The 72,089-nt window shown below is 43.6% G+C and overlaps 1 protein-coding gene across 2 annotated transcripts; it reads right to left on the bottom strand.

Annotated features, from left to right (window-relative positions):
• Positions 1-35,953: 35,953 nt before the first annotated feature.
• Positions 35,954-61,971, bottom strand: LOC129017580 (14-3-3 protein epsilon-like). Of its 2 annotated transcripts, none has more exons than XM_063655467.1 (5): positions 61,861-61,971; positions 41,354-41,450; positions 40,034-40,233; positions 37,307-37,385; positions 35,954-36,475 (listed from the first exon to the last, which is right to left on the bottom strand). In XM_063655467.1, exons 1-5 carry the CDS (start codon positions 61,954-61,956, stop codon positions 36,384-36,386), a joined length of 564 nt encoding a protein of 187 aa, XP_063511537.1. In that variant the 5' UTR covers positions 61,957-61,971; the 3' UTR covers positions 35,954-36,383. The 2 variants fall into 2 exon arrangements, with proteins under 2 accessions (XP_063511537.1, XP_063511538.1); XM_063655468.1 differs by having other exon boundaries at positions 36,451-36,475; positions 37,279-37,385.
• Between the last annotated feature and the right edge of the window lie 10,118 nt (positions 61,972-72,089).

The raw sequence follows: 72,089 nt of genomic DNA, 5'->3' as shown, positions 1-72,089 counted from the left end.
AAGACCATCCTGGCCAACATGGTGAAACTCTGTCTCTATTAAAAACTGCAAAAAATTAGCTTGGCATGGTGGCACATGCCTGTAATCCCAGCTACTCAGGAGGCTGAGGCAGGAGAATCACTTGAACTCGGGAGGTAGAGGTTGCAGTGAGCCAAAATCGTGCCACTGCACTCCAGCCTGGCGACAGAGTGAGACTCTGTCTCAAAGAAAGAAAAAGAAAATATAAACCAACTTAGCCACTATGAATATTTGATAGTATTTATTTCCAGTACTTTTCTCTCTGTAGTTTCTGCTTCCCCAAATTGGCATATTTTATACTTAATTTTGTAAACTGATTCTCCCCTCTAGTTTATCATTATATCAAGATCATTTTCCAATGTCATTAAGTATCTTTTGAAACACAGTTTTCGGCGGCTGCATAATATTGTGTTATGTCAGTGGTTCTCAAGCTTGAGTGTGCATCAGAGCCACCTGGGGAGCTCCTTCAAACACAGATTTCTGGGCCTACCTCCAACATTGTTGACTCAGCAGGTCTGGGGTGGGGCTCTGAGATTCGGCATCTCTGACATGTTCCCGGGTGCTGTTGCTGGTGTTGGTCCAGGGATCACACTTTGAGAACCTCTTGTTTATAATCTGCTTCCTTGTCTGTCATCTACTCCAAATGCAGGGGGTGGGGGCAGGGACCATGACTTAAACACCCCTGAATTGAATGCCCTGGGGCTAAAGCAGGGCCTGTCACACAGTGCCCTTCTGAGTCAAGGGTCCTGAAGCCAGCCTGCTGAGGAAGAGGAATGACATCTACCCTCTGTGGCCCTGAGGCTGACCGGGGCCCCATGAATGGAAGTAGCAGGGAAACTGAGTTTGGTTCTGCTGTTTCTAGCAGTCAGCAACAGAACCTATGAATGCCACCTTCAGTGATGCATTCTCTGTTACCAGAGATATTTCAGCACAGGTGGTGATGACTCGGGAATTTTGCAGTATTTGAGGGTGGGTAAGAAACTCCATGTCCACTTTAACCTTAAGTTTCTGTCAGTCTGAGTTCATCAAAGCAAAAGAATGGTGAATCATTTCCGGAGACTTCATGGGAATGGGGATTGGACGCTAAAGGGTGGGCAGGATTTAGAAGGCAGACAAGAAGACAACCTCCAAATAGTGTCTGGTCACTGGTGGTGGTGGGGTGGGGGGGGGGCAGGGTTGTGGGGAACCATGTGCTAATTGATGAGTTAGGTAAATCAAACTTGGTAAACCTGGTTCCTGGAACTCCTATGTGTAATGCATCACCCTTGATTTTCCAGAGAAATTCAAAAGTTAGTAGCTAGCCAAGATCAGAGCTATTTGGTGCACAGCAGTTGCTATTGCTACCACTTATTCTCCCTCCCCCTCCTTCCCCCTCTTCCTTCTTCTTCTGTTTAAACCATGTGAGTTTCTACTTCTATCAGGTGTTAAAGTAGTGCATTCCTGCAAAGCTGACATTTTAATAAGAAATAAAGATTGAAATCAGATTTCACGTGAAGCTTGAGATGTTTTAGGGTCAAAATCTCCTTCTCAGCCTATCCACTGAGGCTGATTGGTGCTTTGTTGTATTTTGCTTTGTTTTACAGACAAGGCTGAAAGGCAGGAGAGTGGGTGTCTAAAATCCGGTGTCTGTTGTTCTGTGATTTTATCACAACATACTCATTACAAAACAGCATAGAAACTCTATTTGCAATTAAGTCCATGGTAAAAATCCAGGGCTCAATTTGTTCTTTGAATAGGTTTTAGAATACACTGGAGGATTACAGACAGTTTTTTGATGAAAAATTTGTTTTCAAATACTTTCCAAATTTACAAGGTATAATTACAATAGTAATAGCAACAATGAAAAATAAGACCTGCAGTTTATTGAGTGTCTCTTATTTGCCAGACCTTAATCAGGATGCTTTGACACACATAATCTTTGTAATCTAAAAATGACACAGTGAGGTGGGCACTATATCCTCATGTTACACATGAAGCTCAGAGTTTACCTTCCTAAGCTGACATAGCAGGGCTGTTATTACATCCAGCCTTGTGTGCCTACAAGTCCTTTGTGTTTCCACTTCTGATCTGCCAAGACTGCAGTGCTTAGTTGGGTAGATTTCTTTCCCCCCAAGCTCATTTTTGTGATCAAGAGCTCTCTGCTGAGTCCTTTCTATATCTGTGACAGTTTCCAGCCAGAGCTGCCCAGTATTTTGAGGTACTTGAAACTAGATTAAAAAAATATTCACTTCCTTCTGGGTGGCTCAAGAAGTCAAAAAGCAGTTTTCATTTTTTTTTTTTTAATAGCACTTAGCTTTGAGTAGTCAGGTCACCTGGGGGTCTTACTGGGGCGTTGATGACATTAAAGGCTAGATCTAAGGATCTATGAAGGACTCCTGCTTGAAAGGAGGAAGAAGAAAACACACAACCATTTGTAGGAGGAATAGTGGAGATAGACCAACCCAGAAACTGTATTTCAGAATAAATTCATTCCTTTGTGCTTCAAGGCCCCTCATACCGATATGATGTCACCAAAGCTGCTCCAGGGCTGTGACCTGCTAGTCATGGCCCTGGGGCACATCCCTTTGCTCTCCTTCTCAGCATACTGCAGCAGCAGAGGTAGGGTGTTAGGGGGTGTGCAGACTCATCCCTTTCTCTAAACTATGAGTTCTTGGGATACGGTAGACCACATTTCCCCAAGGAGTTTGTGGGTATTCAAGAGAAAGTGGTTGCCGAGCACAGGGAATGGGCAGTGGGCTGGAAGAAGCCACCTTTTCAGGGCTTTGCTTGGGGACTTGGAACTGCCTGGATTAGTCACTAGGGAGAGTTTTCAAAATCTTTATGGTGTCATGATTTGTTAAATCTTGTCCACATCAGAGCCTGTGGTTTTTCTGAATGCCTTAGAAAGTTAGCCTCTCTGGCCAGGTGCAGTGGCTCACACCTGTAATCCAAGCACTTTGGGAGGCCAAGGTGGGAGGATTGCTTGAGGCTGAGAGTTCGAGACCAGCCTGGGCAGCATAGAGAGATCTCGTCTCTACAAAAATGAAAAAGGCTGGGCGCGGTGGTGCATGTCCGTAGTCCCCACTGCTGCGGATGCTTGAGTTTGAGGCTGCAGTAAGCTATGAAGGCACCACTGCACTCCAGGTTGGGCATCAGGGCAAGATTCTGTCTCAAAAATAAATAAATAAATAAGTAAATAAATAAATAAATAAATAAAGTTAGCCTCTCCTCTGTGGCCCCAGAGCTCCTGTACATATACTTGTCTCAAGACTTCACATACTGACTCCTTCATTCAGTGAGTGCTTACTGAGATCCTACCAGGTGCTGGGCACAAGAATGAACAAAACACTCATGGCTCCTACCCCCATAGAGTTTATAGACAAGGAGAGAGGCTTATAGTCGCCTGGACTGAAATGGTGCCCCCAGTACACTGTGAGCTCCTTGAAGGTACAGATTGGGTTTATTGAATTTTGCAAATTTTCATTTATTTTATTTTAAACTTTATTATGTAATTTACATGCCATAAAATTCACCATTTTAAAGCATACAATTCAGTGCTTTTAATATATTCACAAGGTTGTGCAACCATCACTTCTATCTAATTCTGGGACATTTTCATTGCCCCAAAAAGAAACCCTATGACCATGAGCAGCCACTCCTGTTTCTCCTCCCCAGTCCCCAACAGATAAGATGGTAATCACTCATCTATTTGCTATTCTATGGATTTGCCTTTGGACATTTCATATCTGCATATGGACATTTCATATAAATGGAATCATGCAATATGTGGTCTCTTTGGCAGACTTACTTTAACTTAGCATAATGTCTCCAAGCTCTTCCATGTTACAGCATGTATTACTACTTAATTTCTTTTTATGGTCCAATATCCCTTTGAATCCACTGCATAGAGATACTACAGTTATCCATTTATCAGTTGATGAATGGTTCTACTTACTTTTTTCTTTTTGAGATAGGGTCTCATTCTGTCACCAAGGTTGGAGTGCAGTGGTCCAATCACAGCTCACTGAGGCCTCTACTTCCTGGGCTCAGGTGATCCTCCCACCTCAGCCTCCCAAGTAGTGGGGACTACAAGCACACAGCACCATGCCCAGCTAATTTTTTGTATTTTTAGTAGAGATGGGGTCTCGTCATGTTGCTTAGGCTGGTCTCCAACTCCTGGGCTCAAGCGATTCACCTGCCTAGACCTCTTGGTGTTGGGATTACAGGCGTGAGCCACCACACCTGACTGGTTCTATTTACTTTCGTATTTTGTCCCTTAATATCTTTCTCCCTCCCTCTTGCCCTTCCTTCTTTCCTTCCTCTCTTCTCTAGTCCTCCTTCCTTCCCTCTCTCATTCTTTCTTTCCTTTTTCAAATACTTGTTATCCCACACCTACCATGTTATGGACACTGTAATGAGTCGTCTGATAAAGGTTCCAGACTAAAGAAAACAAAAAACACCATTTTTAAAAAGTTGTAAATAAATGCTTTGTTTTAAAATAGTTTTAGATTTACAGAAAAGGGCCGGGCGCAGTGGCTGACACCTGTAATCCCCGCACTTTGGGAGGCCGAGGCGGGCGGATCAACTGAGGTCAGAAGTTCGAGACCAGCCTGGTCAACATAGTGAAACCCCGTCCCTACTAAAAATAAAAAAATTTGCCAGCCGTGGTGGCAGGCACCTGTAATCCCAGCTACTTGGGAGATTGAGGCAAGAGAATTGCTTGAACCCGGGAAGCAGAGGTTGCAATGAGCTGAGATTGTGCCATTGCACTTCAGCTTGGGTAACAAGAACGAAACTCTGTCTTTTTTAAGTAACTCTCTTTTTTAAGAAACTCTTGGCCGGGCGCAGTGGCTCACGCCTGTAATCCCAGCACTTTGGGAGGTCGAGGCGGGTAGATCATGAGGTCAGGAGATCGAGACCATCCTGGCTAACATGGTGAAACCCTGTCTCTACTAAAAATACAAAAAATTAGCCAGGCGTGGTGGCGGGCACCTGTAGTCCCAGCTACCTGGGAGGCTGAGGCAGGAGAATTGCTTGAACCCAGGAGGCGGAGCTTGCAGTGAGCCGAGATCGCGCCACTGCACTCCAGCCTTGGTGACAGAGCAAGACTCCGTCTCAAAAAAAAAAAAAAAAAAAAAAAAAAAGAAACTCTCTTACTTTTTTTAAGTTAAAAAAAAAAAAAAAAAAAAGATTTACAGAAAAGATGCAACAGGAGTACAGAGTTTGTGTATCTCATGCCCAGTTTCCCCTATTGTTAACATTTTACAATACTCTAGACAAGTTCAGGGTGGTGTGGCCATAGACTTACATTACTGTAGTCCATTTGTTGCAACTAAGGAGCCAGCATTGTTACACTACTGTTAACTCAACTCTATACTTTATTCATATTCCGCTAATTTTTCCTAATGACGTTTTCCTATTCCCAGATCCCATCCAGGGTGCCACATTGCACTCAATCATCATGTCTCCTTAGCCCCCCAGTCTGTGACAGTTTCTCAGGCTTTCCTTGGCTTTGGTGACCGTGACAGTTTTGAGTAGCAGGGGTGAAGTTCTTTGTAGAACATCCCTCACTTTGGGTTGTTCTGATGTTTTTCTCCTGGTTAGGCTGGGGTTACGGTTTTCTGGGGGAGGACCACCCTAGAGGTGAATAAAGGCACCATTTTTAAATTGCCGTGAGGTGCCCTGAACTAAGAAGTGAGACCAAATCTACCAGGGCTATTCAGAAAAAAATCAGAGAAATCTTACTTCTGAGGTCTTTAAATGGTAGTGGTGGGGTATAGAAGGATTCTTTGGAAATTTTTTCCTAAGGACGTTGTTTGTTGCCTGTCATCATGGTGGTGACTAAATGAGCCTTTATCTGACATACAGACAAGATTTGACATTTGTTCTTTTCCTCCCCATTGGCTCTAGAGTGTGGCCTTGGGTGAGTCAAGCCTTCTTCCTTGGCCTCTATAGAATTAGGAAGTTGGAACTAATGACCTTGGAGGCCTCTTCCCACTGTGACGGCTTATGCTCTAATAAGTGGCCCATAACTGCCCTCAACGTCTGTGAATTCCAAAGTTGGGCTCCCCTCTGCTCCTCTATCAGTCCAGGCTGTTTGTATTCAGGTGACATGTGCCCCTAGGGACATGGCCCACCCCAACCCCCTTTTCAAAGCCTTCCTTGCAGACAAACACACACACACACACAAACAAGCCCTAGATATTTGCAGCATGGATCTCCACTTCGAGGGACTCAGTGAACATTCCAGGGCAGCAGTGCCCAGAGCCGGACCCCTGCCCTGGCCATTCCTGCAGCCCTGCTGACACAGCGCAAGAGCCAGCATGGCCAGGGTCACAGGCAGACCTACACGCCACACCATGCTGGAGGCTCTTCCACCCCAAGGGGCTGTTTTGGTTCAGCAGCTCCTGTGGCTTGAATAAGTTAATCACTGATGACAAGAGATTAATTTATAACTGGACAGCAGACAAGATAGTTCGGGCTTTGGCGGGGTGGCACTGAACTGTGGCACGGGGCATTGCTCAAAAGACACCTGGGTCTGTAGCTTGGTGCAGAGGCTGGGAACTTCAGCTCCTCACTGGTTCCCCAGAGGCCACTTGGTCCAAAGAGAGGAACCACGTGCTGAGGACTTCTGTTTTCTCTCTCCAGCATATTTACTTGTAGAAAACATGTCCAGGCAACAGGGAGGCCCGTTAGAAAAGTCCAGTTAAGAGAGAGCACCGGCATGCCAACCCAGCCCAGGCCCATTGGAGGAAGAGGGAGAGGGATGGGGAGAGAGGAAGTCGTGGAAAGATGTGGAAGGATGGATGGGAGCCTGGGGTGAGAGCTCGTTCCTACAGCCTGAGTCACCCAGCATGTGGATTCTCCCCTCCAGCTCAGGCAGGGCTCAGGCAGGTCTTTGAGGATCTGCCCTCCCATCCCACAGGCATCCTCTCTGTTGTTTCTAACTTTAGCCTCCTCATTCTGGGCTCAAAAAAAAAAAAAAAAAAAAAAAAAAAAAGATGGAAGTACAGCATGATGTGCAGGCCTTTCTGGGGCCTGACCTTCATGCTCCAGATACTGCTTTCATATTAAGTAAAATGACCCTTCTCTGCCACACTGGAGATGCGTGGCTGTAGATATTGGCTTTAGGGACTACTATTTTTGCCAGCTTCAGCAGTCTCCTATATCCAGCCAGGATAGTTTAGAGTTCTTAAATCAGGCCTATTTATCAAAGAAGTCCATGGCAATACTTCCCTGATGGCCATGGGACCCCAGGAGCCCACAATCTAACTAGAGAAAGAACATGAGAAAGAGGGAGATGGGAAATGGGACTGAAAATAGGACGGAAGCCTGCATGAAAAATGGGGGTGCAGAGGAATTCCTCTGGCGGCTGCCAAAATGTGGGCTTCTTACCTAAAAGGGCTCTGGGAGCCCAGCTGAGTGGTGGGTGACTTACGCTTGACTGTCCCCCAGGAATGGATTCTTGTCATTTGGATTCAACCCTGCTGCCCTGTCCCCATTTGTTCACCCCATGTGCACCAATGTCTCTGTCTCTGTCTTTGTTTATGTCATTCCCTCGACCCAGAATGCCCTTCCCAGCCATCAAGACCCGGCTGGGACGTCATTTGCTCTGGAAAGCCTTCCACAGATCTTTATGTGGGACCTCAGGATCCTTCTCTTTGGTCCTCGTGCTTTTTTGTATCTATTGAAACAGTATCTGTTGGTTCTGATAGGCAGATTCGTGTCACCTGGGGGACCTTGTTAAATACACAAATCCTAGCCCTGAATCACAATCTCTTGGGGTGGGTTTTGGGAAGCTGTTTTCATTGGTCTTCATATGTGTTTTGAATGCCTAGCAAGGGTTGGATATGTCTTTTCTGGACTGTGTCTCCTGGGGGTGGGCACAAAACTTACATCATGGTGACCACATGTCACTGTGCCCAGACAGCCTCCTAGGCCTGGCAAAAAGGGATGCAAGAGTGCAAGGCCCACACCCTTTAATTCACACCATTTTAATTCATTCATAGTTCCTGCTTCATGCCCCAGACACTATGCTGGGTCCTGGGGATACAAGAGCAAAACCCAACATAGTTTGCCTTCACACGGCTTCCAGTCTAATGGGGGGAGAATAGGTGACTCAAATTCCCTACACCCACATAATTACAAAATTCAGCTTGAGTGTTGTAAAGGAAAAACAAAGGTGCTCAGAGAACCTGCAACGGGGACTCTGATGTAGGCTGGGAGGTCAGGGAAAGCTGAGCAGAGCCCCAAACGAGGGGCAGTAAAGGAGGGGAGGGGCTGGAAACAGTCTCTTACTGGGGTCTTCTCAGAACTGTGTTCATTTAGGCCAGCTGGGAGGCATTAGGGTGTAAGCTCCTCTACAGACACCCAAGATGGTTTCCCCATCTTCTCCCCACGCCTGCTCCGCCACCCAGCCTTCACTTCTGCTTTCCTGCCATCTGCTCTTGCTGTGAGCCTTTGGGAGCTGTCGTGTTTGTTAACAAAGGAAAGACCCATTTTTCCATGCTGAGTGGCTGCCTGCTAGCATATACAGTGCCTCTACTGAATTACCAAAAGGTGCACCTCCATTTGAACTGACCTAACCTTGCACTGAACACATGACTTGGCCGGTGGAGCTCAGGCTGGATTTAAGCAGCTACTGCTGCCTCCCCTACCCGCTCTTGGCCCAGTGCCCTTGTGCAGTGAACAACTTGGACAACCTTCTGTAGTGGCCCTGCTGCAGTCTCCTCTTAGGCAGAAAGTTCTGGCTTCTTGGCTCACCCTCACAGCTAGAAGATTCCTTTATCCCAGAAGGAGATAATTGCATCTTCTATGGCATAAATCTGTTTGGACATTTAGAGAAGAATTTATATGTATTTTCTGAAGGACTGGGTGTTTTTCTGATCTAAATTGAAATGATGATTCTTTTAAATATGATCCAAGAGAGTCCTTTCATATGGTAATTCACACACACTGTGGCTGATAAGCCCTAGACTTGGCAAAAGGTTCAAAGCAGAAATTGGGTTCAGATGAGGCACAGGGATGCTTTTTGATCTGACTTTCTTCTAGCCACTGACATTGGGAGAATTTTGGCCTCTGAGTGGCAGTGGGCCCCAAAAAGCCTGGTAAAATAAGATCCTTTTTTTCTTTTTTTTCTTTCTTTCTTTCTTTTTTTTTTTTGAGACAGTCTTGCCCTGTCGTCCAGGCTGGAGTACAATGGTGCAATCTCGGCTCACTGCAACCTCTGCCTCCCAGGTTCAAGTGATTCTCCTGCCTCAGCCTCCTGAGTAGCTGGGATTACAGGCGCACACCACCATGCTTGGCTAATTTTTTCTTTTTTTTTTTTTTTTGTATCTTTGGTAGAGACGGGATTTCACCATGTTGGTTAGGCTGGTCTCGAACTCCTGACCTCGTGATCCACCCGCCTCGGCCTCCCAAAGTGCTGGGATTACAGGCTTGAGCCATCGCGCTGAGCCAAAATAAGATCTTTTTAAAGAAAGTCTGAAATGCCTAGAAAGGGTAGAGGAGTCCTTGCTACACTTGGCTTTAGAAAAAGAAGACTTTTCTGGGAGAAGATAACTCTCATCACACACTAAGCAAGTCAGAGGATCTGAGCTGGAGTGGCCCTTGAGAGGTATCTCATCTAGATCCTTCTTTTTACCCTTGGGAAAACTGAGGCTGAGAGAGAGGAAGTGGATTGGCTTAGGTCCCACAGTGAGTGGCAGAGCCAGGATCACACCTGACAGGTGCTTGCTTCTGCACCTGAACCTTGAGGGTTGCTGTTCCCCCACATAGTGGTGCCAACAGGGTCCCCTGTGAGGATGGTGCAAGCTCAAAGGGTGACTGTGTGTGGGAATGGTGAGAAGGGGACATCAACTAGGACCATAAATCATGGCGTCTCCTCAAGCCCAGTGCGGCCCCTCCTCTTCCAGATACAGAAAGCTGCTTCTGCTACTTAAGGGACAGGTATCAACTTCAAGAGGTAACACTAGGAATAGAGTGAGAACTGGGAATGGTGGAAGCGGAAGACAGAAACTGACCTTACGGGCACAGAAGACTACGTAAGTGAATCACAGGCCATATCACAGTTTCATCAGTGATTATAATAATTGGTTTTGGGCTGGGGGAGGATTGATTGTCGAAGTGACATCCTCTTTTAGATGCCATATTTTTCCATGTCTGACATCGGAAAAAGCACTTTCAGTTGTGAGGATAAGATGAGCTCACGGGTGCTCAGGAAATGGCAGCATCTCTTGAGAGATTCTATTAAGGAAAGTGGGGGAGGAAGGGAACTAGATGTAAGTCTTCTCCTTTAATACTTTCAGGAGGTATGGTTCTCCTTATCTCACAAATAAGGAAACAGGGCATATTTCCTGCCCAAGGTCACACAGCCCAAATGCAGCTCAGCTCAGCTCTTCTGGTTCTGGGCCATTCCCCCGACTTCACCTTGCAGTGCCATGCTAGCTTCTCTTAGACTTACCGTTAATTTCCATCAGTTTTAGCTGACTCATCCTTTCCTCCCAGGCCCTGCCCTCCCTCCTCAGAGGACCTGGGGCAGACATGATCCCTGAATTCACATGCATGGAATAGAAGTGTGGCGCCTTGCCTGTAAGCTCGGACTTTGGGAGACAAGTGTGTTGGTGGCTTAAGCATTTGAGAATGCTGGAAATGGGAGTCCTTTTTCCAAAGCTGTGAGATCAGGGGATATTCTGAGACCACACCCAGGGTTGTTTGTTTTTAACTCTAAGATCATCCTGTTTTCCATAGGCCTGAGCTCCATCAGCAAGCCAGGACCCTCTTCTGATCCATACTCCAAAGTCAGCATAAACATCTCCAGCCAAAGCTGTTCCTTGTTCTGTCAGTAACACAGTTCCCGAGGAGACCAGGGCCTCTTTCCTTCCGTTGTCTCCTGGTTGCTCCGCTTCTGGTGACGAAACAGGGTCAGCGTCAAATGAAGATCATAATCTGTCCTACAGACTAGGCAACTGTGAATTTTTCATCAATCCTGATTTCTCTAATGAATTGCAACATGATCTAACTCCAACATGCAAAGTTCAACATTTCCATTCCCTATTTGTTAAGGGTGCAGGTGAATATGAAAAGGCAAATTCAAAAGGTGAACTTTCCTATCTCTGAAGGGCACATGCAGGAGCCTGAACCCGGCTGGGAGCCAGGAGACCTGCATTTTGGTCCTGACTCACTCCCTGCTGCCTGTGTGCTCTTGGGCAAGTTGCTTAATCATTCTGGGTTTACATGCTTGTTAAGGACTCTTTCAGTGCAAATATTTTATAATTATAAACACTGAGAAGATCCTCTCAATAATGTAGTTCCTTTGTAATGCTAAGTGTCACACATGCATCATGGCCTATGATACCTGATGAGTTTAGAATTTTTTCTTGATTGGAACAGGGATGGGTGTTTAAAACAAAAGACTTGAGTCTTTTCCAGCTGGGGCCCTGAGTCTGTGGGTTTGGTAAGTCAGTTAGGCTGGAGAGTCACAAGCAGTTTACCCTGTCAAAATACTAGCCATTTGTTTAAAATCAAATCCTCAAGATGAAGTGGTATTTCCAAACTCCACTGAGTTGCAGCCTCAGAACTAGAGAACTAGATAATGGAGTTAGTCCAGCACATACTTCTGCTTTGCTAATACCTTCCATTTTTGTCTAGTACCCCTTGGTAGTGAAGTATCTGTTCTGGGTCTTTCCAAGGACAACCACATCCGAGTGGGGAGAAGGCCGACATTCAGGGTGCTGGAAGGGTGGGGTGGCATGACTCAGATCAACAGGGCTGACTTTCCACTGTTTCAGCTCACTGCACTGTAGCCACCATTTCTGGGACTCCTCAGTTGACAGATGTGGAGACCAGAGTCAAGGAATGATGTCCCCTAGGACCCCTGGGGAATCTGACACAACCAGAGTCAGCACCTGGCTGCCATCAGCCTAAGGCTGTCACTCGAGAGGGCTTCCCCTCCAGATGAATGCAAGTTGACTTGAAGGGTAAAAGAGTCTAAAAAACATACCATTATCTTAAGAACAACTTTAACACATGTAAATAGAGACCCAAAGATTTTTATTTCTATTTTCAGTCAAACACATATCAAAACCCGGCATGTTTTCAAACACCGCGGCGGACACTTGATTTGTATTTCCTGAAGCCACCCCAGTGAGCCACTCTGAAATAAATTAAAACGAATGGTCAAGGCTGAATGCACACTGAGGTTTCCATGTGCTCAGCTCAGCAGATTCAGGTATGACCCCTACAGAGCTTGGACTCTGAACTGGCACTGACATTCTCTACGCTCAGCGACCATTTCACACAATGAATTCATCTGTGTAATTGTGCCTAGCTGTCCCCAGATTAACTCCATGTTTGCATGAAGATCAAAATGCTTACTTTTCAAAGTTTGGTTTTCTTCCATTTCTGTCTTATCTGGGGAGGCATTCATGCTTGGAATTTCCTGGGCTTTTCTTTTTTAAATCTCATGGAGAGATTGAGAGTGTTAAGGGGGAAAGAGTACGGGGCAGGGGCAGGGGGCTTGCCTTTTATTGTTCTTTTTTTGAAACAACAATTGGCAATTTTTCTTCACTGTTTCAGTGTTCTCTTGTTAAAGACAACCCAGACCTCAGAGTAATAGCATTCTTGCTTGCCCCCACCCCTAAATCCTACCCTAGTCAGAACATGAGCTAGAATTCTGCATCATTAAAAAAAAATTCAGCTGAGGCAGGTAGATCATGAGGTCAGGAGTTCGAGACCAGCCTGGCCAACATAGTGAAACCCCGTCTCTACTAAAAATACAAAAACTAGCCAGGTGTGGTGGCACGTGCCTGTAGTCCCAGCTGCTTGGGAGGCTGAGGCTGGAGAATCGCTTGAACCTGGGAGGCAGATGTTGCAGTGAGCCGAGATTGTGCCATTGCACTCCAGCCTGGGTGACAAGCGAGACTTCGTCTCAAAAAAAAAAAAAAAAATTGATTGGGTTGTAAGTTACATAAAGAGTGCACAACTGAAGTACCTACCTTGATAAGTACTTATGCCTGCTTTGCTTATAGCTTCCATTTTTGTCTAGTACCACTTGGTGATGAATATCTGTTCCGGGTCTTTCCAAGGACAACCACATCTGAGTGGGGGGAAGGCCGACATTTGGGGCGCTGGTAAGGTGGGGTGGCACGATTGAAATCAACAGGGCTGACTTTCCAGTTTCACCTCACTTGCGCTGCTCTAGGAGAAATGTTGGAAGGCACACTGCACCTTTTTTCATAATGGGATCGGCGGGTGAAAGCAAGACGTTTGAATGGAGTGGAGTGTTTCACTTAATCATTAGCACTGCTGACATCAATGAAAAACAAATAATGCGTGTCGTCGGCATGAGCACCTACAGTGAGTGGAAAGGAGGCCAGGTTCTTAGTAAGCTTTATGACGAGGTAGGGGACAGATGAGATTCGAAGCGGAGCCGAGGAAGCAGTGTGGCTTGTATTTCAGCTGCAGTGTACAATTGTTTTTGTGGTCGAAGAATCCAAACTGCGCCAGCTATTTCAAAACAACATCAGGAGGGCAGAGGTGTGTTTTCCAGCATCCCTAATGGATGCCAGGAGACAGCCTTGAGAACAAACACATCTTTTCTTGAAATAGGAAGCCAACTATTTACTTAGGCAAGTAATACTATAAAAAGGCATTATAAGTTGAGTTGCAGCTCCTGAGCTTTGGACCAACCCCTAGACTTGTTTCAAAAGGCTCTTTCTGGAGGAAGAAAAGTCCTGAGGCTCTCAGGTCAAGCCCTGGCTCCAACAACAATTTAAATCAAGTAAAAGCCTCCTTCACCTATAGGTTGAACCAACCCAGGCAAACACCATTAAGACAGCTGCCAAACAAAGATGACAATATTACCATTTCAGCCTGAACCTGGTTTCAAAATTCATTTTGTGAAATGTTTAAAGTTGGACAAGCAGAACTATAGCATTAATGGGACCCTAACGAAAATTCACGCATTCAACTCATTCATTCAACAAATATTGAGTGGGATGTGCCAATATCTATTGACTGGGAATGTGTAGTATGACTCCCTGGTATCATTAAATGTGAATGTAAATGCAAGAGCAGCTGGCATGGTTGTGCTTTCTTCACAAATTTTGTTCAGCTACACAGGGTCAGGTGCTAAGTAAGCAGAGAGTTGGATTTAACCAGGGCTGTGGTTTTGGCAAAGCAGCGTGAAGTGAAGGAAGAGAGAGTTGAGGATATGCAAGGAAGTGATGGAGATGAATAATTATGGGATTGAAAAGTAAATTTTATTTTATGTTTTTGAGACAGGATCTCTCTCTGTCATCCAGGCTAGAGTGGAGTAGCGGGAATATGGTTCACTGCAGTCTTGACCTCCTGGGCTTCAGTGATCCTCCCACCTCAGCCTCCTGAGTAGCTGGGACCACAGGTGTGTGCCACCACTCCTGGCTAATTTTTGTATATTTTGTAGAGATGGGTTTTCATCACATTGCCCAGGCTGGTCTTCAACTCCTGGGCTCAAGTGATCTGCCTGCCTTGGCCTCTCAATGTGCTGGGATTACAGGCGTCAGCCACTGTGTCTGGACTGAAAAGTGAATTTTATTGAAAAATAATTTTGTTTTTTAATGACTAATAGCCTTGGGTCCAGAAGATTTGCATTCCAAGCCTAACACTGCCATCTACTAACTGAGTGATCTGAAGCAAGTCACACTTCCTCTCTGGGACCAAGTCACTTCTATAAAATGAGGTGGCTGGACCAGGAGCACTAGGAGATAGACAGGCTCTGTATATGATTGAATGAGTCATATGAGGTCCCTCCTGCTGAAGGCCCCAGGTCCAGTTTTCTTTCTGCTTTAGTAGACTGGGAGCAATAAGTACAGGATCAGTTTTTTGTTTGTTTTTTGTTTTTGGTTGTCTTTTGTTGTTGTTGTTGAAATGGAGTCTCGCTCTGTCACCCAGGCTGGAGTGCAGTGGTGCGATCTCGGCTCACTGCAACCTCCGCCTCCCAGGTTCAAGTGATTCTCCCGCCTCAGCCTCAGCTGGGACTACAGGTGCCTGCCACCACACCCAGATCGTTTTTTGTCTTTTTAGTAGAGACGGGGTTTCACTGTGTTAGCCAGGATGGTCTCGATCTCCTGACCTCGTGATCTGCCCACCTTGGCCTCCCAATGTGCTGGGATTGCAGGTGTGAGCCACCACGCCCGGCCTGTTCTTTCTTTTTTACTGGGGTGCAGAAAGAAACAAAGACTCAAGGGCTTGTCAAAACTTCTATGCATGTGAAATGATAGAAGTTGACTTAACAAGAAGCGGCAGTGACCAAATGACTCAGCACCCGATTTGCACCGCACCATCTCTTGAACAGCCGCGAGGAGACTAAAGTCTTCTAAGCACTTCTGGTGGAAGGATGGGCCACAGGCCAGCAACATGGGCAGGACCTGGGAGCGTGTTAGATATGCAGAATCTCAGGCCCCATCCCAGACCTACTGGATCAGCATCCGCATGCTAACCAGGGGATCGTGCACATGTTAAAGTGTAAGAAGCCCTGCTCTGACTGCCCCATCCCGTGGTGCAATGAGGCTCGGTGTCCCCACAGAGCAGTCAGCAAGCCTAGGTATAGTTATGGGAAGACTCATGCCAGGTAGGACTGCGGAGATGGGGTGAGTGACATGGGCACAGGCCTCTGCAGAAGCTTAGCTCTGGTTCTCCCAGCAGCGGCAGCTCAATTTGGAGGGACTGAAGGGGAGGGGGTATTGGATGGTGGTGTTTCTGTTTCACTTTACTGTCCCACTGAGACTAGAACTGGTGGCAGAGATTTTCTCTATGATCTGCTGAAACCTGAGAAGGAATCTGCAAGAATAAACAGAGCCTTTAGAGCTTACCAATTCTGATATTTGGAGGCCTTTGCAAGGTTTAATTCAATTTATTATTTATTTATGACCTACCGTGTGCCAGATACCGGGAATACAAAGGGAATAAAATGTTCTAGTGTTGTATTGGGAAGGGAGGGTCACATTCTTGCATGTGTCTGTGTTTGGGGATCAGATGAGTCAGGGTAAAACCTGCAGCGATAGAGCAATTGCATGTCCAGTGTCACCTGGGTCCCAAGGGGCAGGATGAAGGACAGGTTAAGGAAGGCTTCCTGGAAGAGGTGGCTCCTAAGCTGTTAAGTAGGCTAAGAAATGCTCTGTGCATGGGCTAACCCATTCCATACACTCACCACACATGCTCACTCATATGCACTCACACACACTCACATATCCACATCCACACACACAGGCATGCATACCTACTCCATCCACACATACACTCACATGCATGTATATCTACTCCATCCACACACACACTCATATGCACTCATAATCTCCCACCCACACACAATCCTCATCCACACACACACTCACAGCATGTATACCTACTCCATCCACACACACATATAGGCACATTCACACCCACCCACATATGTGCACATGCACCTACACACACACACACCACACATTGTAGTATTTTTCTGGGGAAACAGAGAAACAGTCACTCTTTTGAAGAACCTCAGAAACTGCACAATAAGAGCTCTTCTTGATTTGTCATCAAAACTCAGATAAAGTTGAAGGTCTAACTTCCAAGAAGATCTTCTAGACTGTTTTCCAGATTGTTATAAATGCATCTTCAGACATGAAGGAGCACCTCACGGTTGCACTCAGATACCTCCTGGGATGTGATTTAGTCTTGATGATTATCGTTACATGTCACTGAATATAGTTTGATGAAAACTTTTAGGGAAACAAGTTTTCAGAAACGGTCCCCAGATTTATTGTAGTAGTAGTAAACTCTGAGGATGCATTTTTTGACTGGGCAACTATTGTTGGGGGTCTTATACCTGACTTGGAGGGGTGTGTTTGTGCCTTTTAGGTAAGATGGGGAATAGAGGGCCCCCAGACTTAAGAGCTATGTGTGATATTTGAGATAAAGTGATCCTTAACATTTTTCCCAAGTCAGAGTTCTCATTATTTGCCTCCTTGATGCCAATAGAGTAAAATGCAAAATGGCTCACCACATGGTCAAAGCCCCTCCCTTTCAACTGGCCACATCCTGGCTTTCCCGTGCTCTTTCTACTGAACCAAGCTCTGTGTTCCAAGAAATCATCCTGTCCTCAAATCTCTGTACCTTGTTCTCTGCCGAAGCCATGCCCAAGCAGTTCCCTTTGCCTGGTATGTTTCACTCTCCCATTTCCCCTCAACACTGCCTGTCAACGTCTTCAATGAGAAGTTCCAGCCCCACCTTCTAGAAGCTTCCAGAAGCCAGTATTGGGCTTTGGCATTAAACAGCCTGTAACAAGGAATGATCCTGCCCCAAATGTCGCTAGTGCCAGGTTGAGTCACTCTGTCATTGACAGGGTGACTCTGAGTATGTGGGTCCTTTTGAGCCCATTTTCTAATCTTTAAAAAAAAGGGAGGGGAAAATATTTACTTCACACTTTTATTTATTAAATGAGATAATGCTAGTGAGTTTCACTAGCATGTAGGAGATAGTCAAGAAATATTTCAGTGGATAATGGCATTTCTCTCCTGATCAAGTTGGATTAACCCTCTCTTTTCTACAGTCCAGAATGTTCTGTACCTTACATAGCTGCCTTGGATCTGAGGTTTCTGTGTTTGCGAGGTGGGCTCATCTTGGTCTCTTGCCTGGTGACTTTAGCATAATCCTTGCTCAAAACGTTAAATTAAATGAAATAGATTCTTTGGGTATCACTTTCTTTTTTTCTGCGACATTTCTTCTAACAGCTGCCGAGCCTAAAGACAGCAAAGCTGCCCAGACTTTTCTCCTGGGCTCCAGCCCCTCCCGTCTGACTGCTCAAAGGAATCTCAGCACGCAGGTCTCACAGGCACCTCAAATCCAGCCTGTGTAAACCTGAGCTGCCTGTGTACACACTCCTATATCCTAGAACCATGGTTCTCAAATGTGGGTGTTTTTGCCCCCCAGGTTACATTTGGCAGGGTCTGGGGATATTTTTGTTTGTCACAACTAGGACAGAGGGTCCTTCATGGAGTCTTGTAGACAGAGGTCGGGGGTGCTGCTGAACATCCCGCAATGCATAGGACAGTCTCCGTTACAAGGAATGATCCTGCCCCAAGTATCACTAGTGCCGGGTTGAGAAATCCTGATCTAGAGGGAGTCTTTACCTGGTAGGTCAGGCCATGGTACCGCTCTGCTCACAATCCCCCGTGGCTCCCACATCCCTCAGAGTAAGATGCGCACCCTCCGGGTGGAGGACACGGCCTGCAGGGTTCCGCTTCCCCACCTGCTGAGCCCCGACTTCTTATCGCTCTCTCTCCCTTTCCTCCACCCCTTCTCCTCTTTCCTGCCTTGCTTGTCTGCCCTGCCTCCCGCTGTGCCTCCAATACGCCTGCCTCAGAGCCTTGCACCAACGTTCCCTCTGCTTGGAATGCTCTTCCCTCAGTCACCCAAGTTCATCCCTTGCTGCCTTCAAGTCTCTGCTCACATGTCACCTTCCCCGCAAGGCCATGCCTGCCCACCCCTTTTAAAGCCGCAGCCCTTCCCGGCATGCCATCCTTCTTGCTTGCTATAGGTTTTTCCATCTCATTGATCACCTTACAAATGGGTTTATTTATTGTATAATTTTCTCTTCCCACTAGAGTGTAAGAGCTACAGGAAAGGGATATTTTTGTTTTGTTCACTGATATTTCCCACTGCCTAGTGCTCGAAAAATATTTGCTGAATAAGTGAATAAATCAGTATCATACTGTCCCCAACTTGCTCATCTTACCTCTATTTTGTAACTGATCTATGTAACCACCATTTAGCTGACATCCAAGTGTCAGAACCCAAACTTGAGTCTTCTCTTTCTCTGTCTTTTTTATTTTTTGAGATGGGGTCTCGCTTCTCACTATGTTGCCTAGGCTGGACTTGAACTCCTGGGCTCAGGCGATCCTCCCACCTCAGCCTCCCAAGTAGCTGGGACTATAGGTGTGCACCATTGCACCCAGCTTATCTCTCTCTTTTACAGCTTTATTGAGATATAATTCACATAAAATAGAATTCATCCATTTAAAGAGTAAATTTAATGGGTTTTGGTATATCAACCATCACTGCAACAATCTTCGAATATTTTCTTTCTTTCTTTTTTTTTTTTTGAGACAGGTTTTCGCTCTGTCACCCAGGCTGGAGTGCACTGGCGCAATCTCGGCTCACTGCAACCTCCGCCTCTCAGGCTCAAGCAATTCTCCTGCCTCAGCCTCCTGAGTAGCTGGGATTACAGACACATGCAACTACACCCAGCTAATTTTTTGTATTTTCAGTAGAGACAGGATTTCACTATGTTAGCCAGGCTGGTCTCGAACTCCTGCGCTCAGGTGATCTGCCTGCGTTGGCCTCCCAAAGTGCTAGGATTACAGGCATGAGCCATTGCGCCCAGCCCAAATATTTTCATTATCCTCGAAGAAACCCCATATTCCTTAAATATTGCCCTCCAGCTCCCCCACCCCCACCGCCATTTCTCCTCATCTATGGCAACTACTGATCTACGTGCTGACTCCATGGGTTCTCCTGTTCTGGACATTTCATGTCAATGGACTCATACAACATTCCTCACTGGCTTCTTTGACTTAGCATACTGTGTTCCAGGTTCATCCATGTTGTTGCCTGTATTAGTATTGCATTATTTTTATAGCCAAATACTATTCCATTGCATACAGGCACAGCATTCTGTTTATCCATGTATCACTTGATGGGCATTTGGGTTACTTCCAGTTTGGGGCTACTATAAAAATGCTGCTTTGGGCTGGGCGCAGTGGCTCACACCTGGAATCCCAGAACTTTGGGAGTCTGAGGTGGGCGGATCACTTGAGGCCAGGAGTTTAAGACCAGCCTGGTCAACATGATGAAACCCTGTCTCTACTAGAAATACAAAAGTTAGCTGGGCGTGGTGGTGCATGCCTGTAATTCCAGCTACTCAGGAGGCTGAGGCACAAGAATCACTTGAGGTTGCAGTAAGCTGAGATCAGACCACTGCACTCCAGCCTGGGTGACAGAACCAGACTCTGTCCCCCTGCCTCAAAAAAAAAAAAAAAAAAAGAAAAGAAAAGAAAAGAAAAAAACTGCTGCTCTGAACATGCGTGTCCATGTTCTTGGGTGGACATATGCTTTCATTTCTCCTGGGCATGAACCTGGGAGTGGGGCTGCTGGATCATGTGGTTACTCTGTGTGTAACCTTTTGAGGACCTGTCACTTTTTTTTTCCTTTTCTCTATGAACCCACATCCAACTCATAGGTATGGGCTGTGTTTCTCCCTCCTGAATCTGTGCTCAATTGCATCTACACAGAAACCACCTCTTCAGTTCATACCTGGAAGGCTACAGTGCCTGCTAATGGGGATCCCTCTCCACTGGGTCATCCTCGCCTGCACACGGGAAGGATTTTCCCCTCTCGATGCCGAGGCCACACCCCGGTCCATTCAGGGGTGCCTCTGGAGGTGGGACCCAGGCATCAGTGCTTCCCAGAGCTCCCCAGGTGATTACGATGCACAGCCAAGCACTCGCTTCCTTCTGATCCACATTTTATCACCTGCCACCCAAGTGCCTCCATGACAGCAAATCTGATTGTGTGATCTGGATTCTTCTTAAAACCCCTCTGTGGCTCTCCATGGCCTCCACAATAAAATCCAAGCTCCCCAGGATGCACATGCATCTCGGTGACCTGTGTCCACCACCACTCGTCTTGCCTCCTTCCTCTCCCTGACCCACGCTGCACATGCCAGGCTGAGCTACGTGTGCCTGCCCATCTACACCTCCATGCCTTAGGACAGGATATTCCCTCTTCCTGAAGTGCCTGTTCCCATCTTCCATCCTCCGCTAGGAAGTCTTCCCTGACTGCTTGCCCTCAGCGGGCTGTAACTGTGTTCACTGGCCTCTAGTCCAGGAGCACCTCAAGGCCAGGGCTGGGATATCACTCATCTCTGGATCCTCTGCCTGTAGCTGCCTGACTCATGGTAGGTGATGGGTTCTTTCTTTTTTTTGGCATATGTGTGTTGGGTGGTGTGATGAATGAAGAGGTGAGTGAATGAACCTGGCCTATGTAGAAGCCATGACCAGGTGCAATCCTACCAGCTGCCCAACTGTGCTCTCCTGAGTCCCAGCAATAACTGGGGGCAGGGCCTGCTCAACCCCCGACCTGGACCAGCGAGACCCACGCACGTCTCCCTCCCATGGGGACATCTACCTGCATTTCCCAGTCTCAGGCTCAGTGTGTTTCATTTCTCCAGCCATGGGGCCCAGCAGGTGTCAGCAGCAAAGGAGAACTGGGTGGGACAGTCCTTCCTGAAGATAAGGCAAAGTGTCCCAGCCCAAAGATCAACACTGTAAATCCACTTTCAAAGCGCTGAATAAGGTGGGACATCCCTGGTTCCTTCTTCAGCCATAAATCTCTAGGCTCAGATGGTAACTGCCCTCCTCTTGACAAAGCTGTAAAGAGCACGGCATAGCAGCAGTCGGGAAAGAGCATGGACAAGAAAGGTCCTTCTTGTGGGGCAAGGCCCACCTGTCCTGCCCCCTAAGCTTTGCCTCCCTCCCCGCATGGGCTTTGCTGCTTCTGTGGGGACCTGTTGGAGGTTGCAGGGCTTGACTGCCAGTACCGCAGGCTTCCATGAGCATTTGTCCTATAAATACCCAGGCTCCGTTCTGCTGCTCAGCCAGCGCCGATGCCACCTGACTTCCTGTGAACGAATGGAGCACTGTAAAAGGAGTCCAGCTCAGCTGCCCCCCATGTGACTGTGCAAGAGTCACCTCCCCTCTCGAGGAGGCAGTGGGGTGGGTGGACTAGATGATCCCAGAGACTGCTTTCAGCTCTAATGCCCCAGTTGCTCCTTTTTTTTTTCTTTTTCTTTTTTTTTTGAGACGGAGTCTCGCTCTGTCACCCAGGCTGGAGTGCAGTGGTGCGATCTCGGCTCACTGCAAGCTTCGCCTCTCAGGTTCCCACCATTCTCCTGCCTCAGCCTCCTGAGTAGCTGGGACTACAGGTGCCTGCCACCACGCTCAGCTAATTTTTTGTATTTTTAGTACAGACGGGGTTTCACCGTGTTAGCCAGGATGGTCTCGATCTTCTGACCTTGTGATCCACCCACCTCGGCCTCCAAAAGTGCTGGGATTACAGGTGTGAGCCACCACACCCGGCCTCCTTGTTTTTTTTAGACGGAGTCTCTCTCTGTCACCAGGCTGGAGTGCAATGGCCCGATCTTGGCTCACTGCAACCTTTGCCTCCTGGGTCCAAGTGATTCTCCTGCCTCAGCCTCCTGAGTAACTGGTATTACAGGCACCCACCACCATGCCCAGATAATTTTTTGTATTTTTAGTAGAGATGGGGTTTCACCAAGTTGGCCAGGCTGGTCTTGAACTCCTGCCCTCAAGTGATCCACCTGCCCTGGCCTCCCAAAGTGCCAGTTGTTCTTTCTGACCCGTTTGAGAGCAAAGCTGTGTGAAGGTTTTCCTCTCAGGTCCTGAATTATCAGGAAAACCATGTTTGGAAAGACCAGAGTCAAGCATAGTAAAAAATAACAAACTTGAAAATAATGACTCTGTGTTTTGATTTCTCCTAAATCCGGCTTCTGTAACTGTACAGTAACAGAGCAGTGCAGGGAACAGCACCGGACAACAGAGTCTCCAAATCCTTAATTCCATTCTGCCCCACCCCTGACTAGCAGTGTCATTGGGGTGAGTCATTTTTCCCTCTGTAGGCCTCAGTTTGCTGATCTGTAAAATGGGGATATTTAATGCCTTACAGAGAGCTTGCTATGTGCCTGGTCCAGTACTAAGTAGGGAGGCAGGTGAATAAGACAGGATCCTGACTCTTTTTTTTTTGAGACGGAGTCTCGCTCTGTCCCCCAGTGCAGTGGCATGATCTCGGCTAACTGCAAGCTCCGCCTCCTGGGTTCACGCCATTCTCCTGCCTCAGCCTCCCGAGTAGCTGGGACTACAGGCGCCCACCACCATGCCCAGCTAATTTTTTGTATTTTTAGTAGAGACGGGGTTTCACCGTGTTAGCCAGGATGGTCTCCATCTCCTGACAGCGTGATCCACCTGTCTTGGCTTCCCAAAGTGCTGGGATTACAGGCATAAGCCACCACACCAGCCTAATTTTTTTTTAAATTTTGGTTTTGCTTTAGGAGAATTGCTTGAATCTGGGAGGTGGAGGTTGCAGTGAGCCAAGGTTGCGCCAATGCACTCCAGCCCAGGCAACAGTGCAAGACTATGTCAAAAAGAAAGAAGGAAGGAAGGAAGGAGGAAGGAAAGAAGGAAGGAAGGAAGGAAGGAAGGAAGGAAGGCAGGCAGGCAGGCAGGCAGGCAAGCAGGCAAGCAGCTTATTTGGGAGGTGATCCCCGGAAACACTGGCGGAGAGAGAAGTCAGGTAGGGAAGTGAAAGCAGTCAATACAGAGTGCAATTTCAAGCCAGCTACCATTATGGGCAACTGAGCTTCATCCCAATAAGGAGCTCAACAGCTCTATCCAATGACTTCTCTCTCCTTTCCCACAAAACATCTGTGACCAGACACTTGGCTCAACCTCCACATTTCTCTGCATCTTTATATAGCTTCTCCTCCTTTTATGATAACTCAGAGGAGCGGATATCCCCTTCCTCTGAACAAATGCCTCCACTTCAACTCTTCATCTACTCCCTTTCTACCCCTCCAAAACCTTGCTCCACCAGAGGCCCCTGCCTTTCTCTACTCCCGCTCCCTCTTCGTCACCATTGTTGATAACGCTTTGCAACCTGACTTTCATTTCCCCTTCTCCCTCCCATGCACTGAGACTTGGGGGCTTTACTGAGACACTTTTCCCAGAGGATCCTTCCTCGAGTTTCCGATACATGTCTATCCACCTTGTTTCAGAAACAGTCTGTTATCATTCACTGCTAAAAATTTCTCATCTCAAAATTTAAGGATCATCATAGCTACATAACAGAGTTGTGGTAAGGATTCGAGGTTAAATACACTGTCTAGCAGAGCCTGGCACAAAGAGGCAGTCAGTACTCAGCAGCAACCAAAACCGTCACCAAGCTTCATTATTGGAGTTTGCAACCCATGGGTGATCAGGACAGAATATGACATGAAGGAGAGCTGTTAGAGGCAAGAAGTGACTGCGGGCGACTTGACACCAAGGGAGGAGACAATAATTTCAAAAAGCAGTTAGGAGAACAAAAGAGTAGTAGTTTGCGATCATTTTGCAGAACTGCAGGAAGTCGGTGCCATCAGAGTTCTTGAGATTTCCCAGTCTCTTGGACATTTGTGGTGATGGGCATTCCTTTTTTTTTTTTTTTTGAGACGGAGTCTCGCTCTGTCGCCCAGGCTGCAGTGCAGTGGCTCAATCTCGGCTCACTGCAAGCTCCGCCTTCTGGGTTCACGCCATTCTCCTGCCTCAGCCTCCTGAGCAGCTGGGACTACAGGCGCCCGCCACCGCACCCGGCTAATTTTTTGTATTTTTAGTAGAGACGGGGTTTCACCGTGGTCTCGATCTCCTGACCTCGTGATCCGCCTGCCTCGGCCTCCCAAAGTGCTGGGATTACAGGCTTGAGCCACCGCGCCCGGCCAGTGATGGGCGTTCTTAAGGATGATGACCGTAGTTAGTAAGAAGAGCTAGTTCCACAATCATCGCAACAGTTTTTCCCTCTTAAATAGAAAGTGCTGGTTTTCCATGTCAATACTAAATGTTCAGTAACAACTGGCTGCAGTTGACATTCCCAAGCAAAAGCGGGTGTCAAGCCCTATCCAGTAGAGGAACCAAAGCAGAACTGGCCTTGCGTGGTTGGTCATCCGGCCACTCAACTTTCTGCTACAAAGTCACAGAGGTTTGGGACTAGCACGAGAATAGAACAGCAGTGGGATAAGTAGACAAGGGAGACTACACACAGACCTGCAGGAATGTATGAATGAAGTACATGGGCACTGAGGCATTTCAAAGCCGTGGGGAGAGGATGTCTTGATTATTAAATCAATGGTGCAGGGATGATTGACTAAGGGCTTGGAAAGGCATAAACTTCCATCTGTGCTTTACATCATATGTCCAAATAAGAGTCAACGTCTAAAGACTTACACATCAATCAACCAGAAATTGGAAAACAAGTGCCTGGCTTATTTCACTTAGCATAATGTCCTCCAGGTCCATCCACGTGGTTGCAAATGGCAAGATTCCCTTCTTTTTTAGGGCTGAATGGTATTTTCTTGTATGTATACACCACCATTTCAATAAAGAATTGGTTAAGTGATTGTATATTGATACAATGGACTTTTATATAGTCATGAAAGTCACGTTTTAGAATAATCAATGCTCATGATCTATTCTTTAGTAAAATAGTAGGCTAAAAACATATAGCTCCAGGAGCTGAGCAAGAGAATCACCCTGCCTGCTGGGCCTGTCTGCTTCCCTGAATTAGGCACTCCAGGAAGGGGTTGAGAGCATCTGAGTCTTGGGGCCCAGCCCTGAGGCCCTCAAACTTTCCCTGCCTACTTAGGGGCCCTCAGGAACAAAAGCAGAGCCAAGCAGTTGTACAGCTATAGAGTCCAGTGTGCTCAGCCCCTCAGTGTGTGATGGAAATAGTCCGAGAGAGGGCGGGTGACCTGCCCAGGGCCTTCCAGCGCTCACACAGCTGGAACCAGGATCCACGGCCCCCAGCCTGGAGCACTGGACATCACATTTCAGGGAAAGTGGGGTGCTGGGCTCACACGGGAGAGGTCTTGCTAGCTGCCAGCCTAGGGCTCACCCGCCTGCTGTCCACCCCTTCAACTTCGGTAGCGGCACTCACAGGCATGAGGCTGGGGCCTTCTGCTGCAGACACAAAGCACACCGCCACCTGAGACCCAGGGTCATGATTCAAAACCCACTAAGTGCCCATCAGTCCTTTCCCAGGTTGCAGGGAAAACAGGACCCCAGCCCCCACATAGTGCCTGGCCACCTGCTGCTCATGAGGCCTTGTCTAGCCATCTTTAGGAAGGCTTTGTGTGTGTGAAAGTTTTTGCATGCACTTGTCTTAAGCATCTTCACAGCCCTGCAAGGTGGGTTTGATTGTCATCCCCATCTTACAGGTGAAACAGGTTTCCAGAGTCTGAGTAGTTTGCCAAGGCGGGGAAGGGGTGATCCAGGACTCAAACCCAGGTCCTCCAACTGACACACTCTCTGACTTTCTGGGGGTCAGTACCCCCAGTCCCTTCTCTCCTGGCCTGTCAGAGACTCAGCAGAGACCCCAGGTGGAGGCTCAGTGAGCTCTGGTGTGTGATAGGGAACTGGGGTCTTGTCACTGTCCTGACACCTTATTCTCTAGGTGGCTTTGAAACTATCCGTGTCACTTTGGGCTTCCCCAGAGTTGCCAATCCCGGCCTCAAAATTCAGCTACCCCACCCCAACCTCTGGGGGCTGAGGCAAAGGCTCCTCTTTTCTCCACAAAGCTAGAATGAGGACTTTCTGGGGGCCTAAGGTAAGAAATGGTCTATTTCTAAAGGGCCTGGTGTCTGGGTAAGCTCTGTGTATTTTCTTACGTTTGCTTTTTGGGGAACTTCATTCAGAGGAGACTTGGCAACCTCTCTGAAGACACGGAAGTGATCAATAGCAAAGCTGCAAGAGGCTGTAAGCCCCACCTAGCATGACTTCCTTATTAGGCACATGGGGAAACTGAGCCTCAGTGGGTGGAATGGGCCTGCAGGGGCACAGTTGGGACAAGAACCCCGAACTCCAAGGCCCCCTACAGCTCAGGCTGTGCAAATGGGGCTGGCCCCAAAAGATGGTCCAGGCTGATGTGGGGACTGTCAGGCTGGGAGGTGGGGCTCACTGGCCAGCCAGCCCAGGGGCAGCGTAGGCACTCTGGCAGGAGACCCTCACAGGAAGTTTCGAAACCTTCACCAGGATTTCAGAACCGTTCTAGACCCCATGCAGATTGTCTCTCTGTTAAAGGCGCTTTGAGAAGCTGCAGAAGAGGCTCTGCCTTTGACCCTCAACGGGCATCTTTCCTCTAGTCCATCAGCCCACAAAGACAGGAAATCTGATGGGGGAAAAAAAATGTCACTCCAAAGTGACATTAACCTGGTGTCAGTAACCAGTGGGGCTGCCTGAGGCGGCACATCCAACACCGCCCGGGTTTCCGCCCCGGGCCAGCACTAGCCAATCCCCGAGGGCCCATCTTCCAGCCCTGAAGCGGTAAACGCCTCACCTCTAGTGGCGAGCGTGAGGAACCGCACCCTGGCCAGCCTGCCTGTTGAGCCCCGGGCGGTGCCCGTCCTGCCTGTTGTTCCTTCTCAAACTGAATAAACCTCCTGACGTATGGACTCTGGCTGTCATCGATGCAGGCTCTCCTGCACTGCTTAACACCGTTTTGCTACCATGTGACGGCTGCAGACACTGTCCTCAAACTGTAGCCCCACAACGCAATTTTTGTACTTTCATCTGACCTACCCGAAGGCGTCCTTTTAAAGTCTTGTTAATATTCATAATGACGTATAATCCAAAGTAAATGGAAATGTCATATTGCGATTGCATTGCCTTGGCGAGACTCTCGTCCTAACAGATTTCGAGGGGGCGGGGACGGTGGCTCACGCCTGTAATCTCAGCACTTTGGGAAGCCAAGTTGGGAGGTTCGCTTGAAACCAGGAGTTCGAGCCCAGCCTGGCCAACATGGAGAAACCCGTCTGTACAAAAAAACAGAAAACAAAAAAAAACACAAAACCAATTAGCCGGGCGTAGTGGCACACACCTGTAGTCCCAGCTACAGAAGAACTGAAGATGGCTCCCCATCTCACACACAGTGAAAGCCAGTCTTTATCAAGTTCTACATGTAGCTGGTGCAGTATTTCACTCCTGTAATCCCAGCACTCAGCACTTTGGGAGGCTGTGGTGGGTTTCACTTGAGCCTGGGAGATAGAGGCTGCAGTGAACCGAGATCATGGCATTCCAGCCTGGGTGACAGAGTGAGATCCTGTCTTAACAAAAAAGATTTGGAGGGGCTGGAGGGGAAGGTGGAAAGGCAGAGGAAAAGGCAACTGGAACTTAGGACATGGTCTTGTTACTCTTCACCAGGAACCATTTGAGGTAGGCCCCCAAGTTACAGACCGGGAAACTGAGGCCCAGAGAGGTTAAAATACTTGTGCAGAATCACACAGCTGGTTGATGACAGAAGCACGATTCAAACTGAGGCCTCCCAAGACTTTTTGCACCAGGACCAGTCAGCCATGCTGTTACCTACTCATTCAACAAACAGCTATGGAGTACTGACTCTAACGTCAGTCCCTGCCTGCGCCCCTGACAGACAGTCATCAGTGAGATCATCCATGAAGACACAATAATGGTATGTTAGAAGGTGACAAGTAGCAAAAACTATGAGCATAAAGGAACCGGGTGGGCAGGCAAGGTTGTGCTTAATAGGGAGGTCAGGTGGGCCTCGAGGTAAGTGTTGAGCTAAGACTTGGAGGAGGGGCGGAAGGGAGCAATGGGGACAGCTGGGGAAAAGGTTCTGAAGGCAGAGCCATGCTTGGCATGACTGAGGAAAAGCAAAGTGGCCAGTGTGGCCAGAGCAGGATGGGCAAAGGAAGAACAGTGGATGAGGGCAGAGGATCGGACCCAAGTCATGTAGAAACTTTTTTTTTTTTTTTGAGACAGGTTCTCATTGTATCTCACAGGCTGGAGTGCAGTGGCATGATCATGGCTCACTGCGGCCTTGACCTCCTGCTTTAGCCTCCTGAGTAGCTGAGACTAGGCATGTGTCATCATGCCTGGCTGTTCTTTTAATTTTTATTTTGCAGAGATGGGGTTTTGCTATGTTACCCAGGCTGGTCTTGAACTCCTGGGCTCATGCAATCCCACCACAGCCTCCTGAAGTGCTGAGTCCTGGGATTACAGGCATGAACCATGGCACCAGCTACATGTAGAACTTTATAAAGACTGTGGCTTTCACTGTGTGTGAGGTGGGAAGCCGTCTTCAGTTCTGAAAGATGCCCAGTAGAAGACAAACCTGCAATCTGGGGCAGGTCAGCAGGCCCAGGTTGAAGGTCCCTCTGTTGGGGGCTTGCCAGAGGGTCCGGCCTTCAAGGCCCAAATGGTGTCCAGTATCCAGGGTGGCGGCAGCTCGGACCCCACCAGATCCCTCTGCAGCATGACTGTGCTGAAGGTTCTGGCTGCTGACTCCCTTAGGAAGCCCCTGTGTGCTGGCCCAACTCTCCAGGCCTCCAGCTCATTCTCTGAACCACCTGACACCCCTTCCCATGCATTCCTTTTCTGCTTATGTTAACCAGAGTAGGATCCTGTTGTTTGTGACAAACAGCCCCGCTTGGTGCTCTGATGCGATCTATCGTCCAGGTTTCAACTCAAGTGCCATTGCCCTATGAGGCATGCTCCGCCAAACCCAGGCACTCCCACATCTCCCTGCTTTCTGTTCTTCAGGGCGTTCATCACCAAAAGCATCTTGTATAGTTATTTCTTCCTTTCTCTCACCACTAACCTTCATGAGAGTAGGGGCCACACCCACCATTACCCCCAGTAACCCCAGGGCCTACACCAAGGCTGAGGGAACAGGAGCCCGCTAATGAGTATCTGTTGAACAAATGGGTAAAAGCTGCTGATGTGGACGTTTTATGAAAGGAGTCAAAGCCATGTGTCTAGAGCGTCAGTTCTGATGATGTTGGGTCCAAGCCCAGATGTGTGTGTGCAAGAGCCTCGGTTCAGCTCCAGAAGACTCCTGGGGTACAGATGAGAAAGGACCCCAGGGACCACTGGCTTATCTTGAACAGAAAAAGGGAGAGAGGAGGCCAGGCGCGGTGGCTCACGCCTATAATCCCAGCACTTTAAGAGGCTGAGACAGGAGAATAATTTGAGCCCAGGAGTTAAAGAAGAGCTTGGGCAACATATCGAGGTTGCATCTCTACAAAAAATTTAAAAAAATAAAAATTAGCAGGGCATGGTGGCTACTCTGAAGGCTGAGGCGGGAGGATCACTCGAGCCTGGGAATTCAAGGCTGCAGCGTGTTATGATCGCACCACTGCACTCCAGCCTGGGAGATAGAATGAGACGCTGTCTCGAAAAAAGAAACAGCCATATTGAGGAATAACTGATATGCACAGAACTGCACATGGTTAATGTGTACAATTTGGTAAGTCTGGACATTTGCAAACACCCATGATACTGTCACTACACTGAGGGAATAGACATAGCCAACACCTCCCCAAGTTTCCTTGTGTCTCTTTGGTTTTGGTTTTGTTTTGGGTTTTTCTGTGTGTGTCTCACAACATGAGACCTATCCACTTAACAGATTTTGAAATGTACAGTATTGTTATTCATAGGCCCTGTGTTGTACAGCACATCTCTAGAATGTATTCCTCTAGCATAACTGAAACTTTGCACCCATGGAACAACTCCCCGTTTTGCCTACCCTTCAGCCCCTGCTAACCACTATTGTATGCACTGCTTCTATTTCACTGTTGTAGATACCTCATAAAAATGGAACCATGTGGCCAGGCACAGTGGCTCATGCCTATAATCCTAGCACTTTGGGATTGGGAGGCCGAGGTGGGCGGATCACGAGGTCAGGAGATCAAGACCATCCTGGCTAACACGATGAAACCCCGTCTCTACTAAAAATACAAAAAATTAGCCAGGCGTGGTGGCGGGCGCCTGTAGTCCCAGCTACTCAGGAGGCTGAGGCAAGAGAATGGCATGAACCCAGGAGGTGGAGCTTGCAGTGAGCCGAGATCGCACCACTGCACTCCAGCCTGGGCAACAGAGTGAGACTCCGTGTTTAAAAAAAAAAAAAAAAGGAACCATGCAGTATTTGTCCTGTGCCTGGCTTATTTCACTTGGCATAATGTCCTCCAGGTCCATCCATGTTGTTGCAAAAGGCAAGATTCCCTTCTTTTTTAGGGCTGAATGTTATTGTCTTGTATGTCTCTACCACCATTTCTTTACCCATTAATCTGTAACTGACAATTGAGTTATCACAACACGCTTTCTAGGCTGATCCATCGGTACATGGGTGATCTAAAATGGTAGCCTCTGGGCACCATGGCTGACACCTTTGATCCCAGCACTTTGGGAGACTGAAGCAGGTGGATCAATTGAGCCCAGGAGTTCAAGACCAGCCTGGGCAACACGGCAAAACCCCGTCTCTACGAAAAATACAAAAAAATAGCCAGGCATGGTGGCATCCACCTGTGGTACCAGCTACTCAGGAGGCTGAGGAAGGAGGACCACTTGAGTCTAGGGGATAGAGGCTGCAGTGAGCCGAGATAGTACCACTGTACCCCAGCCTGGGTGATGGAGTGAGATCCTGTCTCAAAAAATAAAAAATAAAATAAAATCAGTGGCCTCAGCCCCAAGTGTGAGTGGCTTTTCAGTTTGGCTCTCCAGGGCCGCTCAGGAGCATTTCCTGTATCTCTTAGTTTGGCTTCTCAGGAGAGAAATGACAGCACAAGTTATGACTCATCTCCTTAAGTCAAGTGTCAATGATGTGGTGACATCACATGGTAAAACCATGGCTATGGGCAAGGCACACAAAGCCAGATGTGTCTTTCCCAGGAAGTCCCTAACCCAGTGGGAAAGGAGGAGGGAGAGGTGGCAGCCAATGGAACGAAGGGGCAGGAGCCAAGCAGGGCCACAAGACCCGAAGCAGAAATGATTCAGAAAGCAAAGACTAATAAACAGCCAATAGCAAGACACTTAAAAAAAAAAAACAAAAAACAGAGAAATGACCTACATGACCAAGAAAGGGTGAATAAATTCCACTATGGCCATCTGAAGGCTAGAAAGTTATGCAGCCATTGCTGTTTAATGATGAATAATGGTGTGGTATCTTGCAAATGTGTAGGGAACACAGAAGGATGAAAATTGAGTTTAGACTGAATTCTTTTTCTTTTTCTTTTCTTTGAGACAAGGTCTTGCTCTGTTGCCCAGGCTGGAGTGCAGTGGTGCAATCATAGTTTATTTCAAGCTTGAATTCCTTGGATTCAGGCAATCCTCCTGCCTCGGCGCCCCACCCAGAGTAGCTGGGACCACAAGTGTGCACCGCCATGCCTGGCTGAGTTTTATTTTACTTTTTGTAAAGATGGAATCTCACTATGTTGCCCAAGCTAGTCTCAAATTCCTGGATGCAAACCATCCTCCCTCCACCATGAGCCACCGCCCTGGTGTGATCAGTGACGTGGAGCTTCTTTTCATGTGTGCCTGTCTTCTTTGGGGAAATGTCTAAGCCTTTTGCCCAGTTTTGAATTGGCTTCCTTGTTTTTGTAATTGTTGAGTTGTAGGAGTTTTTTTAATATGTTTTCAATATTAATCCCTTATCAGACATACAATTTGCAAATATCTTCTCTCATTCTGTGAGTTGTCTTTTCACACTTTTTTTGGTCTTTCCTTTTGAGATAGGGTCTCACTCTGTCACCCATGTTGGAGTGCGGTGGTGTAATCATGGCTCACTGCAGCCTCAACCTCTTGGGCTCAAGTGGTCCTCCCACCTCAGCCTCCCAAGTAGCTGGGACTACAGGCACATGCCACCATGCCCAGCTAATTTTTTATTTTTTATTTTTTTTATTTATAGAGATGGGGGTCTCCCTGTGTTGCCCAGGCTGGTCTCAAACTCCTGGGCACAACTGATCTTCCCACCCTGGCATCCCAAAATGCTGCGATTTACAGGCATGAGCCACCACATCTGGCCTCTTTTCACTCTCTTCATAGTATTTTTTGATGAAAGTTCTTCAATTGATGAAGATAGATTTATCTATTTTCTTGTGTTGCCTGTGCTTTGGATGTTATATCCAGGAAAACACTGCTGAATCTCATGTTTTCAAGGGTTTCCCCTATGTTTTCTTCTAAGAGTTTCATGATTTTAGCTCTTATGTTTTTGATCCATTTTGAGTTAAATTTATATATGGTGTATGGTAAGAATCCTACTTCATTCTTTTACATCTACTCAGTTTTCTCAGCACTGTTTATTGAAAAGATTGTTTTTTTCCCCCATTAAATGGTCTTGGTACATCTCTCTTTCCTTTCTTTCTTTTCTTTTCTCTGTCTCTCTATTTCCTCCCTCCCTCCCTCCCTTCCTTCCTTCTCTCTTTCCTTCTCTTTCTCTGTCTTTCTCTCTCTCTCTCTTTCTTTCTTGTCTTGCTTTGTCACCCGGGCTGAAGTACAGTGGAGTGATCTTGGCTCACTGCAACCTCAACTCTCTCTCTCTCTTTCTTTCTCAGAGTCTCACTCTGTCACCCAAGCTGGAGTGCAGTGGAGTGATCTCGGCTCACTGCAACTTGAACCTTCTGGCTCCAAGTGATTCTTGTGCCTCAGCTTCTCAAGTATCTAGGATTACAGGCATGCACCACCATGCCTGGCTAATTTTTGTATTTTTGGTAAAGACAAGGTTTTGCCATGTTGGCCAGGCTGGTCTCAAACTCCTGACCACAAGTGATCCTCCTGCCTCAGCCTCCCAAAGTATTAGGATTACTGGTGTGAGCCACTGTGCCCAGCACATCTTGGCACCCTTTTCAAAACTCAACTGACCACTGACATGAGGGTTTGTTTCTGGGCCCTCTATTCCACCCCATTGATCTCAATGTCTGTCCTTATTCCAGTATCATAGTTTTCGGTTTTTCATTTCCTTTTTTTTTTTTTTTGAAACAGAGTCTCACTCTGTCACCCAGGCTGGAATGCAGTGGCGTGATCTTGGCTCACTACAACCTCTGCCTCCTGGGTTCAAGTGACTCTCCTGCCTCAGCCTCCCGAGTAGCTGGAATTACAGGTACATGCCACCATGCCCAGCTATTTTGTATTTGTAGTAGAGATGGAGTTTCACCATGTTGGCCAGGCTGGTCTCGAACTCCTGACCTCAAGAGATCCACCCACCTCGGCCTCCCAAAGTGCTGGGATTACAGGTGTGAGCCACTGCACCTGGCCTGTTTTTTTTTTTTTTTTGAGACAGGAGTCTCACTCTGTTGCCCAGGCTGGAGTGCAGTGGCATGATCTCAGCTCACTGCAAGCTCTGCCTCCCGGGTTCACGCCATTCTCCTGCCTCAGCCTCCCGAGTAGCTGGGACTACAGGTGCCTGCCACCACACCTGGCTAATTTTTTGGTATTTTTAGTAGAGACGGGGTTTCACTGTGTTAGCCAGGATGGTCTCCATCTCCTGACCTCGTGACCCACCTGCCTTGGCCCCCCAAAGTGCTGGGATTACAGGCATGAGCCACCATGCCCGGCCAAGTTCTCCAACTCTTTTCTTCTTTTTCACAATTGTTTTGATTATTCAGGGAGGGTGACTTGAAATTCCCTATGAGGTTTAAAATGAGTTTTCTATTTCAGAAAGAAAATCAGACGTGCCATTGGAATATTCAGAAGGATTACATCGAATCTGTAGATTGCTTTGGATAGTCTTGACATCATAACAATATTAAGTCCTCCTTCATAAACACAGGATGTCTTTCATTTATTTATGTCTTCTTTAATTACTTTCAGCAAGGTTTTATCATTTTCAGTGTATGAGTCTTTCACCTTCTTGGATCAATTTATTCTAAAGTGCCTTATTCTTTTTGATGCTATTATAATGATATTCTTTTCTCTGGAATGTTTATTGCTATTGTATATAAATGCAACTGATTTTTGCGTGTTGATTTTGTATCTTGTAACTTTGCTGGATTGGTTTATTTGCTCTAACAATTTTTTGTAGAATCCTTAGGGTTCTTTACATAGAAAATCAATAGGCAAACAGAGATAATTTTTCTTCTTGGCCAGGTGCAGTGGCTCATGCCTATAATCCCAGCACTTTGGGAGGTGAAGTCAAGCTGATAGCTTCAGTCCAGGAGTTCGAGACCAGCCTGGCCAACATGGTGAAGCCCCATCTACTAAAAATACACACACACACACAAATCAGCCAGGTGAGGTGGCACGCACCTGTAGTACCAGCTACTTGGGAGGCTGAGGCAGAAGAATCGCTTGAACCCAGGAGGCAGAGGTTGCAGTGAGCCGAGATCGCACCACTGCACTCCAGCCTGGGAGACAGAGTGAGACTCCATCTCAAAAAGAAAAAAAAAAAAGCAATATCAACAAAGCAAAATGACAGCCTACCAAACAGGAGAAAATACTCACAAAGAGATTACTATCTGGAATAGATAAAGAACTCCAAACACTCAAACTAAAAAACAAATTCAAAAATGGGCAAAAAGGCCAGGTGCAGTGGCTCATGCCTGTAGTCCCAGCATTTTGGGAGGCTGAGGCAGGAGGATCACTTTGGGCCAGGAATTCAAGACCAGCCTAGACAACATAGCGAGACCCTGCCTCTACAAAAAAAATTTAAAACTGAGCCAGGCATGGTGGCACGAGCCTCTAGTGCCAGCTACTTGGGAGGCTCAGGCAGGAGAATCACCTGAGTCCAGGAAGTTGAGGCTGCAGTGAGCTATGATTGCACCACTGCAGGGACAGAATAAGATCCCATGTCTTAAAAAAAAGTAATTATCTGTTCCACTTCCACTCCCAGGTGGAATTGAAACAAGAACTCAAGCAAATAGTGCACCAATGTTCATAGCAGCATTAGTCACACAATAGGAAAAGGTGAAAAGAAACTCACTGTCCATCAAAAGTTCAATGGCTAAATGATGTGTGAAAAATACATAAAATGGATTATTATTCAGTCATAAAAAGGACTGAAGCTCTGATCCACGCTTAATATTAATGAAACATTGAAAGCATTATGCTAACTGAAATAAAGACAGCTACAAGGCACAAATATTATATGATCCCACTTCCACGAGGTATCTAAAATGGGCCAATTCATAGGGACAAAGTAAAATAGAGGTTACTGGCAGCTGGGGAGGGGGAAATGAAGAGTTATTGTTTAATGGCTATAGTTTGTTTTGTGTGAGTGAAGAAAAAGTTTTCACATAGTGGTGGTGATTACACAACACTGTTGATGTACTTGGGGCCACTGAACTGCACATTTCAAAATGGCTATAATGATCAATTGTATGTATATTTTGTCACAACTTTTTAAAAGTAAAATGTTATGTACATATAAATATTCCTTAAATTTGTATCTACATTATCAAAAACTGGGAACAAGCTGAAGTATAAAAGGGGGAACAATTTAACACACATCAGTAAGAATGAAACTTGTTTATGCTAAAACAGAAAATATAAAATGATGTTTGCTAGGAGAATAACTATTAAAAACATGCCCACAAAGACTGAACACTAATATACAAAAATTAAGATAATTCTATTATAATTTTCTCTCATTTCCTTCCTCTAGTTATATTAACATGTTAGATTTCTTTTCAGTCTACTAACAACAACCATATGCCACATCAAAAGAATTATCCTGACTGCTGTGCTACTGGGTTGAGATAGGTCTGTTTTAATACAAAGCAGCTTCAACTAAGAGCCGTAAGAATTACTACGCAGCCAAGCCTACAAAGGCAGTCCCAAGAAACAAGATGGAACACTCAAATAGCTATCCTTCACTTTCACACTGACAGCTTGTGTTCTTCCCCACAGCTTACCTGCAGGCAGGATCAGGGAAATTCAGAATTTCACAGGAGAATATGGAAAAATGGAGAGCAAGACATAAGTGAATGGGATGCACTGGTGAAATTTCTCTTACTGCAATATCACTAGCAGCTTTGTAAGCCACCAGGCTGTTCTCTGCTGCCTCCTTCCTGTCATTTCCTGTGGCAAATTCTGCCAGACACCTGTGGTAGTCCCCTTTCCTAGATTTAAACCAGGAACAATGACTTTTAAAGTAAAATAGCTAAAATTGTTCTATATAATATAAAATATGTGACAAAAATATATGTAACAATTAACAAGTGTACTTCAATAATTTTAAACACTCTCAAGAATATTTGGCTTCATTTCATTTTTTTTTAGACATTTCATACTATTTTCCTTATTAAATATAATCAAAAATCCCACAGAAATTAACTGAGGAACCTCTAAATATCAACAAAACTATCGCTTGATAGACTGGAATTAAACAAGCAAGTGGTTCCAAGAAATGGCACAAGTGTATTAATCATAAAATAAAATTTCTACATGAAACATTCAGCCAGCACTGTGCAATGTGTGGCCGTTTGGGGGAGGGGAATGAGATAGGTCCCATGAAAGCAAAGCAATATAAATAAGTAAAGCAAAAGCTAATGCATTTTTATAAGAGCCTGACCATCTTTTTATTCCAACATCAACTATCCTTCTAACATTAAACAATTATTTGTAAATAAAAGTTGGAAACCTACATAGAAGAAAGTCATGATTCTAAAAAGGCCAACTTTTAATGTTACATTTTCCTTTCTAGTATAGAACCTACATTTCATAATAGAAAACCTTGGACTTGCCAGTGGTAGCTGCTGGAATGAGGTGTTTGTCCAGTGCATCCAGAATGTCACCACAGATGAACTTTAGCTCAGTCTCAACCTGAAAAAATAAAAATAAATTTTAAAAAATCAGACTGTTTCAGTCTAGAAATTCGTAAATTTATTACACATTCTATCTACCTCTGGTTTTGAGGAAGAGAACTTAGTATTAAAGAGAATTCGTATCCCTCTCCAAACTCCCTTCTTCCCTTTTGACACAAAGGCAGAGAAAAGCTGCCTCTAGGTTATCAAAAGTATCTTTTGCTTTCTGCATGCAATTAAGTGCTACACACACACCACCCCCTACCCCAACACCCCCTCACAATCCAACTACAAAATCAGCAATGACTGAAACTGAACACTGATGCTACTTGATAAACGCTGGTCAATTACATGAATCTTTCACAAGGTAGCAACTATTGTGTCCATTTACTTGGGAAAGCAGAACCTAAGACATTTGCTCAAAGATCATCCCCTTAAAAGGACTTAATAAGCAGAGCTAGGATTTGAAGCCAGGCAGGGTGCAAGTGGCAGAACAAAATTCAAACCCAGGCAGTTTGCCTTCAGTACTTACATTCCTAACAACGTTGAACAGGCAATCCCTTTAGTGGAAGAGATCCAAAACTAGTTAAGATACCAAAAATCTATGGACCAAAAAAACTATTGCCACTCATCTCTATTCATTTATAATGCTGAAAATGTACAGCACCTCTAAACGCACATACCCAGCTTGCTTCCTTTTTTTTTTTTTTTTTTTGAGACGGAGTCTTGCTTTGTCCCTCAGGCTGGAGTGCAATGGCACCATCTCAGCTTACTCCAAGCTCTGCCTCCCAGGTTCACACCATTCTCCTGCCTCAGCCTCCCAAGTAGCTGGGACTACAGGCGCCACCACCATGCCCCGCTAATTTTTTTATTTTTTTATTTTTTGTATTTTTAGTAGAGACAGGGTTTCACCATGTTAGCCAAGATGGCCTCGATCTCCTGTCCCCGTGATCCTCCCACCTCGGCCTCCCAAAGTGCTGGGATTACAGGCATGAATCACTGTGCCCGGCTGCTTGCTTCCTATTTTCTATGAACACATGGCACTACCATTGAAACTTTCTAGGTTCCTCTCATGCCCCTGGAACCTCCTTTCCACTGTAAAACATTCTCTCACTCTTTCTTCCATAATTGCATTCTTATCTTAGCTAAGCAAAAGTGTTTTCTGAATCAACTATCTCCATGATGACTTTTCAGATAGAGACTGCTGTAGGAGATGAAAGGTTTCCGTGTTCTCCTAGCTCCTCACATACTCAATGACTGCTCTCCTGTTATTTACTCCAAATCCTTCCTCCTCACAAGCCGATATTCTACATTCCATTTCTCAGTTTCTGTCATCAATAGCTCTCTAGGCCATTCTCCTACATTCAATGACTATCTACAGCCAACCTATCCAATACCTGAGATCACACCAAGGTATGGTGTGGCCACGTTCCATTCAACAGAGTTCTTTGCTTTCTACTCCAAGACTTGCACGTGTCCATACCCCTAACTGTGCTGCTCCATACTGGAAGTCTTACACTGTAATGCTCCACTCTTGGCTGTGGCTTCCTCTTTTAGTTCTTTTTCTCTTCTTGTTTCTACTTAGGGACTCATCAAGACATCTCCTCCCTCCCTCCCTCCCTCCCTCCCTCCTTCCCTCCCTTCATCTCATCTAAGACATCCAGACTGGAACTTTTCACGTCTTCTCCCAATGTATCAGTTGCTCTCTTTGCTTCCTGCTTCCCTTTCCTAGCTAGCCCAAATCCCACAGTGTAGCTCATGGACTTCTTTCTTCAGCACTTTCAACTTTCTCACTTCCTCATTCCTCCAGGAAACAAAACTTGTCTATTGGTCATCGAAATTCTTTGACCCAACACATTTCATGGTAATGGTAACATCAACCCCAGCTTACAACTTTATTTTTAGGGACAGGGTCTCACTTTTTTTGCCCACTACTGCAGCTTCCAGGAGAAAAAGTTATTCACCTCTGCCCTGAAATATTCTGTAGCCTAATCCAAGAGAGCAAAAGATAAAAACCTACCAAGATATAAAATGTGTACTACATATACCATCAAGTGAGCACTAGGCTGTGACCTCAAATGCCAATGACTATGGCCAAATTACTGACAGACATACCCTGAGAACTAAGCCAGACACTCAAAAGAAACAAGCCTCCCTTTTCAGAGACATTTTCTAAAACTATAAAAATAAAAGGCAAAAATTAGGACATATTCAGGTGACAACAACTTCCTTCCCCCTGACAATTTATGTTGTATAAAACCTAAAGATTAAAAACTATGACATTGGATAAAAAAAAACAACCCTGAGTCTTTCAATAAAAAGAAGAATGGAACAAATTTAACCAAAAACACTAATCATTTTTCTTGAAAATACAGTAGTTCCCTTTTATCTGAGGGGGATCCATTCTGAGACTCCCCAGTGGATACACTGAAACCATGGATAATACCAAACCTTATATGTACTATATTTTGTTCTATACATACACATTCATGGTAAAGATTAATTTGTAAACTAGGCACAGTAAAAGATTAATAACAGAACAATTATAACATACTCTAATAGAAGTTATATGAACGTAGTCTCTTTTTCTCTCCAAATATCTTATTGTACTGTACCACTGGTAACTCAAACTGTGGATAAGGGGGGACTGTGGTACAACAGTCTCACCATTTGCTGGTATTTCCCAATCATTTTTTGCTTGTCTTCTCCTCCCTTGTTTCCTTCTTTCTGTTCAAGGCTGCTGATTATTCTCCAGGAGGCTCTTGTAGCTCCAATCACATTCTTATATGTAACAGATAGGAAGTTTCTCTCTTCAGCTGTCAGCTCTACATCCATCCCTGCTAATTTCTTCATTGGCTCCACCATTTCTATAAGGGAAAAGCAAAATCTGTACACCTGCAGAATTAGCACCACATGGATGCTGCCAAAGGGTTTTCTGCCTGTGTCCTCTGGAGCGGTGACATCACGTCCCCCCTGGACAGGAGCCCATTAAGCAACACTTGGTGCAGTCAAGCAGTGCCACACCAGAATGTGGGGACCAGTGACTTCAGGGAGTGCTTGGCAGCAAGCCCCAAGGTCCTCAGGGTGCCCCAGGGCCTTCCTTGGAAACCGTACTGCCGTCAGTGCCCTGGCACCATGGGCCTGTGATGAGAGTGCAGCCTGAGCGATCTGCACAATGCCTTCAGGGTCACTCTTCCATCATCCTGGTGAGGAGCACAGCCCTGATCCATGCAGGCCTCCTGACCCATACCCTTGTGTTCTCTCCCAAACACACTTTCTTATCTGTTCAATTTGGGCAGGCTGAGAAGGCTAAAAATTTCCCACATTTTTAAGTTCTGCTTCCCTTTTGATTATAAGTTCTGTCTCTAAAGCATTCCTCTTTTCTTTCATTTTCCTAGAAATATTCAAGAGAATGAAGCTGCTCCTTCAATACTTTGCTTAGATATTTCTTCTGCCAAATTTCAGGTTCATCACTCGCAAGTTCTGCCTTCCAGAAAACACTAGGACATAAGCACAATGCAGCCAAGTTCTTAGTCACTTTACAAGCATCACCTTTCCTCCAGTTTCCAATAACATGTTCTTCATTGCCATCTGAGACTTCATCTGAATGACTTTTCCCTTCCATATTTTTATTTTTTTAAGAGACTGGGTCTCCCTATATTAGCCAGGTTGGTCTTGAACTCTCATCCTCAAGCAATCCTCCCATCTCGGCCTCCCAAAGTGCTAAGATTCCAGGCATGAGACACCATGCCTGACCCACTCCATATGCTACCAACATTCTGTCCAGCTCTCCTCTTCTGAGCCCTCACCAGAATCACCCTTCATGTTTTAAAATAAATGTTTCCTGTTGAAATGATTTTAGATATACAGAAATATTGAAAAGGCACTATAGTGTCCTCCTACACCTTCCATCCAGCTGCCCCTAATAATGACATTTTGCAGTACCATGGCACAAAAGAAATTCAGGCCAGGTGTGGTGGCTCATACCTGTAATCCCAGCAATTTGAGAGGTTGAGGCGGGAGGTTCAGGTTCACTTGAGTCTAGAAGTCTGAGACCAGCCTGGGAAACAGGTAGACCCTGTCTCTAGAGAAAAGTCAAAGAAATTAGCCAGGCATGGTGGCGTGTGCCTTGTCCAACCTAATCAGGAGGCTGAGGCAGGAGGACTGCTGGAGCCCATGAGTTCCAGAAAGCAGGGAGCCATGATTGCACCACTGAAGAATAGAAAGGTAAATATTTGAAGTGCTACTTTATGCCACTAGGAAAAGCAAGAAGACTTTTAATCTTATACCATCAGTATTAAGGTATACAGTTTTCTAAAAATTTATCTCTGCAGTTCAATAAGAAAAAATTCCTGCACATCATATTTGATAGAGGAAATAAAGAAAAAAATTTAAAAATTAAAGGAAATGTCATTATTAGACTCATGCATTTTTCCAAGCATTACTAAAAAGCATCACACATTTCTGTTTAAAACACTTGTACCATTGCATAATTAAGTATGAAGGTGAGAGTTATTTGAGGTGTTTAAAAGTTGGTGGTACCACATCTAATTGGTGTAGACTAGATAAAAATGACTATAAAAAAGTTCAAATTCCATGCAAATGTAAAGATTATACAATCTTATTAAATCATTAAACAGACATTTTTTCCCAACTATCAAATGGGATAACATCATGTCTATAATTAGCAATAAGAAAATTCTATTTGCACAATCTTTGAAGTCCTTTTTTTAAATTGTATATACATCATCTCTCATTTAAAAGTGAACATTTCTGTATGCTTATTACACCTAGGAAGAAATATTTTCAATCTTTTTTTTTTTTTAAAGATGGAGTCTCGCCCTGTTGCCCAGGCTGGAGTGCAGTGGTGCAATCTCAGCTCACTGCAAGCTCTGCCTCCCAGGTTCATGCCATTCTCCTGCCTCAGCCTCCCCAGCAGCTGGGACTACAGGTGCATGCTGCCATGCCCAGCTAATTGTTTGTATTTTTAGTAGAGGCGGGGTTTCACTGTGTTAGCCAGGATGGTCTCGATCTCCTGACCTTGTGATCTGCCTGCCTCAGCCTCCCAAAGTGCTGGGATTACAGGCATGAGCCACCACACCTGGCAAAAATTTTCAATTTTATAATCTCAAAATTTTTATTAGTCATTAAAATAAATCAAAGCATTCGGCATCAAAGGATATACAGACACACACTCTTAAGTAATTCATATATGAGAACCAGAATATTAGAGGCCTAAGCTGCTCATTTCATAAGACAGGGGCCCCTTGTAGTATTTATTTTAAAAAGAAATAGCCCCATTCACAAGGGAAAGATAATAATTTAAAAATTAGAAACTAAAAGAAAAATAAAGAAGCCTTAAACCTTCAGTGTATGAATATCTACCATTAAAAAGAATGAGAAATAGACACTCGGCACATCAGACATACTGACCCTTCAAAGGAACATGGATACAAATATGTAACAGCCAATCAGATGGTACTAACACCAAGATCCTGTGTGACAGCAAGTAGTGACCAAATCTAAAGAATTCCCAAAGTTGTATTTAAATATATTTTTATGAAGGTTTTTATGTGAGTTACAAAACAGCCCTACTTCAGTTTTACTATTTCTCAGTAAATAAAAATGAAAATAAATAAATGGATAATAGTAATTAAACAGAAAATGAGAAACAAAGTGATAATCACAAAATGTATAATTGGTGCCAAAAATCCAATTAACTAAAGATGTTAAAAACATAAAGAGTTTCCTACAGATTAATTTTTCTGACTAAATGTATACCAACATTCACTATCAATATTAATATATATCCTTTTTTTTTTTTGAGACGGAGTTTTTGCTCATTGCCCAGGCTGGAGTGCAATGGCATGATCTCAGCTCACCACAACCTCTGCCTCCCGGGTTCAAGCAATTCTCCTGCCTCAGCATCCCAAGTAGCTGGGATTACAGGCATGCACCAGCACGTCCCACTAATTTTGTATTTTTAGTAGAGACGAGGTTTCTCCATGCTGGTCAGGCTGGTCTCCAATTCCCAATCTCAGGTGATCTGCCTGCCTTGGCCTTCCAAAGTGCTGGGATTACAGGCATGAGCCACTGCACCCGGCCCTGGTTTTTTTTTTTTTTTTTGAGACAGGAGTCTCACTCTGTTGCCCAGGCTAGAGTGCAGTGGTGTGATCTCATATATAATGTTTATTATAATAAGAGCAAAAGGGGGAAGAGGGCAATGGAGCTTTACAGGAGAAAACTGCTTTCTGCAAGTCTTTATCTTTTTGCTGGTAAAAAGTCCTGCCTCAGTGTTGATGCCTTCCGACTCACTGAGGTGGTGGTTGTGGCACTTTCACTTCACTGTTTTTTGTTTGTTTGTTTGTTTGTTTGTTTTTTAAGTAGAGACAAGGTCTTGCTTTGGTTGCCCTGGGTGGTCTCAAACTCCTGGCTTCAAGCAATCCTACTGTCTTTGAAAAGGTTGTGATTAAAGGTGTGAACTACCACATCCAGCCATTTTTTACAATAACAATGAAGTTGGCTATATCAATTGACTCTTCCTTTCATAAAACATTGCTCTGTAGCATGTGCTGCTGTTTGACAGCATTTTACCTACAGTAAAACTTTCTTCAAAATTGGGGCCAATTCTCTCAAACCTTGCTGCCACTTTATCAACTAAGTATAGGGCATATTCTACATCCTTTGTTGTCATTTCAACAATGTTTACACCATCTTCACAGGAAATAGATTCCATCTCAGGAAAGCACTTTCTTTGTACATCTATGAGAAGATATTCTTTCAAGTTGGACCATGAGATTGCAGCAATTCAGTCACATCTTCAGGCTCCACTTCTAATTCTAGCTCTCTTGCTATTGGCCACCACATCTGCAGCCTCCATCAAAGTCTTGAATCTCTCAGCCATCCATGAAGGACAGAATCAACTCTTTTCAAACTCCCATTCATGTTGATATTTTGACCTCCTCCCATAAAACACAAATGTTCTTAATGGTACCTAGAATGGTGAATTCTTTCCAGAAAGTTTTCAATGTACTTTGCCCAGATCCATAAGAGGAATCACCCTCTATATAGCAGCCATAGCCTTTCAAAATGTATTTCTTAAATAATAAGACTTTTACATCAAATTGACTCCTGGATGCACAGACTGCAGGATGGATGTTGTGTTAGCAGGCATGAAAAGAACATTTTCTTGTACATCTTCATCAGAGCTCCTAGGTGACTATGTGCATTGTCAAAGGCTTACTAATTGGCCTACATTCAATATTGCTGTGTCTTAAGGAATAGGGAGGCCTGAGGAGAGTAGAGAGAGATGAGAGAACAGCCAGCTGGTACAGCAGTCAGAACACATACAACATTTATTAACTTCACCTCATAGTAACATCAAAGGTCACTGATCATACATAACCATAACAGAGATAACAATGAAAATGTGTGGAATATTATGAGAATTTTAAAAAGGGACCAAGAGTCACTAAGTGAGCATATGCTGTTGGAAAAATTAAACCGATAAGACTTGCTTACTCCAGGGATGCCGCAAACCTTCAATTTGGTAAAAAAGAAGAAAAACCATGCAATTCCTGTGAAGTACAATAAATAGGAGCCCAATAAAATGAGATATGCTTAAGAAAAAAACAGATATGCTTATACATCTTACTAAAACTAAGTACAGTCTAGCAAGTTAAGATAAAGATAGTAAGCCCTGCAACAACTACTGAGAAAATAACCCAAGAAAAATCGTTTTAAAAATCATAAAGAAGGCCAGGCTGGTGAGACAAACACCTGTACTTCCCAGCACTTTGGGAGACTGAAGCAGGAGGATAGCTTGAGCCCAGGAGTTTGACACCAGCCTGGGCTATATAGCCTGTCACTGCCTGGGCTATATAGCCTTGTCACTACAAACAAGAAAAAACTTAGGCATGATGGCATGTTGTTGCGGGAATTCAGGGACCCTGAATGGAGGGACTGGCTGAAGCCATGGCAGAAGAACATAAATTGTGAAGATTTCATGGACATTTATTAGCTCCCCAAATTAATACTTTTATAATTTCTTACGCCTGTCTTTACTGCAATCTCTGAACATAAATTGTGAAGATTTAATGGACATCTATCACTTCCCCAATCAATACTCTTGTGATTTCCTACACCTGTCTTTAATCTCTTAATCCCGTCATCTTCATAAACTGAGGATGAATGTCGCCTCAGGACCCTGTGATGGTTGTGATAACTGCACAAATTGTTTGTAGAGCATGTGTGTTTGAACAGTATGAAATCTGGGCACCTTGAAAAAAGAACTGGATAACAGCGATGTTCAGGGAACAAGGGAGATAACCTTAAAGTCTGGCAGCCTGTGGGCCAGGCAGAAGAGAGCCATATTTCTCTTCTTTCAAAAGCAAATAGGAGAAATGTTGCTGAATTCTTTTTCTCAGCAAGGAACATCCCTGAGAAAGAGAATGCATTCCTAAGCGGGGGGTGGTCTCTGAAATGGCCACTTTGGGAACGTCTGTCTTTTATGGTTGTAGATTAAGGGATGAAATAAGCCCCGGTCTCCCGTAGCTCTCCTAGGCTCATTAGGATGAGGAAATTCCCGCCTTATAAATTTTGGTCAGACTGTCTGCTCTCAAACCCTGTCTCCTGATAAGATGTTATCAATGACAATGCATGCCTGAAACTTCATTAGCAATTTTAATTTTGCCCCAGTCCTCTGATCTCACCCTGCCTCCATTTGCCTTGTGATATTCTACTACCTTGTGAAGCACGTGATATTTGTGACCCACACCCTATTCATACACTCCCTCCCCTTTGGAAAATCACTAATAAAAACCTGCTGGTTTTGTGGCTTAGGGGGCATCACGGAACCTGCCCACATGTGATGTCTCCCCCGGACACCCAGCTTTAAAATTTCTCTCTTTTGTACTGTTTCCCTTTATTTCTCAGACTGGCCAACACTTAGGGAAAATAGAAAAGAACCCACGTGAAATATCGTGGGCTGAATTTCCCCCAACAACGTGGCAGTAGTCCCTGCTGCTTGCGATGCTGACTGGGGAGGATCACTTGAACCCGGGAGGTTGATGTTGCAGTGACCACGACAGTCCCACTGCACTCCAGACAGGGTGACAGAGCAAGACCCTATCTCAAAAATAAAATAAAATAAAATAAAAATGAAAAATAAAAGAAATGAAAATGGTATACTAGAAAGTATCTATAGGTGGTATCCAACTTAAAATCATTCTACTTACAGTTTCTTAACTTTACCACCATGATACAAACCCGATACACATTAGTACTATATTCTTTGTGATGCTGGGCAGCGGCAGCAAGCCACAACTCCCAGTCAGCCATGCCATCATGAGACTAAACAATCAATGCTTGCTTGACCAGTGAACCGTGTAGCCAGATGATTTTTCCCAACTGTAGGCTAATGTAAGCATTCTGAGCATATTTAAGGTAGGCTACGCTAAGCCAAGATGTTAGATAAATAAGGTATATTTCTTTCTTTTCTTTTTTTAAAGAGATGGGTTCTCAGTATATTGCCTAGGCTGTAGTGAAGTGGATGTTCACAGGTGCAATAATCATGCACTAAAGCCTTAAAATCCTAGGCTCAAAATAATCCTCCTGCCTTATCAGAATGTAAGCTCATCATAACTCAAGAAGCATCTGTACTTAAGATTAAAAAGGTAGAAAACAAAACAAAACAAAACAGGAACTAAGTAGTCATAAGAAAAAAAAAACAAACAAAAGGGCAGGCTGCCAACCCAGGACCAAGGGGTAAGGCCATGCCAATGGGCCTAGAGAACAGAATATCAAGCCACAGAGAATTATTTTCAAGTCTCAGAACTGAATGGAATTTGTTCTGCAGACTTACAAACCTGCTTTAAGCCCCTTTTTTCCTTCCAATTTATCTCTTTTGGAATGGGAATGCTTCTCTGCCTGTCCCACCATTGCATCTCAGAAACAGAAAACTTGTTTTCTATGTATCACAGGTTTAGAAATAGAAGTTTTTTTTTGTTTTTCTGTTTTTTTTTTTTAAGACAGAGTCTTGCTGTTGCCACCCAGGCTGGAGTGCAATGGTGCAATCTCAGCTCACTGCAACCTCTGCCTCCTGGGTTCAAGCAACTCTCCTGCCTCAGCCTCCCAAGTAACTGGGACTACAGGTGTGTGCCACCACACCTGACTAATTTTTGTATTTTCAGTAGAGACAGGGTTTTATTGTGTTAGCCAGGCTGGTCTTGAACTCCTGACCTCAGGTAAGCTGCCCGCCTCAGCCTCCCAAAGTGCTGAGATTACAGGCATGAACCACCATGCCCAGCAGAGATAGAAATTTTGCTTCAGGATTAACCAACGTCTTAACCCATTGCCAATTCAGATGATTCAGAAGATGAGATTTGGGACTTTCTGAGGTTATTCTATTCAGGTAAGATGTGAGACTTACTTAGAGAGTTTACATCAAAATGGATGAACACTTTGGGGGGATATTGGGATACAGCACATCTATTTTGTATGTGGAAAGAACATAAATTTTTGGGGCACCAGAAGGCAGACTGCTATGGGTTGAATTGTGGTCCCCAAGAAATGTATGTGAAGTCCTTAACCCCCAGTATCTTAGAGAGTAACCTTATTTGGAAAAAGGATCATTGCAAATGTAATTAGGATGAGGTCACATGATGGAGTAGGGCAGGCCCCTAATCCAATATGACTGATCTCCTAATAAGAAGATGGTCATATGGAGACAGAGACAAAGGAAGAATGGAAGGTGAAGATACAAGCAGAGATTAGGGTGATTAAAAAAAAAAAAACCTGTCAATCATTGACACCCATCACCAGAAGCTAGGAGGCATGGAACAGATTTCCCTTAAGAAGTCTCAGAAGGATCCAACCCAGCTGATATCTTGATTTCAGAATTGTAGCCTCCTTAATTGTGAGAAGAAATTTCTGCTGCTTTAAGCCACCCAGTTTGTGATATTTTGTTACAGCAGCCCTAGGAAACTACTACAGGGGGTGTATGAAAAATCGGCTATGAGATGTTCATGTTTTAGAATTGGGTGATGAATGTACCCAGGGTGTTTGTTATATTATTGCTTACTGTTTTATATATTTGACAATTGCAGAAATAAATTCTTTTTTTTTTTTTTGAGATGGAGTCTCGCTTTGTGGCCCAGGCTGGAGTGCAGTGGCACTATCTCGGCTCACTGCAAGCTCTGCCTCCCAGGTTCATGCCATTCTCCTGCGTCAGCCTCCCAAGTAGCTGGGACTACAGGTGCCGGCCACTATGCCCAGCTAATTTTTTTGTGTTTTTAGTAGAGATGGAGTTTCACCATGTTAGCCAGGATGGTCTCGATCTCCTGACCTCATGATCCACCCATCTCAGCCTCTCAAAGTGCTGGGATTACAGGCGTGAGCCACTGCACCTGGCCCAGAAATAAATTCTTAATAAACAAAATAATGTCATAATAAGTAGAGTAAGTATTAAAGTTTTAAAAGCAGAAACAAACAAATTAGAAAACAGTTGAATAAAATTGGAAATAGGCCCCAAAGCTGTTCTTTCTATCAGGCATAAAAGAAATTGATCAACGCCAGCACAGTGGCTCACACCTGTAATCCCAGCACTTTCAGAAGCCAAGGTGGGCAAATCACCTGATATCAGGAATTCGAGACCAGCCTGGCCAACATGGTGAAACCCCGCCTCTACTAAAAATACAAAAAAAAATTAGCTGAGCGTGGTGGTGGACACCTATAATCCCAGCTACTTGGGAGGCTGAGACAGGAGAATGGCTTGAACTTGGGAGGAGGAGGTTGCAGTGAGCCAAGATCGCACCACTGCACTCCAGCCTGGGCAACAGAGTGAGACTCCATCTCAAAACAAAAGAAAAAAATTTTTTGGTTAAGAGTTTAGATAAAGGAAAAAACTCCATTTAAATGTTTTTGTGAAGAAAACCATAATGGATTACATGGCACAACAACAGTTTCAAAAAATTAAAACCAATTTGTAAACATTAATCATCACAGTTACTTATATGCCCTTAAAAAATGATCTATATGCTCCTAGTGTCACATAAGACACGTTAATCTAGGAGTCTACTTCACGCAGACTTTTTGCAACTAACACGCATTCCTTTGTTTCTTCATCACTGTGGAGAAGAGGTGGTACATACAAAAGGTTCTTGATATAACCCCATAAAGAGATTATCACATGGTGTGTTATCTGGGAATTTAAATGGTCACAATTCCAAGATATGTCAATGCTATTAACTTTAAAAAAAAACAAATTTGACCTATAATGGGGGGGGGCCAGCTGGGGGTAGGGGAGAAAGAGGCAAACTGTGTATCCTGGAACTTTGTAGCTGGAAAAAAATTACCAGCAGCAGCAGCCTGATCAAAACTGCAACTTCTTGCCTACCTGGACAACCCAGCTCTCTTTTCTAGAAATTAGCATCTATGCTCAATTTCTACGAATGGAATGGTGCCTAGGGACTCATGTTTGTCTAGGTGAAAACACCTTCTAAATCCAGGTGCTTACACCAGAATGGCTCTCCTGGAAATTTAGGACTGAGACATTGAGTCAGTTACCTGTAGGGTAACCTGTAGAATCAGAGATTTCTCAAATTTGACCTGTCTTATTTTGATACCATGTTGCCCAGCAATGTAACCTCCCCTTAAGTATCAGTTTTTGTAAAATCTCCTAATCAATTTCTTATCAGATTATATTATATAAATACCTATCATCTAGAGTACTCCAGAAGCCAAATGAACATTAAAAAAAATATACTGAGATAGGGCCAGGCATAGTGGCTGAGTGTAATCCCAGCATTTTGGGAGGCTGAAGTGGAAGGATAACTTGAGGCCAGGAGTTCACAACCAGCCTGAGCTATACAGCAAGACGCTGTCTCTCTACCAATTCTACCAATATTTAAAAAAAAAACTGGGTGTGGCGGTGGCACCCGTATTCCTAGCTACTTGGGAGGCTGAGGTGGGAGGACTGATTGCTTGAGGCCAGGAGTTTGAGGCTATTGTGAGCCATAATTGTCCACTGCACTCCACCCTGGGGTGACGGACTAAGACTCTGTTTCTAAATAAATAAATATTACAAAAAGAAAAGCACTGAGATAGGCAATGTTGGTAAGTGAGATTATAGATTTTAATCTCATGAACAATTTTAAGTTAGCTACTATACACTCCCATTTCCAAAAGTTTAGATTGGAATGTTTGCTGTCTTTGGTAGCTAAGAGAAAAGAAATAACAATGAGAGGCATTATAGTGCCATTCTTCCACAGTCTTTATCAAATAAATAGGCCTTTGAGTCTTGGAATTGTTGAGATCAAGAAAGCAAATAATATATAAAGTTGACAAGCACAAAGGATACAAAGAGGCCAGGCATGGTGGCTCACGCTTGTAATTCCAACACTTTGGGAGGCCAGGGCATGGGGGCTGTCTGAATCCAGGAGTTCAAGACCAGACTAGGAAACATAGTGAGATCCCATCTCTACAAAAAATAAAAACAAAGGTAGCCAGACATCATGGTGCAAGCCTGTAGTTGCAGCTACTCAGGAGGCTGAGGTGGGAGGATCACTTGAGGCTGGGAGGTCGAAGCTACAGTGAGCTGTAATTGCACCACTGCACTCCAGCCTGGGGAACAGTGAGACCATATTGGAAAAAAAGAAGAGGGGAGGGGAAGGGGAGGAGGGACCACAAGAAACAAATATAATGAAGAATCGTTTACTATTCCTGAGAAAAAGAGAATAGCAAGTGTGAGAGAATGTGTAACTAGGGTTGGGGAGAAGGGGCTGGAGAGAGAGAGCACACAAAGACAACAGAGAGAAGTCAAATAGGAAATTTCAAAATGAGAATCAGCTGATGAATCAAAAAAAGCAAAAGAATTTTTTTACAGTTAGAACTGCAAGATTTAGCTTTCCAAAATGATTCAATTCTCCAGAAAAGAAAAATTAATTTAAGCACTCATCTAAGTAACTAGTATAAAGTGTCAAGCAAAAATAAACATTTATTAGACATAGACAAATGCAAATATATTCAATGCTTTCGTACAAATGTGAATATCTGGGGCCTTATTATCATCTTGTTAATATATGCCAGTGAACAATGTGTAGACACAAGACTTGTTTTACAAAGAGGGTAATATGTTCCATGAACATAAGCCAGGTATTTAAAACTTAGTGTCTATCTCTTCTTTCTAAGAAATGTTTCAATTAACTCACAGTGTGTGTGTGTGTGTGTGTGTGTGTGTGTGTGTGTGTGTTCTATCTCATGTGGTGGTGTTGAGCCTAGTACTTATATTCTTGAAATGGAAATCCCGTTCTGATATTTCTTCCTCCCTCTTCTCTGTCACATTGAACTGATAACCAGGCTGGTCAGCTGAAGCTCTTATATATTACCGAATGTCTCTGCCCCGTTGTTCCTACTACTTCAGATCCTCATCCAGTGTCTGGGACACTGTCAGAGTCTGAATAGATTCTAGGTCTCTTGTCTCTTCTATCTTCCATCTCCCAATCCTCCTTCCCCCGATCCATTAGAATGACAGACCTAAGCATATCCTTTCTGAACATAAAAACCCTTCAATAGGGATAAACTTTAGGCTCCTTAACATGATGCATGAGGAGCTTGAACATCTGATCTTTGACAGTCCCTCTCAGCATTCTGCCTAGCGCATTCGGGGCCCTAACAATACCATCCCTTTCCCTGCCACCATCCCAAATCCCTCCCCCTGCTCACCACTCTCCTTGTTATTTCCCACTTCAAAGCTTTTGCTCCTTCAATCTGTAAAATTAACAGCTACTCACGTGCTCCTTCCCTTCTCCTCTCTTCACAGCCAGCACCTGGAGGTTTCTTACTCTTACAAAAAACTGTGACCTTTTTAAGATACCTCCTCCCTCTTTCCTCAGTCCTGTTAAAGGTTAGGTGGACATTCACTGTACCTCGAAAATCCTTGCATGTATTACTGTTTAACAATCACCGATTGATGCACGTCTATCCACCATAAAGACCTGGTACATATAAGAGGACATGCCAGAAATGAGGACAAGATGAATGGGCAGATAGATGAAATGTTTAGCTTCCCTATTTACCTGAAACCTCATTTTTGGGAGTCCTAAAACCCATAAAGAATATTTAGTGCTTTCAAAAATATCTTTTACTTGGCCAGGCGCAGTGGCTTACACCTGTAATCCCAGCATTTTGGAGACTAAGGCCGCGGGATCACTTGAGGTCAGGAGTTCGAGCCCAGCCTGGCCAACATAGCAAAACCCCATTTCTACTAAAAATACAAAAATTAGCCAGGCATGGTGGTCCCGCCTATAATCCCAGCTACTCAGGAGGCTGAGGCATGACTAGAATTGCTTAAACCTGGGAGACAGAGAGGGTGCACTGGGTCAAGATCACACCACTGCACTCCAATCTGAGTGATGGAGTGAGAATCTGCCTTAAAAAAAAAAAATTAGCTGGGTGTGGTAGTGGATGCCTGTAATCCCAGCTACTCGGGGGGCTGAGGCAGGAGAATCTCTTGAACCTGGGAGGCGGAGGTTGCAGTAAGCTGAGATCTCAGCACCGCACTCCAGCCTGGGCAACAGAATGAGACTCCAACTCAAAAAAAAAAAAAAGTCCTGGCCAGGCGCGGTGGCTCACGCCTATAATCCAAACACTTTGGGAGGCCAAGGAGGGCGGATCACGAGGTCAGGACATCAAGACCATCCTGGCCTGTAGTCCCAGCTACTTGGGAGGTTGAGGCAGGAAAATCACTTAAAGCTGGGGAGGTGGAGATTGCAGTGAGCTGAGATCGAGCCACTGCACTCCAGCCTGGGCCACAGAGCGAGACTCCGTCTCAAAAAAAAAAAAAAAATCTTTTACACAGACACTAAATATACTGATGAAAACTTAACTGCTATCCACTACTATTACTTTTGGAAAAAAATAAGGGCGAGACAGGTTAGCAATTTCTAAGACTTCCATTAGGTTTAATCTTACAATTAGATGATATCATATTTTTTGATGTTTTTGTTTGTTTCTTTGGCCTATCATCCTTCCTATGCTTATAAACACTCTTTACTTCAGGGCTATCCAATAAAGAAGGACTATTTAAAAAATACATATATATATATATATATATATACACACACACATATACATGCGATATACTCATCATCTGCCAACTACTGTCTATGGAAACTGTAGCTTTCTAAAATGAATGCTTCCTTGACTCTGAAGAATACAAGCTTCTACCCCAAAAAAGTTCACAAATCCCTTTGTTGCCACAATCTTCACATTTCTGAAAACTTATTAAAAGATAATTTTAACAAAACATGTCAGTGAAATGATGAGTTAACACATGTTACAGAAGAAAATATTAGCAGTCAAAAATATAAAAATTGGATACAATGATTTAAATTGCACAAAAACTGGCCACTGGCCAGGGATGCTGGCTCACGACTGTAATCCCAGCACTTTCAGAGGCTGAGATAGGAGGATTCTTTGAGACCAAGAGTTAGAGACCACCCTGGGCAACATAGGGAGATCCTGTCTCTATAAAACATAAATAGACCAGGTGCACTGGCTCACACCTGTAATCCCAGAACTTTGGGAGGCAGCCAAGGCGGGCAGATCACTTGAGGCCAGGAGTTCAAGCCCAGCCTGATCAATGTGGTGAAAACCTGTCTTTACTAGAAATACAAAAAAAACTAGCCAGGAGTGGTGATGCATGCCTGTAATCCCAGCTACTTGGGAGGCCAAGGCACGAGAATTGCTTAAACCCAGGAGGTAGAGGTTGCAGTGAGCCAAGAGTTAACCACTGCACTCCAGCCTGGGTGACAGAGCAAGACTCTGTCTCAAAAAAACAAAAACAAAAACAAAAACAAAAATAACCAAACAAACAAATAAGTAAATAAAAGGAAGTTAAGCTATGAGGACACAAAGGGATCAGAATGATACATAATGAACTTTGGGGACTTGGGGGAAAGGATGGGAATGGGGTGAGAGATAGAAGACTACACACTGGGCACAGTGTACACTGCTTGGGTGATGGGTACACCAAAATCTCAGTAATCACCACTAAAGAACTTAGTCATGTAACCAAACACCACCTGTTCCCCAAAAACCTACTGAAATAAATCAAGAAATAAATATTTTTAAAACTGGCCATTATGTATTTAACGACATGTAGAAAATTTAACAGTTTCATTACAGTGAATTCTCTGCTATTTAGATATACAATAAAGATATTCTAGTAAATTTTTCTCCCAGTACTCACAAAATTTCATTTTTTTCTAAATTCCACAATGTTCTAGCCACATAGGAGTATTTCTTATTCTCTGAACATGCCTACCTACCACCTCTTCCCTTTGCACCTGCTACCCTAGGTTACGTCACTTTCTCTGTCTGGAATTTTTAGTTGATCGTTTTCTGCAAAGGTTAAATGCCTAATTATTCTGCAAAGCCCTAGAAGCTCTTTGTTTGTATGCCTTACTCAATTCCTGAGACAAGAATAATCTCTCATTATTTACCCATAATACTCCATTCAGCCTTATTATTATGTAATATATACTTTAATTTTCATACATTTATTGACTTGTCTTCCTACTTGAGGAGGGGAACCCCCTATTTTATTTATCCTTGAATTCCTGGTGTCTAACACAATGCTTGATACAAAGTAGGTCCATAGTAAATGCCCAGTAAATAAATGTTCCCAAACTTATCCTTTATTACCTACCATCCATTAAGGACTGATGTCTTTAAGCCCATTTTTCCAATCATTCCTGTCATTTCAGAATTGCATGCCCCATTATTATGCATAAAGAATATATATGAACAAAACCTTATTATTAATGTTTTTTATTTTTTTGAAACAGGGTCTCACTCTGTTACCTACGCTGGAGTACAGTCACACAATCATAGCTCACTGCAGCTTTGACCTCCCAGGCTCAAGTGATCCTCCCACCTCAGCCTCTCGAGTAGTTTGGAAGGGACTACAGGTGAGCACCACCACGCCCAGCTAATTGTTTTTCTTTTTTGCAGCGATGGGGTCTCAGAATGTTGCCCAGGCTGGTCTGGTACTCCTGGGCTCAAGCAATCCTCTCACTTCAACCTCCCAAAGTACTGAAATTCTAGGTGTGAGCCACCACACCCGGTCCATTAACTTTCTTTCTTTTTTGTTTTGTGTTTCTTTGCTTGCTGTTCTTTTTTGAGACAGGGTCTTGCTCTGTTGCCCAGGTGGGGGTGCAGAGCACAGTCACGCTTCACTGCAGCCTCAACCTCTGGGCTCAAGAGACCCTCCCACCGCAGCCGCTTGAGTAGTTGGGACGACAGACACGTGTGCCTCCCCACACCTGGCTAAATTTATTCTTTTTTGTAGACACAGGGTCTTGCTTGTTGTCCAGGCTGGACTCATACTTCTGGGCTCAAGCGATACTCCTGCCTGGGCGTCCCCAAGTACTAGGACCACAGGCATGAGCCACTGAGCCTATTCTAACACTAAGTAGAACAAAACAAATCATCAACAACAAAAATCCGACAAACATAAAGCAATCACATATAAGAAAAGCTATAAAGGAAAGAAATAGAAAGAAGAAAAAAGTAAACTTGATAAACAGATACACCATGTTTCTGGAATATTGTAAAAATATATTCATCCCTAAAACAGTATTTCACTGTAACTCTAATATAGTCTAAATTGTGCTCTTATTAGTCCTAATGTTCATCTAGAAAAATACATGACAATATTTGTCTTACCATATACTAAAATGTATATAAAGCCATAATAATTTAAAATAGTGTCACACCAGGATAAAAATAGGCACACCAATGGAACACATAAAAAGTCCAGAAACATACTCAAGTATTCAAGAATTTAGTAATGATTCAAACAATATTTCAAATCACAATGGAAAACATACATTATTCAGCAATAGTGTTGAAAAAGTTGACTAACCAGGTGGGAGGGGAAAGTTGGGCACGTATCTTACCATATTCTAAAATTAATTCTAGGCTAATACAATATTTCTATCTAAATAATCCCTTCTTTGGTCTACCCTCGCTCCTTTTCTACTTCAACACTTTAGTCTTAAAGCCATGAGATGGGGCTGGGCGTGGTGGCTCATGCCCGTAATCCTAGCACTTTGAGAGGCCAGAGGAGGCAGTTCACTTGAGCTCAGGAATTCAAGACCATCCTGGGCAACACGATGAAACCTCAACTCTACGAAAAATACAAAAAACTTAGCCGGGTGTGATGGGTGCACCTGTAGTCCCACCTACTTAGAGGGCTAAAGTGGAAGGACTGCTTGAGCCCAAGAGGTCGAGGCTGCTGAGCCAAAACTGCACCACTGCACTCCAGCCTGAGTGACAAAATGAGACCCTGTCTTAAAAAAAAAAAAAGCCATGAGGTGGGTTCAAGCATAGTAATTATCCATGCTGGGGAGGAGGGGGCAGTCCAATACTAGCATAAGAGCCTGAGTAAGGTTGGCTCCCCTAAGGGGTTGGGGATAGGGGTGGGGACAATCTCAGAGCAAGGTGAAAAGATCAACCAAAGTGGAAGCAGTGAACTGAAGCTGAATATCAAATCCCAAGCGGGGTGAAAAGGACTGGCATGCAGGAAAGTAGCAGCAACCCTGAACTGGGTTAGAACAGCATCTGCGTTAGGTGGAGCAGCAACAGAAGGTATGTCAAAACAGGAGAGACTGATCAAGTAAGTAAACTATTAAAAATAGTAAGAGTCAGGTTTCTGTCTGAGAATCATAAATATGGGGGAAAAATTAAAATGAACGCTGTTTTGTTGGGTTGGATTTGGAGAAGTTAATATGAGCATATGGAGTTCAATATATAGAGATGGATACAGTAATAGAGACGTGAGTGTGTATGTATATTCACATAATGAATCAAAAGTATTGTGACCTCACAGTTTGTTCTCTTTTTTTTTGAGACAGAGTCTCATTCTGTCACCCAGGCTGGAATGCAGTGGCACAATCTCAGTTCACTGCAACCTCCGACTCCCAGGTTCAAGCGATTCTCCTGTCTCAGCTTCCCGAGTAGCTGGGATTACAGGCGTCCACCACCATGCCCAGCTAATACATATATATATTTTTTTGAGATGGAGTCTTGCTCTGTCGCCCAGACTGGAGTGCAGTGGCACAATCTTGGCTCACAGCAACCTCCACCTCCAAGGTTCAAGCAATTCTCCTGCCTCAGCCTCCTGAGTAGCTGGGATTACAGGTGCCCGCTACCACACCCGACTAATTTTTGTATTTTTTAGTAGAGACGGGGTTTTGCCATCTTGGCCAGGCTGGTCTTGAACTCCTGACCTCATGATCCACCTGCTTCAGCCTCCTAACGTGTTGGGACTAGAGGCATGAGCCACTGGGCCCAGCCAAGTTTTTTTTTTTTTTTTTGAGGCAGAATCTCACTCCATCATTCAGGCTGGAGTGAAGTGGCGTGATATTGGCTCACTGCACCCTCTCTGCCTCCAGGGCTCAAGTGATTCTCGTCATGCCTCAGCCTCCCAAGCAGCTGGGATTACAGGCATGCCCCACCATGCCCGGCTAATTTTTGTATTTTTAGTAGAGATGGGGTTTCATTAGCCGGGCTGGTTTCGAACTCCGGACCTCAAGTCAGCCCACTGGCCTCGGCCTCCCAAAGTGCTAGGATTACAGGTGTGAGCCATCGCGCCTGGCCCACAGTTTTCTACATAGATATAAAAACAATATAAGATGTGAATTTATAGAAATATGTATCCGTGTAGGAATACACACACACACACACACACAATTTCCTAGCCATGCTGGCTGAGAGTAGCAATAACCCACACCTAGCACCCACTTTGGCTTCTAAATATTATTCTCACCTAAAAGGAATCAAGGCTCCTCAGAGAAATGGTGATTTCAGAACTACAGCAGGAATAATACAAGATGAGCCTAGATTATACTGTTGTGTCAGAAGTAGAGAAATGCTTCTCTGAAATGATAGGTCAAAAGACACAGAAGCCGGCTTAAAGAGGTCCCACCAGGCAAACCTGAGACAGTATGTACATCAAAATAAATGACATTAGTGGAATATGATCCATTAAAATAAAATAGCATAAGTCCATACTAATACAAATAATCAGGGAATAAAGAAAGCTTCACCTTACAGTGGAACGTCAACTGATGAACGTGAAAGAAAAGGTGAAATTAGAAAATCACTACTTGCCATCAATCCTAGTCATAAATTAGGTCAAGAAACATTAATGAATGCTAAAATTAGTGAGGAAAAGGCACAAGGAACAAGATGTTTATATGCGAAGTACTTCCCCCACAAAATCCATACTGACTATAAAGAGAAAAACGTTTAACCTCACAGTGGAGAAACCTGACAGACACACCTTAACCAAGTGGTCAAGGAAAAGCTGAAATCATGTACCACCTGACAGGATGCAAACAAAAAACACAGAATCACATATGTGATACTCCTGCTAAAAACATAACTGTATTTAATCATGATGAAACATTAGGCAAATCCAAATAGGGGGTCATTCTACAAAATAACTGGCCTGTAATATTCAGAAGTATCAAAGTTATGAAACTCAGGGAAAGACTGAGTTACTATTTGAGATTTTTTTTTTTTTTTTTTTTTTTTTGAGACGGAGTCTCGCTCTGTCCCCCAGGCTGGAGTGCAGTGGCGCGATCTCGGTTCACTGCAAGCTCCGCCTCCCGGGTTCACGCCATTCTCCTGCCTCAGCCTCCCGAGTAGCTGGGACTAGAGACGCCCACCAACACACCCGGCTAATTTTTTGTATTTTTTAGTAGAGACGGGGTTTCACTGTGTTAGCCAGGATGGTCTCGACCTCCTGACCTCGTGATCCGCCCGTCTCGGCCTCCCAAAGTGCTGAGATTACAGGCGTGAGCCACCGCTCCCGGCCACTATTTGAGATTTAAAAAGACCAAAGAGGACTGGTTGTGGTGGCTCAGACCTGTAATGCCAACAGTTTGGGAGGCTGAGGCAGGCAGATCACTTGAGGCCAGGAGTTCGAGACCAGCCGGGCCAACATGGCAAGAGCCTGTCTTTACTAAAAGCACAAAAAAATTAGCTGGACATGGTGGTGCACACCTGTAATCCCAGCTACTCGGGAGACTGAGGCATGAGAATCACTTGAACCCAGGAGGTGGAGGCTGCAGTGAGCCGAGATTGCGCCAATGCACTCCAGCCTGGGTGACAGAGCGAGACTCTGTACAAAAAGAAAAAGAAAAAGAAATAAAAAGACCAAAGAGTCAAAATGCAGTCTGTGATCCTTTTGCTATAAAGAATATGTCTACAAAAACATGAATGGGTTCCAAAGATCAGACAGTAATAATGCATCACTGTTAATTTCCTTATTTTGATGGTATATGGTATATTCCCAGGAGAATATCCTTTATGGGAAATTCTGAAGTATTCAGGGGTGACAGCATATTATATTGGTAAGTTACTCTCAAATGGTTTAGAGAAGGAAGAGTTCTTTTGTACTATTCCTGAAACCTGTTTGTAAGTTTTAATGATTTTAAAATTAAAAAGAAAAACAAGGTTTTTAAAAATGAACTTCCAAAGCACTAAAAAAAAATGTGCATTAATATAAAGATTTTCTTTGCACAGCATCAAAGGCAGAAACAATAAAGAGCATTTGCATAAATTACCTCAAAAATGTAAACTTCTGCATTAGAAAAAAATTAACCTGCTAGAATCCCAATAACAAAAACTATGAAGATGTAATAAAATTAAACACCAAACGTCAAACTATGGGGAAAAACACACACGGCAAATACACAAGACAAAAGAATATGATCTCTAATATAAAACACTTTGTAAAAAAAATTATAATATTAAAATAAACAGATAGGGAAGGTCAATTAACATACATGAATAATCTTCAAAAAAAAACTTTAAAAAACCAACCTTACCAGTACTCAAAGAAACTCATTCAAACATTTAATATTTTTTTACTAGAAAGGATAGCAAAGATTTTGTTAAGGGTAACACAGTGTACCAAACATAATATAGGGTTATGAGCAATCTCACATACAGCTAATACAGTGTAAGTTCTAGAGGACAATTTCACACAATGTATTTCTTGAAGCTTCCAAAATGTTCACATGCTTTTACACAGATGCTAGCAGTGTATACTACATGCCAGAAACCAAACTAGGCCCTTCAACCACAAAGGGCTGCTTAATTAAATTTATTTAAATTAAATTAAATTAAATTAAATTAAATGAGTTTGTTGAATCTCATGATATTCTGTATTACAGACTAAGTATCTATTAAAAATACAGCAGAAACACAAATTATTGACACACAAAAGATGCTGTGTAATTTTCAAAAGCAAACAAAAAATATAAGCAAAACGATTCAACGTTTTTGTAAGCATATACTATAAGCAAAAATACACAGAAAAAACCCTGTCTCTACTAAAAAATAGAAAAATTAGTCGGGCGTGTTAGTGGGCACCTGTAATCCCAGCTACTCAGGAGGCTAAGGCAGGAGAATTGCTTGAACCCAGGAGGCAGAAGTTGCTGTGAGCCGAGATCGTGCCACTGCATTCCAGCCTGGGTGACAGAGTGAGACTCTGTCTCAAAAAAAAAATAAATAAATAAAAAGTAAAATAAAATAAAATAAATATTAATTACATAATAAAAAGTTTTTTTGCACAAAAACATTTAAAATCTTAAAGCTGACTGCAATTTCTTCCACGGTTGGAATAGGTACCTTCAATTAAGTGGTAAAATTGTATTTAAAGGCACATTGGGTAATGGTGAAACCTAAAATGCAGAGGAGAATAAAGCAATAACATACTAAATGAAGAAAAATATACAGGAAAAAAGCAAACATTAATTTTTTTTAAGGCCAACAATAAAAGCTGTATCTTGGGGTACAAATAACTTTGGGGGGGAACAAGTAACATTCTAACATAGGATTGTTTTTCAAAAAAGAACGTATGATACATTGTAATGAATATTATGCAAAATAATAATTAATTCTAATTTAACAGACTGTTGATACCTGAAAGAGCAAAAGAGGTCAGTAATTCATAAAGGGCCAATCTGTAAGGATTAAAATATCTTGTAAATCATAGAATACTAAATACCTAGGTTACTATGAAAGGTAACACAATTTTGCTTGCTTTGTACTCCTGTGACTTTAGTAACATATTAATAACATTTTAAGAACTGTAGTTTGGCATAGTAATTTTTTTTCCACATCTCCCTCAATTTGATGGAGACTTATAATTTTTTTTTTTTGAGACAGAGTCTCACTCTGTTGCCCAGGCTGGAGTGCAGTGGTGCAATGGTTCACACCATTCTCCTGCCTCAGCCTCCCGAGTAGCTGGGATGACAGGCACCCACCACCACGCCCAGCTAATTTTTGTATTTTTAGTAGAGATGGGGTTTCACCGTATTAGCCAGGTTGGGGATACCTATAATTTTAAAAACACAAAAACTTCCCTTCTACTTCCTAGCAATGATATTCAAACAGTAATAAAATAATATCCACTGTACCTTATTACAATGATCATCCAGAACAGACTGTAAAACAATTGGTTCCATTGTGGAAACACTGGCAAATTGTACCTCTGGAATATACAGGGCACACATCTCATGGGCCTAACCTAAAAATAAATAAATAAATGTCATCTTTTCGGTTTTATCAAAAGCAAATTAACATCATTAACTTCCTTAACAGATCCCTTCAATGTCTATTGAAACAAGTGCACAACAAGGAGGACATTAACAAATGCTCATTGCTGTCTTACTTCCATTGCTTGAGAATACTCAAACCACTCCTAAAAAAAGCATTGTTAATCATTTTCTCAGTTATGATGTACAGTAACATAAATAAAGGGAAACATTTACAAATTCAGATGTTGGCACTAACACTTCTTATACAGGCAGACTAAATATTCAGATCAACACTACTAATGAGAACCACTACAAAAGGAGTTTTTAAAAGTTTAATACTTATGATAAAATTTAATAATCTTAATCATTTTAAATGTCAACATGAAATTATTTTTATCTTAGTGTCAATATTTTTAATATTAGTAATAATCATTTCACTATTTCAATTTGAAATGTTTTAAATTTGATATTAAATATATATATTTTTTGAGATGGAGTTGCGCTCTTGTTGCCCAGGCTGGAGTGCAGTGGCGCGATCTCGGCTCACTGCAACCTCCGCCTCCCGGGTTCAAGCAACTCTCCTGCCTCAGTCTCCCGACTGAAGGTATTAAAGAGCTGATGTGATAGTGAGGAGTTTCTGGGCTAAAACTGGAAAAGAACATAAGTCCTGGGTACAGTTTTCGGCCACTTTTGCCCAGGGAACATTTGCCTATTTCAGAGAAAGCGGTGGTGAGGATGAAGGGCACATTTTTCTTTTTTTTTTTTTGAGACAGAGTTTCACTCTTGTTGCCCAGGCTGGCGTGCAATGGCATGATCTTGGCTCACTGCAACCTCCACCTCCCAGGTTCAAGCAATTCTGCTGCCTCAGCCTTCTGAGTAGCTGGGATTACAGGCATGCACCACCACACCCGGCTAATTTTGTATTTTTAGTAGGGGTGGGGTTTCTCCATGTTGGTCAGGCTGGCCTTGAACTCCCGACCTCAGGTGATCCGCCCACCTCAGCCTCGCAAAGTGCTGAGATTACAGGCTTGAGCCACCGCGCCCAGCCTGAAGAGTACTTTTGAAAAACTCAGAGGCCTAACAGTACAGGGATGTACATTCACAAACAACCAAGAGAAAAAGGGAACAAGTAAACCCCTCTCCTCCTTTCAGATCCAACACTGAAGGGTAAACCAGGGGTAAGAATACACTAAAAGTACATAGACCCTCAAAGAGACTACACCAGGGCTCTGACCATCTCAAACTCTGAAATTTGATGAAGATAATCCAAAATTACAACCCCCAAGGCACCAAGCAGATGCAAATATACATCCTCTCTAAAAGAAAATAGTATCTTGGCTACAAGTAATTTCTACCCTTTTTTTTGAGACAGAGCCTTGGTCTGTCGCCCAGGCTGGACTGCACCGGCGTGATCTTGGCTCACTGCAACTTCCTCCTTCCAATTCAAGCAATTCCCCTGCCTCAGCCTCCCAAGTAGCCGGGATTACAGTGCCCACCACCACACCTGGCTAAGTTTTGTATTTTTAGTAGAGACGGGGTTTCACTATGTTGACCAGGCTGGTCTCAAACTCCTGACCTCAAGTGATCCACCAGTCTCAGCCTCCCAAAGTGGTGGGAATACAGACATGAGCCGCCATACCCAGCCTAAAATTTCTTAATTACATATAATTTCCAGCACAATAAGTACCAAACACATGACAGACAAGACAATATAAATGAAAATAAGGAGAAACAAGAAAATCAAAACAGATCAGTATTTTGGAGTTACCAAATAAAGATTTTAAAATAAATATGCTTACTATGATCAAGTACACACAAGACAAAATTCTAAATTGATGCAAAGAACTGAAAAGTATAACAATAAATTAAAATTCCAGAAGTAAAGCAGAAATTTAGAAATCAGCCGGGCACAGTGGCTCACACCTGTAAGCCCAGTACTTTGTTTGGAAGGCTGAGGTGGATCGCTTGAGACCAGGAGTTCAAGACCACCCTAGGCAACAAAGTGAGACCCCATCTCTACAAAAAAAAAATAATGAGCCAGGTGCGGTGGCATGCACCTATAGTCCCAGCTACTCAGGAGGCTGAGGTGGGACGATTGCTTGAGCCCAGGAGTTGGAGGTTGCTGTGAACAGTAATTGTGCCACTGCAATCCAGCCTGGGTGATAGAGACTCTATCTCAAGAAAAAAAAAAAATCAATGGGTGGGATTAACAACGGTTTAGACACGGATGAAAAGAAAATTAGTAGGAACACAACAGGTCAGAAGAAGAAATCCAGAATGTTAGCACAAAACACAAAAGTAAGAAATACAAAAAATGGAATAAGACACATGAAAAATGTAATAGGCAGGCAGGTCTAACACATATGTAATCAGAGTCTCAGAGAAATATGAGAGAGAAAATGGCATGAAAGCAGTATCTGAATTGATAACACCTAAAAATTTTCCAGAACAGAAGACCCAAAGCCACTGACTGAAGAACCACTATAAATCAGAGTAAATAAAGAAATACACCAAGGAACATTGATAAAACTACAGAAATCTAAGGGAAAGAAATGAAAATCTTAAAAACAAAAGGCAAGTCATGAAACAAAAAGCTAGATAGCTAAATAAAGCCAGAAAACATTTTTAAAAAGATTTTCATTAAAAGGAGCACCAAACAATTTTTCTTGAGTAATAGGAAAATGATTCCAGAAGGAAGCTCAGAACTGAAGAAAAATATAAAGAGCGATAAACATGTAGGTGCATTTAATATATAATGCACATATAAAACAATAATGCCTTCACACTCATTTACAATACAAATGACCACTTACATTATATATTAAAACACTGGTACGGTCTGTGGATGTATGTAGCTTTCCTATAAAACTACAGCAAAGACTGGAAAAGGAACAGGTAAAAGAAGTCTATATGGTTTCATTCTACATTTCGTGTTAAGTGGTACACACAGGCCGGGTGTGGTGGTTCACTCCTGTTATTCCAACACTTTGGATAGCCAACGCGGGAAGATCACTCGAGGTCAGGAGTTTCAGACCAGCCTGGCCAATATAGCGAAACCATGTCTCTACTAAAAATACAAAAATTAGCTGACTGTGCTGGTATGTGTCTGTAGTCCCAGCCACTCAGGAGGCTGAGGCAGAAGGACTGCTTGAACCCCAAAGGTGGAGGTTGCAGTGAGCCGAGATAGTGCCACTGCAGTCCAGCCTGGGTGACACAGCGAGACTCCATCTCAAAAAAAAAAAAGAAAAAAGAAAAAGAAAATTATGATCCCTACAGCAACCACTATATAGATAAATATAAATATATATATAGGAAGAGATATGGCCAAAAAGGCAATTTAAGGCAATTGAATATAATTAATTAAATTTAAATGCAATACTAACTAGTTGCATTGTTAAACTGATTAAAATACAGCACTAAAAAATCATCACAAAAAGAACAGAAGAGAAATAAGAAATAAGAGGGAAAATCAATGTTAAGAACAAACAGAAGACTTCTACTTCTGTCCAAGATAGACTAAGATAGTCAAGAGAAAGTCACGAGGGAAACTGGAAAATGTCTTGAAACGAATGGCAACAAATATGAAATTTATCGAAACTTGAGATGTAGGCTGGGGACAGTGGCTCATGCCTGTTAATCGCTTGAGCTCAGGAGTTCAAGACCAGCCTCGTCAACAAGGTGAAACCCTGTCTCTACAACAAATACAAAAACATTAGCCGGATAAGGAGGCATGCATCCGAAGTCCCAGCTACTTGAGGGGCTGAGGTAGGAGGATCGCTTGAACCCAGGAGATTGAGGCTTCAGTGAACCGAGATCACACCACTGCCCTCCAGCCTGGGTGACAAATTGAGACCCTGTCTCAAAACAACAACAATGGCAAAAACAAACAAAAACAAAAACAAAACACAACTTGTGGGATTCAATAAAAGCAATAGAGAGGAACTTACAGCATATATATTTTAATTAGAAAAGAATATCTAAGGCTGGGCACAGTGGCTCACGCCTGTAATCCCAGAACTTTGGGAGGCCGAGGTGGGCAGATCACGAGGTCAGGAGATCCAGACCATCCTGGCTAACACGGTGAAACCCTGTCTCTACTAAAAATTAGCCGGGCGAGGTGGTGGGCGCCTGTAGTCTCAGCTACGTGGGAGGCTGAGGCAGGAGAATGGCATGAACCCAGGAGGCAGAGCTTGCAGTGAGCCGAGATCGTGCCACTGCACTCCAGCCTGGGCAACAGCGAGACTCCATCTCAAGAAAAAAAAAAAAAAAAAAGAATATCTAAAATAAAAGACCTAAGATTCCACCTTCATAAGTTAGAAAAGAAGAGGGAAATATAACACATAGTAAATAGTAGGAAGGAAATAATAAAGAGCAGAAGTTTAACACAGTAGAAAACAGGGAGATGGCATAAAAAATTAACAAAGCCCCAAACTGTCTTTAAAAAGGTCAACAAAACTGAATAATTCTATTTGGACTGGTCAAAAAAATAAAAATAAAAACAAAGAAAAAACCAGAACACAAATCACCAACATCTGGCCGGGTGTGGTGGCTCACGCCTGTAATCCCAACACTTTGGGAGGCCGCGGCGGGTGGATCACCTGAGGTCAGGAGTTCACGACCAGCCTGGCCAACATGGTGAAACCCCGTCTCTACTAAAAATACAAAAAATTAGGCGGGTGTGGTGGCACGTGCCTGTAATCCCAGCTACTCAGGAGGCTGAGGCAGGAGAATCACTTGAACCAGGGAGGTGGAGGTTGCAGTGAGCTGAGATCCCACCACTGCACTCCAGCCTGGGTAACAAGAGCAAGGCTCCATCCCAAAAAAAAAAAAAAAAAAATCACCAACATCAGGAATAACAATGGGGTAATCACTACCAATGCTAGCAAATTTAACAATAATAATAATAAAATACTATTGGCGGCCGGGTGCGGTGGCTGGTGCCTGTAATCCCAGCACTCTGGGAGGCCAAGGCGGACGGATCACCTGTGGTCAGGAGTTCAAGACCAGACTGGCCAACATGGTGAGATCCCCTCTCTATTAAAAATAAAAAAATTAGCTGGGCATGGTGGTGCCTGCCTATAATCCCAGCTACTCAGGAGGCTGAGGCAGAGAATCACTTGAACCTGGGAGGTAGAGTCTGCAGTGAGCTGAGATCATGCCACTGTACTCCAGCTTGGGTGACAGAGCAAGACTCCATCTCAAAAAATAAATAAATAAATAAATAAATGCTATTGGCAATGTTAGTCCAACAATTTCAGCAACTTATACAAAGTAGTCAAATTTCTTGGAAAAATAGAGCGCACCAAAATTGACTTAAGTGTATACAAATAGGCCAGGCCCAAGGGCTCATGCCTGTAATCCCAACACTTTGGGAGGATGAGGCAGGAGGATAGCTTGAGCCCATATGTTCAAGACCAGCCTCAGCAACAAAGCAAGACTGCTTGTTTCTACAAAAAAATACAGAAAGAAAAAAATATTAGCCAGGCATGGTGTGCCTGTGGTCCCACCTATTCAGGAGGCTGAGGCAGGAGGATCACTTGAACCCAGGAGTTTGAAGCTATGACTACATCACTGCACTCTAGCCTGGGCAACAAAGTGATACACTGCTGTTAAAAAAAAAAAAAGAAAAAGAAAGAGAGAGAGAGAGAGGGAGGGAGGGAGGACAGAATAGAAAAAAGAAAAGAAAAGAGAAAAGAGGGAAAAAGGAATGTCCCTATCATTTTGCCAAAAAAAGAATTTATCAAAAATTTTCCCAGAAAAGTTTCAGTTTCTCACGAAGTTCTATATAGAATTCAAAGAAAAATAACATCAAATTTACACAAACTGTTTCATTTTAAGTGACTAGCATAATGCTCAACAAACATCTGACAAAACCACTATAATTCTTAAAGAAACAGAATGAAAGTACATGACAAAAATCAAATATATGTCAGGAGATGGACAAGTGAATTTACAGTATCCTAAGTGATTCAGAGGATTCAGAAAGAGGAAAAAACACATAGTAACATTAACTTTTTAAAAAGCTAATAGAGAGGATAGAATGGAACGAGTGGAACAAACCAGAATAGGAAAGACAAATACAAAACATTTAATAAGATGGAAGGTTTACACCAGGTGCAGCGGCTCATTCCTGTAATCCCAACACTCTCAAAGCTGAGGCAGGAAGATCACTTGAGCCCAGGACTACAAAGCTGCAGTGAGCTAGGATCCTGCTACTTGCACTCCAGCCTGAACAACAGAATGAAAACCTGTCACTTAAAAAAAAAACAAAACTTTGGAATAGTGAAGGCCTCTCTAAGTAATAACTCAAAATACAGATGTCATGAAAGATTAATAAATTGAACAAAATTAAAATAAAAAACTCATGCATGGTAAAAATTTTTTTTAAAAAGCACAATATAAATAAAGGCTAATCAGCTGGGCAAAAATTAGTCCAACTCATATCAAAACAGCATAATAATATATGAGGGGCTCCTTATGAATGCTCCAACACATCAAACTAAAAAGATCAACAACTGTGGCTGGGGACGGTGGCTCATGCCTGTAGTCCCACAACTTTGGGAGGCCCAGGTGGGTGGATCCCATCTCTACCAAAAATTAAAAAATCAGCTGGGCATGGTGGCTTGCGCCTATAATCCCAGCTATTTGGGTGAGTGAGGCAGGAGAGTCCCTTGAATGGGGGAGGCAGAGGCTGCAGTGAGCCAAGATCAAGCCACTGCACTCCAGCCTACGTGACAAAGGGAGACCCTGCCTCAAAAAAAAAAAAAAAAAAAAGAAAAAAAGAAAAAGATCAACAACCAAGTCAAAAAGCAGACCACAGAAGAGAAAAAAACAAATTGCTCTTCAAACTATAAAAAGATGTCAACTTCACTAATATTAACAGAAATGCAAAACGACTGCTTGGATATACAAACTTTCATCTGTTAGATTAGCAAAGGTATAAAGAACAGCTTTTTTATTCATATATTGGTAAAACTGGGAACATATATTGGTAAAACTACAGGGAGAATAATTTGGGACTATCAAAATTAATTGCAAAACTCCTTTGACCCAATGTTTCCAAATCCTATAGATATACCTGTATACAAGCAAAATGACATATACACAAGAGTTAGTCATCGAAGTAGAACATCAGAAAGCACATCAACAACTGATTGATTAGATAACATGGTTAAAAAGGAAAAAACGCTCTATACTGATAACAGGATAAATTGTTCACGCCGGGTATGGTGGCTCATACCTATAATCTCGGCACTTTGGAAGGCCGAGGCAGTAGGATCATTTGAGGTCAGGAGTTCAACACCAGCTTGGCCAACATCATGAAACCCCATCTCTACTAAAAATATAAAAATTAGCTGGACATGGTGGCACATACCTGTAATCCCAGCAGCTTGGGAGGCTGAGGCAGGAGAATCACTTGAGCCCGGAAGGTGGAGGTTACAGTAAGGGGAGACTGCACCACTGTACTCCAGCCTGGGTGAATGAGCGAAGCTTCAAAAAAAAGAAAACTGAAGAAAAAAGAAAAGCAAAGTCTCAAAAAAAAAAAAAAGAAAAAAAGAAGATAAATTATTCGGTGAAATAAATTAAGATGCAGAAGAGTATATAGTATTAACCCATTTGTATAAAGATGGAGGGAGTAAATAAGTCTTTGTCTATTCACATTTGAATATGCAAAAGAAACCTAGAAAGATATGCAAGAGACTAATAATTACATGGTAGCAGGAAAGCTGTTGAGAAACTGGGCAGACGGGGAAGAGGAGTAACAGGAAGGGTTTTCAATATTTTTTAAATTTTGTACAATCTGACTGTATAACATAGTCTGAAGATTAAACAGTAAAATATATATAGCTAGCCAAAATGATTGTATTTTTCCCATTTATTTATTCACAACATTACTCTAGTCTATGCCAAAACTACTTTAGAGGTGGCTACCCAAAATGGAGAAGAGTATAGTAATAATAGCTAAACCTCTACTTCTTTTAGCTGCCTCATCTTATATGCCATGGCTTAATAAAACTCACGTCTACACATTTCAGAATAGTACTGAGCTACATGTAGAAAAATATGATTTCTCTCACAAAGATAACTAAAAGTGGAGAAGACAATGAGTAATACACAAGGGTCCATAGGAAAGCATACCAAAATGTGATACAGAAGTCAGCATTTCTTTTTTTTTTGAGACAGGGTCTCACTCTCACCCATCCCAGGGACTGAAGTACAGTGGTGTGACCATGGCTCACTGCAGCCTCGACCTCCCAGGCTCAAGCCATCCTCCTGGCTCAGCTTCCCAAGTAGCTGGAACTACAGGCACGTGCCACCATGTGTAACTAAGTCTTTTTATTTTTATTTTTTATATTTACTTTTGCAGAGACCAAGGTCTCCCTATGTTGCCCAGGCTGGTCTCAGACTCCTATGCTCCAGTGAGCCTCCTACCTTGGCCTCTCAAAGAGCTGGGATTACAGGTGTCGGGCAGCACACCCAGCCTAAAAGTCAACATTTCTTTATATTCAAGCAACAAAGATCCTCAGAGTTAAATGAAATTAACATTCACTAGAAACATCATCGGTCTAGAGATATACAAAACAGAAAAAAAGAATCTAAATCAACAGATTTTAGGTCTTACAACAACAACAACAAAATGTGGCTCATTTTTCAAAAAAAAATTCCTAACACAAGAAACTATATCCATTTAACAAAGTACACTTTCTTTTTTTTCTTTTTTTTTTTTTTTGAGACAGTCTCCTTCTGTCATGCAGGCTAATGGGCAAAGGTGCAATCTCAGCTCACTGCAATCTCCGCCCCCTGAGTTCAAGTGATTCTCCTGCCTCAGACTCCCAAGTAGCTGGGACTCCCAAGAGCCTGGGAGGTCGAGGCTGCAGTGAGCCATGGTCACACCACTGCACTTCAGTCCCTGGGACAGGTGAGAGTGGGACCCTGTCTAAAAAAAAGAAATGCTGACTTCTGTATCACATTATGGTATGCTTTCCTATGGACCCTTGTGTATTACTCATTGTCTTCTCCACTTTTAGTTATCTTTGTGAGAGAAATCATATTTTTCTACATGTAGCTCAGTACTATTCTGAAATGTGTAGACGTGAGTTTTATTAAGCCATGGCATATAAGATGAGGCAGCTAAAAGAAGTAGAGGTTTAGCTATTATTACTATACTCTTCTCCATTTTGGGTAGCCACCTCTAAAGTAGTTTTGGCATAGACTAGAGTAATGTTGTGAATAAATAAATGGGAAAAATACAATCATTTTGGCTAGCTATATATATTTTACTGTTTAATCTTCAGACTATGTTATACAGTCAGATTTGTACAAAATTTAAAAATATATTGAAAACCCTTCCTGTTACTCCTCTTCCCCGTCTGCCCAGTTTCTCAACAGCTTTCCTGCTACCATGTAATTATTAGTCTCTTGCATATCTTTCTAGGTTTCTTTTGCATATTCAAATGTGAATAGACAAAGACTTATTTACTCCCTCCATCTTTATACAAATGGGTTAATACTATATACTCTTCTGCATCTTAATTGATTTCACCAATTTATCTTCTTTTTTTCTTGAGACTTTGCTTTTCTTTTTTCTTCAATTTTCTTTCTTTTGAAGCTTCGCTCATTCGCCCAGGCTGGAGTGCAGTGGTGCAGTCTCCACTCACTGTAACCGCCACCTTCCAGGCTCAAGTGATTCTCTTTCCTCAGCCTCCCAAGCTGCTGGGATTACAGGTATGCACCACCATGCCCAGCTAATTTTTATATTTTTAGTAGAGATGGGGTTTCACGATGTTGGCCAAGCTGGTGTTGAATTCCTGACCTCAAATGATCCTACTGCCTCGGCCTTCCAAAGTGCTGAGATTATAAGCATGCACCACCATGCCCGGCTAATTTTTCTATTTTTAGTGGAAACCAGGTTTCACTATGTTGGCCAGGCTGGTCTCGAACTCCTGTCCTCAGGTGATCCACCTCCCTCTGCCTCCCAAAGTGCTGGGATTACAGGTGTGAGCTGCCTCGCCCAGCCAAAAAAATAAGAATTTTAGTTAGAAGTATGTATTTAATAAATCATTCTGCATAAAATAGCCAATGCTTAAGTTTGTCCACAAAGCAGAAAA

This window comes from Pongo pygmaeus, chromosome 19 (genome assembly GCF_028885625.2).
Source record: "Pongo pygmaeus isolate AG05252 chromosome 19, NHGRI_mPonPyg2-v2.0_pri, whole genome shotgun sequence".
Classification (NCBI taxonomy): Eukaryota; Metazoa; Chordata; class Mammalia; order Primates; family Hominidae; genus Pongo; species Pongo pygmaeus.
Note: the sequence above shows the minus strand (reverse complement) of the source record. Positions and strands in the feature narration are given on the sequence as shown.

Excerpts from the sequence above, each read along its gene's own strand:
- LOC129017580 (XM_063655467.1), bottom strand. The coding sequence starts at position 61,956 with ATGTGTGCCCTGTATATTCCAGAGGTACAATTTGCCAGTGTTTCCACA. Across the intron at positions 41,451-61,860 it reads TGGATGATCATTGTAATAAG|AGACAGGGTCTACCTGTTTC; the intron begins GTACAGTGGATA and ends ACTTTTCTCTAG. Across the intron at positions 40,234-41,353 it reads TCAAATTGCTGGGATTACAG|AAATGGTGGAGCCAATGAAG; the intron begins GTATGAGCCACC and ends TTTCCCTTATAG.